Genomic DNA, 72,089 nt, shown 5'->3' with positions numbered 1-72,089 from the left:
ACTGTGCCATCGAATGCAGCCACTGTGCCCATCAAATACTGCCACTGTGCCATCAAACGCAGCCACTGTGCCCATCAAATGCTGCCACTGTGCCATCAAATGCTGCTACTGTGTCCATGAAATGCCGCCACGGTGCCATCAAATGCTGCTACTGTGCCCATCAAGTACTGCCACTGTGCCATCAAACGCAGCCACTGTGTCCATCAAATGCTGCCACTGTGCCATCAAATGCGCCACTGTGCCATCAAATGCTGCCACTGTGCCCATCAAATGCTGCAACTGTACCCATAAAACGCTGCCACTGTGCCATCAAATGCTGCCACTAAGGATGAGCCCGGTGTTCGAGTCGAGCGTAAAAACACTGGGAGATACGACGGCATATCTCCAGATACGCCGTCGACTGCATATTTTCGCTGGCTGCTAGGGGCGTGTGCGCTGATTTACGCTTAGAAATATGTAAATCAGCTAGATACGCGAATTCACGAACGTACGCCTGGCCGACGCAGTACAGATACGCCGTTTACGTTAGGCTTTTCCCGGCGTAAAATTACCCCTGCTATATGAGGCGTATATGCGGCGTACCAATGTTAAGTATGGTCGTCGTTCCCGCGACAAAATTTGAAAATTTTACGTTGTTTGCGTAAGTCGTCCTTGAATGGGGCTGGACATAATTTACGTTCACGTCGAAACCAATACGTCCTTGCGGCGTATTTGGAGCAATGCACACTGGGATATGTCCATGGACGGCGCATGCGCCGTTCGTGAAAAACGTCAATCAGGTCGGGTCACATAACATTAACATAAAACACGCCCCCCTGTCCCACATTTGAATTAGGTGGGCTTACGCTGGCCTATTTACGCTACGCCGCAGCAACTTACGGAGCAAGTGCTTTGACAATACAGCACCTGCCCGTCTAAGTTGCGGAGGCGTAACGTAAATAGGATACGTTACGCCCACACAAAGATACGCGGCTGTACGTGAATCCGGCGCCCTGGGTGTTCGCCTAATAGCGAACATTATTACTGGTGGCTGTAATGAATTGTCGGGTCTCGGCAATACAGATAAAACTCATTGAAAAAAGGGCATGGACCTTTGGGTCTGGTATGAATATTAAGAGGAACCCCGAACCAAAATAAAAAAAAATTGTGTGGGGGTTTCCCCAAATTCCATACCAGGCCCCTCAGATCTGGTATGGATATTAATTGGAACCATGCTCCATTTTTTTTATAATGGCATAGGGATCCCCCTCAACCTGGCAGGCCACAGAAAAATAGGTATGACAAGAGAGCGCCCCCCCCCCTCCTGAACCGTACCAGGCCACATGCCCTCAACATGGGGAGGATGCTTTGGGGTCTGACCCCCAAAGCACCTTGTCCCCATGTTGATGGGGACAAGGGCCTCATCACCACAACCCTTGCCCGGTGGTTGTGGGGGTCTGTGGGTGGGGGGCTTATCAGAATCTGGAAGCCCCTTTAACAAGGGGACTGCCCATAAGGGAGGTCAGTCATAATTATTATGAGGACATTAATGTCCTCATATTAATAATGACTGACCTCCCTTTATGGGCAGTCCGTTTTTTCTATGATTTTTTACAAGTTCTGGTGCGAACCGAACTGGGGGGTGTTCGGCTCATCCTTAACTGCCACTGTGCCCATCAAAAGCAGCCACTGTGCCATCAAACGTAGCCACTGTGCCATCAAACGCAGCCACTGTGCCATCAAACGCTGCCACTGTGCCCATCAAATGCTGCCACTGTGCCCATCAAATGCTGCCACTGTGCCCATCAAATGATGCCACTGTGTCCATAAAACACTGCTACTGTGCCATCAAATGCAGCCACTGTGCCCATCAAATGCTGCCAATGTGCCATCAAATGCTGCCACTGTGCCCATCAAATGCCGTCACGGTGCCCATCAAATTCTGCCACTGTGCCCATCAAATGCTGCCACTGTGCCCATAAAACGCTGACACTGTGTCCATCATATGCTGCCACTGTGCCAAACACAGCCACTGTGCTCATCAAATACTGCCACTGTGCCATGGAATGCTGCCACTGTGCCCATTAAATGCTGCTGCTGTGCCCATTAAATGCTGCCACTCTGCCCATCGAATGCCACCACTGCGCCTGCTCGCCATCCACCCGGCACTTACCCTGTCTCGGTGGGGCAGTGGGTGATTGAGAGCGTTGTCCTCCATGCTTCCCTTCCCATTTTCTTCTCCCGTCCTCTTCTCAGTCAGGCATCCCATCACCATACCTGTTGTTTCAGCCAATCAGGTGACGGGTAACAGACCTGAGCACCTGATTGACCGAGAGGTGGTTCAGTGTTAGAAAAGCGAATATTCATTTGCTTTTCTAATACTCCTGCGTGTACTGCAAGCGCCAAGCATGGTGCTCGCAGCGCACCTTTTTGTACACATATTAGAGCCTATGGCTCTAATCAGATGCCTCAAAAACACCCCCCCCCACCACTGTAATTAAGGGGCTCGACACCTGAATAGGGGGTGGCAGCAGCGGCCATGGATAGATTCATGCTATGCATGAATCTATCTATTGGTCATAGAGGGAGTGGCTGGAGAGAGGGGGCGGCGCCCATGCGTCCTTATGGATGCACCACCACGGTCCCCTTATGTTATTGAGATAATAAAAGAGAAGTGTTTTGTACTAATGTCATAGGATTACAATGTTGTTCCTTAATAGGTACGGTACAGTGATTGAGCATTGTCACACTAGGACAGGATCCGACAGGCAGTATCACCACCAGGTGAAAATTCAGGAAAAAGTGAAATGAATTCAGTCACCACATCTCTAAGATATATTACATTGCTGTTTGTGGGTTTAGTTAAATTTTCCACAATCCCAGTATCTTAACTGTGTTCTCTCCATTGGGAAATTATTCTACAGCCAGATATTTGCATGTGACTTCTGCGTGAATGCCACAGATGCAAGTTTTCTTAATATGATGTAGCACCTGGTTACTTTCCAGAACCGGTGCTAGGTTAAATTTAGAGGGGGTCAGAGAGTTAGCTAACTCTGACCATGTTAATTTGTTCAAATTTAGGCCTCTGTCTCAGCTTTGGCTGTGCTGTGGGCTCATTTTGTGATTCCTGGGGTGCTGATTGCACCCCAGGTCGGCAGGTGGCAGCAGTGGAGTCAAGGATTGGGTGCTTTTACCCAGCAGCCTATCAGGGGAAGTTTGCTTCGCTGTGCATGCTGGGGGCGGGTATGTATGGGACAGACACCATTGGTCTGGGTCTTCGATTAAGGCGCCCACCTTTAGGGTAGCCATACCAAGGCACCCCGGCGAAATGGCCTTCCAGGTCAGGGTGTGCGTGCCATGCAGTGTTCCTGGCTCCGGGACCACGTCAATCTGGAGCATCTGAGCTGTGGCTGGGCCCCAGTGATCGACTGGGTCCCCAAATCTAAAGAAGATCCCAAGCGTTAGTTCCTGATAGAGGAAGCTGTTTGGTGGAAAGTCTGCTTGAGGAGTGCCAAGAGAGGCTGGCGATCTAAAAGGGCTTCGACCATCCACCAGGGATCTAGGTAACCGGTTACTGAGAGGCTGGACGTCGGTCACCTATCAGTCGGTAACCTGCTAAACTACCTGAAGGAGATCCAGGTGCCAAGTCTGCTTAGGAGGATTATCTCCACTGTTTCAACCATAGGGAAGTTCTGTGGCAGAGACTTTTTCCCCAAGTTCGAGTGACATTCTGGCTGCCAGGTTTGTGAGAGAGGCTTGTCCAGGTGCACTACACCCACTCAGGCTGGAGTGGTGACCAAGAAAGTATTGTATGGAAGCAGGACTGTTTCCCTATTGTTCACACCTGAATCTGCTATCTCCACTTTCACTAAACCTCTATTCTTCACCAAGTTTTATTGTTTTTACCCAGCTGGGTAATAAAGAACACAGAAAAAGACATTCCTTTACTGCAACTTTCACCAAATACCCCTAGACGGCGGAGGAACACGAGGTAACATGCCACCCGAAACAAACCAGCAGCTGCTTCGGGGGTAGTGCTATAATGACAATTAAAATAATGATGTAATTACACTAAAGACAGAACCTCCCAGTTACCAGTTATTTTGAAAGATTCAAACAAGTGCACTAGAACGGCTTATATGTTAGGGAACAGAAACAAGCAAGGGTCTGTTATATCTGGTGAGATTTGAAAGTGTTTATGAGCCAGATGGTTCAATCGACTTTTAACGATCAAAGGAGGTTACTGGGTGGCATGACCAAATGGTATGGGTGGTATCAAAAGATTTTGAAACTAGCTCTGTTTACAAAAAAGTACTTTATCTATGTTTACACACTATCACCTTTAAAATAGTCCCCTTGCACAGCAATACAGTGCTCCCAGCATTTCTGCCACTTCTGGAATGTGCCCTGGAAGTGTCAAACACCTTCTGCGATTTGCATGGGATCTCTGAAATGGTGTCAAAATGGTGACCTTTGAGCTGGATCTTTATATTCGGGAAGAGGGCGAAGTCCACAGGAGCCCAATCTGGCGATTACGGTGGGTGCCGAAGTAAGATCATGTTGTTTTTGGCGAGAAACTCGGGTTTGTTCTAACTTGCTATCCTTGATGAAATAACAGACGTGGCAACACACATGGTCAGAATAGCACCAGTTGCACAGCTCCCGATGTACACAGGACATTGTCTTTTGGCACACTGACTTATAAAAGTCGGTGCTCAATATGACTGTGCAGGCAGCCTTGTGCTGCCAACTGTTGGTGTGGTACAAAACTAGTCTCAAAACCTTTTGATACCACCTCATACAGCTGCCTATGGTGTTCCTGTGCCCAGCAGGAGAACAGTCCAACTGTAGGCAGAATACAGCCCTTAGACCCCTTTCACACTGAGGCGCTTTTCAGATTTTTTATCACTGGCATGATAGGCCCTGAAATGGGCCTATCATGCCTCCCCACTCAGGCTTTTACACTGGGACAGTGCGCTTGCAGAATGGGGAAAAAAAAGGATGGAAAAAAAAAGTCCTGCAAAACAGGCTGCCCATTGAAATGAATGGTCATCGCTTGCGAAGAGCCTGCAAAGCGCTTTGGCAGCGCCATAACATAGGTGCTTTTAACCCTTTCTAACCCTTTCCCCACTAGTGGCCGAAAAAGCACAGCTAAAACTACGATAAATCGTCGCTAAAACTACCAGCACTTTACTGCTAATGCACCCCGGCCCCAGTGTCAAAGTAGCCTTACAACGTCTGACCCTCACCCACCTTTAACAACTTGCGGCAGGTGCCCGCCTCCCCCCGTTTTTTGTTTTTTTTTTGTCTGACCTGCATACGTCATCTGGGACAATAACTCAAAATCCTGTTACCCGTAAGCATTGCATATCTAAACAAGGAAACAAGGGATACTTTGATGTAAATATTTGAAGAACAAAGAGGTTTGGGTCCCATTGTTTTGATACACAAGTGTAGGCACCAACTCGTCTGTATTAGTGTTGAGCAGAATATGCCATATTCGATTTCGCGATATATCTCGAATATATATTCGAATATTCGAGATATATTCGCTAAATTCGAATATTCGTGATATTTTATCGAAATTAAATGATTGCGATTTTTCGCTATTGCGAATGCGAAAATAATTGCGAATTTTTAATAACTGTGGTAGGAGCACTCTGATTGGCTCACAATATTCTTGATATTTTGTCGAAATTTCGCAAAATGTGAATGCGATATTGATGGCGAAATTTCGACAACAGCGCTAGGAGCACTCTGATTGGCTCAGAATATTCGTGATATTTTACAATACAAAATAATTGCGAATATTCGGCAAATGCGGAAGGAGCACTCTGATTGGCTCAGAATATTCTTGATATTTTATCGAAATTTCGCGAAATGCGAATGCGATATTTATTGCGCAATTTCGACAAATGCTGGAGGAGCGCTCTGATTGGCTCAGAATATTCGTGATATTTTATCGAAATTTCGCAAAATGCGAATGCGATATTTATTGCGCAATTTCGACAAATGCTGTAGGAGCACTCTGATTGGCTCAGAATATTCGTTATATTTTATCGAAATTTCGCAATATTGCGAATGCGATGATTATTGCGGAATTTCCCCAAATGCTGTAGGAGCGCTCTGATTGGCTCATTCTGAAATTGAATATTCGAGATATTTTAGCGCAATTTCACAAAATGCGAATGCGAAATTGTTTGCAGATATTTCGAAAACTGCTGTAGGAGCACTCTGAAATAGAATATTTGTAATATTTTATCAAAAAAATATTGCGATTGCGATTTTTCGATCGCGCATGCGCAATCGCGCGAACAACACGCGCCCAACACGCGACCATTTCCTGGACCCTTGCCAGTTTCCAAATTTATGATCGCATCGCAATCGAAGAGCAAGATGGTTGGAAGTAATTTCACTGTATCTGAGGAAAAGATGATGATTTGTGTAAGTATTTTGACCACTGTTATTTCATTATCTTCAACTGCATTTTAGTCTAGTTTAAAAGTTAGTATATATGATCAGATATTAGTATTTCACAAACAATGTGTCTCCTGCTTTTACAAAACTACAAGTCCCAGCATGCCTGGACAGCTGCAGACACCCTGGTTGGTAAATGTGTATTTAGGCACTTTTCCTTGTTATTTAGCATAATGAATTTAACATTTTTTTGGACATAGGACATATGCGAACGTCCTGACTTCAGGGTCCTCAAGGCCCAAGGACGTTCGAATACATATTGCCCTTTAGATGTTGCAGAACTACAACTTCCAGCATGCCTGGGAATGCTGGCACTTCTAGTATTGTAAGTTCTGCAGGCCCACATTTTTCAGGCCTTTATGCACGGGTCTCTAAACTGTGGCACCCTAGATGCAGCAAAAGTAAAATTCTTAGCATGCACTGACAGACCGTGGCTGATGGGAGCAGTAGTTTTGCAACAGCTGGAGGTGGACTGGTCTTGAAACCCTGAGTTAGGTAACAAACCCGTAGTGTTTTGCAACCATTCTGCCTCCAGCTGTTTTTTTTCTGTTGAAAAGCCTGTGGCGTGCAAAACACAACCCAAAAACTCCACCCGGTGCAGGGAAAAATGTGCACACACCTAAAGAGTGACATCACAAAAAAATGCGACGGGTGCATACGTCAGTGGTCCTCCGAAAAGGTCCCGTCTCTGACCCCCCGGGGCGTTAGGCTCCTGACAGGGAAACGAGTTACTGTGGTCCATACAGCCGAAGCCATATGGACCCATCTCGGTCCAAGCAGCCGAAGCCACAAGGTCCCAACATCCTCGGAGGGACTGCCGAAACAGAACCCTCCTCGGTGAGGCTCCCCCTAAGGGAGACCCCATGAGAGCCGGTGAACCTAACCAGAAGGCTGAGTCTACCAACTCCCAAGACTTTCAGAGACCGGCCCGAGGACCAGCACCCTACTCGCCACACATAAAGTGCAAGCACCAAAACAAAAAGAGTGACAAACAAAACAGAACACGGGGAAAAATAATAAAAGAAAGTGGGGAAAAGGAAGATGGGAGGGAGAGTGAGGAAAGTGACCAATGTGAAATAATTCTGCCTCCAGCTGTTGCAAAACTAAAACTCCCTGCATGCAACTGGCTGCAATTACCCCCCCCCCCCTCTCCCCCAATGTGAATTTACAGGGTACATTCACATGGGCTGTGGCTTACAGTGTGCTTCTAGCTGAAGCAAATTCGGCGCTGCAGCTCAAACCCTCAGCGGGAAACTACTGCCTCCCCGTTATTACCGGACAGCCATTAACTGTCCAGGCATGCTGGGAGTTAAAGTATAATTGTTGTACAGCTGGTGACGGATGAGCTACATGGTGTATCAGAGCATGCTGGTAGTTGTAGTTGTTAAATAACATCAACTCCATTATTTATTCTAAATTAATTCATCAAAAAGTCAAAAGAAACAAACATATTCTTGTTCCTATATAAAGATAGGGATGAAAAAAAATAATCTATTGTACAGGCCCATTATCAGTGTCCAAAAAAAATTATAGCGGTCAGATGAATAGCAACGCATATCTCCCCTATACGTGTATCCTGTGTTGTTAATCATATATACATAATTATGCAAATCATAATGGCTGCTATATTTATGCAAAAAAGGTGGCGACCGAAATGGCAGGATATAAAATCTGTCATGTTACCCCTGTCATTGATTAATAAGGCGAGAATGCTTCCAATTGTTGAATACCATACATTTACGTCATATATCCATAAGGCTGTCAACAAAAGTATTACAATATACTTTGTTCTTCATCTTGCAGAAGTTCCTGGAAACAGGGTATGATGAGCTGAAGAGGCAGCAAGAAAAACAGGCAGTTGTAAGCTCCCTAATTGAGGAACTACGCGCCCAAAACGGCGAAGCACCCAGTCGCATGACGATCCTCAAAAAGTGGTCCGACCTGAAGAGGCGCCAGATGAACCGGGTCAGGCGTATCCGGAATAAATATCATCCAGGTAAGTTATTGGTCACAGTTATGTTTTTTTTTCCTAAAGTGTATTTTGTGCGTGTACTCGAGAGAGGAGCCGGACTGCAGGAGCTGGGAGTAGGCAGGCCTCCCCAGAGGTAATCTGCCACCTTTCTCCATGCCCCGGGTGGCAATGGCGGGTGTGAGGGGGTCCTCCCACACAGACCGTCCTACCTGCTCCGCTTCGAAGCCCAACGGGGCAGAGGGACTCCCTATAAGGGAGTGAGAGGATTTGCCCGCTCAACCAGCCCCGTTAGTCCTTCGCCTCTCTTTTTAGAGACCGCGTGGTCAGAGTGCGTGCATGTTAACCCAATTGCGAGTGCGTGTGTAAGTGTGGTGGTTTTTGTGGGAGGGAGGTGGGCGTACTAAGCGCAGGCGCCGGGCTGAGACCACCAAACTCAATTCACATGTAGCCGAGAGCGGGATCCGAACCCCTAGCTGCAGAGGTGAATGGCTTGTCAGCGCAGTGGCAATCGCGTTGAGCCACCGCAGCTCCTTTGGTGACAGTTATGTAAGGTCATATGTAATTAATGTAAGGTCAGATGTTGTTAACCAAGACGCCATGTTGTTGTAACATATATCACCACCAGCCAAGGTATTCAAAGTACTGTTGGAAAAAGACATGGGACAGCAGACAGGAACACAGAAGTTATGTGGGAACATACTTTTCCCATTGCTTTGCATGGGACTTTAAACAAAAACCCCGACCCTCACCAATGGGGGTAGTTAAGGGATAAATTAACGATCCTATACTTTAAGTGGACGTATAGGTAACATGTGACCAAGTGTTATCGAAATATCTACAGCTGTTATGAAGTAACATGTATTTCCCATAGAGTTGAATGGGACTTTAAAGAAAAACCCCGACCAAGGCAAATGGGGGTGGGTAAGGGTTAAACCACCTATCCTATGTTTGTGGCTGACATATAAGTAACCTGTGTGCCAAGTTTCATGTAAATATCTTTAGCCGTTTGGACGTGATGGTGGAACATACATACATACATGCACACACACGTTGAGTTTTATATATATAGATTCCCACTAAATTCCTGTGTTAGGCGTGGGGTTGTTATAGTAATCCTGTGTACTCCATCAAGCCCTTTTTTTAACATGAGATCGTCTGAACAAAACAAAGGAGACAAAAACAGCTAATTTTACCATGGTGGCAGCCCAGCTCACGCTCAGTCCCCTGTAGTGCCCACAAGACCCTTTAATATAACATTGTCCCATTGGTTAACTGTCTATATAAATTAATTTGTATTCATATACAATACAGCAGAGTACACAGAATTTGCATACGTCATTAGAAAACATTTTTATAATATATGAACATTGTGTTATTATAGGAGCTCCGCTACCAACTGTGCGCCCCAAGCGCACAAGGCGACAGGCCGCAGAGGAGGAGCAGGAGGAGGATGTGGAAGAGGAGGAGAGGGATGAGGAGGAGCAGCCATGGCCATCCACATCACCACCCCCAGCTCCTGTGGAGGAGCAAGAGGAGGAGCTGCACCCCCCCCCGAAACTTCTGGTGGAGTAGTGGGTGACGAGGAAGAGGAGCAGGATGAGACGGTTAATTTTACCATCAATCAGGAGGGTAAATATGTGCACAGAGATTAATAAAATTTCAACAAAAAAATGTAGCTCTAAAAATGGACAGCATTTAAAGCAGGGCTGTGGAGTCGGTAGATAAATTTTCCGACTCCGACTCCTCAGTTTTATGTACTTCAGACTCCGACTCCCCGACTCCCCGACTCCGACTCCTCTGTATTAATATGCAAATGTATTTTATAGATTCCTTGAGGGAAAGAAACGCAACCTACCACAGGACTACTGGCTGGGAAGCCAACAGTCTACTGTATTGCACAGTTTAAGCAAAAGACAAACACAATGAAAACAATCAAGTGACTGGATAGTAGCAGCAGGCATAAACATCAGGAACAGGATCTTTACCAGTTCAAAAATACAGACCACATTATTTGGCTGTTTTAGAACAAAAACAAAGCTTATCTATAATGAACCAAAAACAAAATCTGAAAAACCTAGAAATGGTTTATATTAATCTTGAAATGTAGTTCTAGGCTTAGCAAATGCAAATAAATGCAATGTAGAGTTCTAAGGAAGAGAATTGCCTCTGCCAGATCCTCTTTCATAGAGTCTCTTAAGTCCGACTTTATTATTTTTAGGGCTGAAAATAATCTTTCGTAACGGTCTTTGAAATCCAAATGTTTTTTTCTTATATCCTAACAGTTATAAAAAAGCTCAAGGGGAAACAAGCTGCCCTGAAAAATATGACGCAGAGAATACTGGCAAATGAGCAGCAGATTCTTTTTTTTACGCGCCAAAATCAGCAGCTGGTGCAACAAATGGCGAAAACCATAGATGAGGTGGCAGAGCTTCAGAAGTTCATGTCTTAATTTTTTTTTTTTTGTTTTAATAAAAAATGTTATATTTTGCAAAGGTTTCATTTCTTATTGAAATTGTTAGTTTTTTAAACACATCTAACTTCACATCTAACACATCAACATCAACATCAACACATCTAGCTTAATAATAACCGAAAACATTTTATAGTATTACTAGCTGAATACCCGGCGTTGCCCGGTCTTCCTATCTTAACCTTTTGGGGAGGAAAATCATAGTAATATAAATATACCCATCTTTTATATAAGGGTGTTGGTAAGGGTTAATTTAACTGTTATATATTTTTATTTGGCATATAAGTAATATGTATAGCAGGTATTATTGAAATATCTCTAGGCGTACAGAAGTTATGTGGGAACATACATTTCCCATTGATTTGCATGGGACTTTAAAGAAAAACCCTGACCCTCACAAATGGGGGTAGTTAAGGGATAAATTAACTATCAGTGGTATCAGTGAACAGCAGCGGTAATAGGAGTATATAGAGTGGGAAATAACTTTTTACATAGGTGTCTTGACTGAGCAGCAGCAGCAGTAGTAGTAGTAGTAGATACAGAGTCATATCACTTGGGCAGGAGGTGCCATGATGAACAGCAGTGGTAATAGGAGTATATAGAGTGGGAAATAACTGCTGACATAGGTGTCTTGACTGAGCAGCAGCAGTAGTAGTATTAGCAGTAGTAGTTGATACAGAGTCATATCACTTGGGCAGGAGGTGCCATGATGAACAGCAGTGGTAATAGGAGTATATAGAGTGTGAAATAACTGCTGACATAGGTGTCTTGACTGAGCAGCAGCAGTAGTAGTATTAGCAGTAGTAGTTGATACAGAGTCATATCACTTGGGCAGGAGGTGCCATGATGAACAGCAGTGGTAATAGGAGTATATAGAGTGGTAAATAACTGCTGACATAGGTGTCTTGACTGAGCAGCAGCAGTAGTAGTATTAGCAGTAGTAGTTGATACAGAGTCATATCACTTGGGCAGGAGGTGCCATGATGAACAGCAGTGGTAATAGGAGTATATAGAGTGTGAAATAACTGCTGACATAGGTGTCTTGACTGAGCAGCAGCAGTAGTAGTATTAGCAGTAGTAGTTGATACAGAGTCATATCACTTTGGCAGGAGGTGCCATGATGGACAGCAGTGGTAATAGGAGTATATAGAGTGGGAAATAACTGCTGACATAGGTGTCTTGACTGAGCAGCAGCAGTAGTAGTATTAGCAGTAGTAGTTGATACAGAGTCATATCACTTGGGCAGGAGGTGCCATGATGAACAGCAGTGGTAATAGGAGTATATAGAGTGGGAAATAACTGCTGACATAGGTGTCTTGACTGAGCAGCAGCAGTAGTAGTATTAGCAGTAGTAGTTGATACAGAGTCATATCACTTGGGCAGGAGGTGCCATGATGAACAGCAGTGGTAATAGGAGTATATAGAGTGTGAAATAACTGCTGACATAGGTGTCTTGACTGAGCAGCAGCAGTAGTAGTATTAGCAGTAGTAGTTGATACAGAGTCATATCACTTGGGCAGGAGGTGCCATGATGAACAGCAGTGGTAATAGGAGTATATAGAGTGGGAAATAACTGCTGACATAGGTGTCTTGTCTGATCCAGAGGAGTCATGGGAGAAAGTCAGGTGGTTAGATGAGACCATAATATAACTTTTTGGTCATAATTTCACTAACCGTGTTCAGAGGAAGAATAATGATGAGTACCATGCCAAGAACGCCATCCCTACTGTGAAGCATGGGGGTGGTAGCATCATGCTTTGGGGGTGTTTTTCTGCACATGGGACAGGGTGACTGCACTGTATTAAGGAGAGGATGACAGGGGCCATGTATTGCGAGATTTTAGGGAAACAACCTCCTTCCCTGAGTTAGAGCTTTGAAGATGGGTCGAGGCTGGGTCTTCCAACATGACAATGACCCAAAGCACACAGCCAGGATAACCAAGGGGTGGCTCTGTAAGGAGCATATCAAGGTTCTGGCGTGGCCTAGCCAGTCTCCAGACCTAAACCCAATAGAGAATCTTTGGAGGGAGCTCAAACTCCGTGTTTCTCAGCGAGAGCCCAGAAACCTGACTGATGTAGAGAAGATCTGTGTGGAGGAGTGGGCCAAAATCCCTCCTCCAGTGTGTGCAAAGCTGGTGTAAAACTACAAGAAAGGTTTGACCGCTGTAATTGCAAAGAAAGCCTACTGTACCAAATATTAACATTGATTTTCTCAGGTGTTAAAATAGTTATATTCAGCACTGTAAATACATCAGGTCCGGGGCTCCATCAGGGAATGCATGACAAGGGACCCTTCAGCGCCCTGAACCGACGACGGGTGCCAGAAAGTCACCGCCGATCCAGGACTCATTAATCTTTATGAATATTGAGTCTGTCCACAGAGTCTGTGGACAGACGGGTCCTCTTGTCCGTGACCACCCCACCTGCCGCGCTGAATGTCCGCTCAGATAGTACGCTGGAGGGGGGGCAAGACAATAACTCCAGCGCATACTGAGCGAGCTCGCGGCAGGTGTCCAATCTGGCAACCCAGTACTCCATGGGGTCGTCGGTGCTCATACTGTCAGAAGCACCGACGGACGCCATGTAGTCTGCCACCATGTGGGCCAGCCGCTGGTGGTGACTGCTGCTGCTGCTGGTGCTGGTACTGGGTCGCTCGGTTTGGAAGAACATCCTCATCTCATCCATTAGGTCCCCTGCTCGGCTGCTGCTGGGTGCAGCCACCTGCTGGGTGAGATGAGGGGGGACAACTGGAGGCCGGGGAGTTGCCTGCTCCAACCGGCTGACAATGCCTGCCTGCAGTTCCTCCATCCGGTGCTGCCTCCGGCTGGCTGGGATGAACTGCTCCAGTTTCCCCTTGCACCTGGGATCCAAAAGGGTGGCCATCCAGAAATCATCCCTCGCCTTGATGGTCTTAACCCGGGGGTCCCTCCTGAGGCATCTCAGCATGTGGGCAGCCATGGGGAAGAGCACAGCCCGCTGTGACTCCTCACTGCTGCCCAGGTCAATGAGGTCCGACTCTTCATCCCTGAGGCGCTGCTGGTCACGCTCAGAGATGCCCAACCCCCGGACTATCGGTGCCCCCAACACCGGCTCTCCCTCCTGACCAGGCCCTGACTCCGGGATGACACCAGCAACCACCTCCTCCTCATCATCATCATCCTCCTCCTCCTCCTCGTCCTGGCCCTGGTCTCGGTGGAGCATTGCTGACTCCTCCTGCTCCACCAAGGCACTCTCCCCAGCTTCGAGCAGGCGATCTAGTGTCCTCTCCAGCATGAACACTATTGGCAGCACGTTATTGAGGCCGACATGCTCACTGCTGACCATCTTGGTCGCCTGCTCGAAGGAGGACAACACTTGGCAGACCTGGTGTATCTGCCCCCACTCCGCACAGGCGATGAAAGGGAGTTGTGGTGAAGCCCTCTCAGTGCGTAGGTCCATCAGGTACTCCCTCACCGCCCTTCGCTGCTCCCACAACCTCTTCAGCATGTGGAGGGTGGAGTTCCACAATCAGCCTGTGAAGGGGCAGCCTGTAGTTCCGCTGCAACTCGGACAGGGACGCGGTAGCGGTTGGGGAGCGCCTGAAGTGGCTGGCAATCCTACGCGCCTTTGGCACAATGTCACTCAACCTGGGATAAGTGCACAGGAACTTCTGCACCACCAGGTTGAGGACATGTGCCAGACAGGGCACGTGGGTCAGACTGCCAGCACTGAGGGCGGCGAGTAGGTTGCTGCCGTTATCGCAGACAACCATACCTGCCTGGAGCCTTCGGGGTGTCAGCCACTTCTGGACCTGAGCCTGAAGTGCTTTCAGCACTTCTTCTCCAGTGTGTCTCCGGTCCCCTAAACTAACAAGCGGGAGCACGGCCTGACAGCGCACGTGCCCCACACTTGAGTAGCTACGGGGGCGCTTGCTGGGAGGCTCAGCAGCTGCGGAGACAGTGGCTTGAGGGAGACCAGCAGTTCTCCCCTGGACACCCCGGGGCGGCACCACAAGATCGGTTGCCGCCGATCCCTCACCGACGCCTCGGAGGGAAACCCAATGGGCCGTGAAGCTGATGTATCGCCCCTGCCCATGCCTGCTGGTCCAGCCATCCATTGTCAGATGAACCCTGTCGCTGACAGCGTGATCCAGCGACAGGGTTACATTCTGCACAATGTGCTGGTGTAGGGCAGGGACACCAGTCCTGGCAAAGAAATGGCGGCTGGGGACACGCCATTGGGGTTGGGCCTGCTCCAACATCTGCCTGAAGGGGTTGCTGTCAACTATGTTGAAGGGCAGCAGATGTTGGGCAATAACCCTTGCCAGGAGCCCATTGAGGGAACGCACACGTCGGTCTCCAGGGGGGAAGGGAGTGGTGCGGTCAAAGGCATCTGAAATTGACGCCTGGCGCCGGACGGCAGTGCGGGACACAGACGCGGAGGGTGCTGTGGAAGTAGAGGTCTGGCTGCCGGTACCAGTACCTCTACTAGAGGGAGCCGGGGGGCATGACCTGCTGGAAAGAGATGAAGATGTGGCAGGGGCTGCTGTACCCTGCTCACTTGTGGTGGTGGCGCTGCTACCACCACCACGCTTCATCTTGTCAAACACCCCCCAGTGGTTTATCCTCAGGTGCTGGTTCAGGGCTGTGGTACCCACCCGAGCCAAACACTTCCCTCTCTTCACCCTCACTTTACAGATCCGGCAGATGGCCACGGTAGTGTTGTCTGCCACCAGGGTAAAGTAGTTCCAGACAGGTGACTTCAGCACCGCCCTCCTGTCAGATGGGGTGACGCTTACTTGCACCTGCTTGGACTCGGTGCGCACAGGTGGAGCTGCCTGCTGCTGCTGCTGCTGCTGCTGCTGCTCCTCCTGACACCTCCTGCTGCCATCACCAGTGGAGACCCTGACGATGGTCTCCCTGGTGGTGACCTGGCGCACCGTTTCACCAGGGTGCCTACCTTCCCCGTCGTCACTGACGCAGTGAGCCGACGCGTCAGATGGCAACCATGATGGGTCACCCTCTTCGCCCCCAGAGATGTCAGACCAAGGGCTGAGATGTGTTAGTCTGAGGGAACCAACTGACATGGAGCCTCTAGCCTGGCTCCGCTGTCCCCTCACCCACGCCTGGGTCTGACTAGGTGCTGCTGTTTCCTGCACCAAAACAGCAGCACCAGTTTGAAGGGATGTCTCTGGGATACTGCCAGCAGGTATCCCATCCTCCTCATCCATCCCTTCAAAAAGGTCCTGACCATCAGGACAGAGCTGGAGGTCTGCCTGATGCATGGCCTCCCCCAAGAGATCCCTCTCACTGTCGCTGTCGAACAGTAAGATGCTGGACTCTTGGGGGCTGGGGGGGGGGTACTACAGGCACCGGTGTAATGGTGGTACTACTGTGAGTCGGGACCGACGACTCAGTGGCACTGCTGTGCCCCATGTAGTCCACCACTACTTCAGCCTGAGATGGCAATATCGGGCGGCTGCCCGATGGGAAGAACTCCCGGATCAGGCGGACTCCCCTTGCACCCGATCCTCTACCACTAGTAGGGGCACGAGAGGTACCCCGTGCTGGCAGCGACCCAGCACTGGGAGTAACTCCCCTACCCCTGCTGCCACGGCCACGGATGCCGCTCATGATTGCTGATGTGTGTGGGGGGGGTAAACTTTATTGGGGGGGGAAAATGTGAGGAAAATGTGTTTTTATGTGTTTTTTTTACAAGACAGGCACGCAGACAAAGACGTACACAGACAGCTACTAAACTATAATAAAAGTAGTACACCAAAGACAAGGACTACAAAATTTAAAAAAAAAAAAAAGCACTAAACAAACACTAACTAACGTTTTTTTTTTTTTTTTTTTTTTTTTTTTTTTAACACAAAACACAGACACTAAACACACACTAAGCTAAGCTAGATGAAATAAATGTACACTAACAGTGTGTACACTTACTACACAAAATTTAACTAAACTGAACAACACAAAACTTAGCTTTTAGAAAAGCTCTTTAGGAAAAACTAAGCAAAATGTGCACTGAAATCACTAGCAAATATCACTGAACAGCGAAGCTGCAAGATCAAACAGCTTCGCTTTCTGCAGGAGCAAAATGATCATAAAAAAGGGTTTATTGTAAATGTGAAGCTCTGCGGTACCTTCATGGCAAAATCTGTGTTACTTAGGCTTGATCATGGAAATGGAAATGTGAGAAAAGGATAAACATTTTGTTCTTTTTTATAATATAACTATATACTATGGGCCAGATCCACGTAGCGCGGCGTAATTTTAGGCAGGCGTAGCGTATCGTAGTAATGCTACGCCGCCGCAACTTTGAGAGGCAAGTGCTGAATTCACAAAGCACTTGCTTCTAAAGTTACGGCGGCGTAGCATAAATCTGCCGGTGTAAGGGCGCAGAATTCAAATGATAAAGATGTGGGCGTGTTTTATTTTAATTCTACTTGACCCCACGTAAATTACGTATTCTTTTAACGCCTTTCGTGGGGGTATCCCAGTGCGCATGGACAAGATGAACAAAACTTAGCTTTGAAAAAAGCTCTTTTAGAAAGCTCAGCAAAATGTGCACTGAAATCACTAGCAAATATCACTGAACAGCGAAGATGCAAGATCAAACAGTAACACAAGATGAACAAAACAGCACAAAACAGCACAAAACGTAGCTTTGAAAAAAGCTCTTGGGTCTATTGCTTTGAAAAAAGCAGTTGATATACTGGAATATATGCACTGGAATCACTAAATAGCAATGCAGCACTATGCTGATGATGATATCAATCAATCAATCAATCAATCAGGAACAAAGACACAGGAACACAGAAACAGCCTCCACACTCTCTAGCCAGCTTCTGAATCTGCAATGAAATGGTGCTGGGAGTGACCTTATATAATGTCCGTGCAGGCAGGTTCCTATTGGTTGCTAACCTCTGACGAGTGTGGAAGGAGAACTCTGATTGGCTCTGATGCAAAAGGGCGGAGAAAATAATCGCGCAATATTCCTATTGCCAAATATTCGCATTGCGAATATTCGGCAATATAAAATGATCGCTTCAGCTACTCGGCCCAAGGTCTCTAATCATACCAGCAATGCTTTTAGACGTCTATGGAGATCACTAGGATGTGATCTGTTTTAAAAATGAAACTGTAAAAATCGCTCTGATGCGGAAGATAGGGGCGAAGAAAATAATCGCGCGATATTGCGATTGCCGAATAATCGCATTGCGATTTTTCGGCATAATTCAATGAACGCTTCAGCTACTCGGCCCAGGGTCTCTAATCATACCAGCAATGCTTTTAGACGTCGATGGAGATATCTAGGATGTGATCTGTTCTAAAAAAAAAATTGTAAAAAATCGAATATTCGGAATTGCGAATATTCACCGCGAAATTCGAAATATAGCGCGATTTCTCGAATATGCTATATTCGAGTTGAATATTCGCAATGCGAATATTCATGAGCAACACTAGATAACAGGGCCGCTATGTTATATCCCTACATAGATACAAGTCTAAATGAAATGTATTCATAAGTACAATTATTTTACAGCAATAATGAAGATTTCACTCATAAGGCAATAATCCATTAGATCAGTGTGATAGATAAGCACCTAGCATTCTCAGGAATGGGCAGCAATAGTATACTGCATAATTCTTTACTAAAGTTTTGGCTTGCAAAGCAATGCGACAAAATAGCACAATATCCTGGTATAGAGTGGTATTATGAATCGCAACAGTTAAATTAAATTATTCTAATCAGACACATACAAAAAAGCTTGTCTGGAAAATGTTAAACATAATAAGTAATTTTATACCTTTTTATCTAAGTCCTCCGAAGATTGCAGCTCTTTTATAGCCTGGCAAAATCATAAAACATTGCCACAGTGCCTGTTTTATTGCTATATTTTGGGTACATCTGTGAAGCTTGGCAGCCAACGGAATTCTTTAGAGAGGTTCAAACGCTTTTCAATATTTGGAATTATTTTAATGGCATATTTTGATATATAAGCTGAACTCAGCTGCAGGAGAAAGGTATTCTGAAACAGGAAGGAATGTTAATAATTTGAAGTGGCTGCAAGACTTCCAATGAACTCTGTGGTCACACAAGTAGGCTGCGGGGATTATCTTCAACTAGATTGGACCATTATTTTTTCTGCAGGAGCAAAATGATCATAAAAAAGGGTTTATTGTAAATGTGAAGCTCTGCGGTACCTTCATGGCAAAATCTGTGTTACTTAGGCTTGATCATGGAAATGGAAATGTGAGAAAAGGATAAACATTTTGTTCTTTTTTATAATATAACTATATACTATGGGCCAGATCCACGTAGCGCGGCGTAATTTTAGGCAGGCGTAGCGTATCGTAGTAATGCTACGCCGCCGCAACTTTGAGAGGCAAGTGCTGAATTCACAAAGCACTTGCTTCTAAAGTTACGGCGGCGTAGCATAAATCTGCCGGTGTAAGGGCGCAGAATTCAAATGATAAAGATGTGGGCGTGTTTTATGTTAATTCTACTTGACCCCACGTAAATTACGTATTCTTTTAACGCCTTTCGTGGGGGTATCCCAGTGCGCATGCTCGAAATCACGGCACAAATAGTCAATGCTTTCGACGTGAACGGAATTTACACAAAGCCCTATTCGCGAACGTTTTATGCAAACGACGTACACGACGAAAAATTCGACGCTGGCCCGATGTCCATACTTAACATTGCGTAACGTTACGCCGAAAAAAGCCTTACGTAAACGACGTAAAAAAAAATGCGCCGGCCGGACGTACGTTTGTGGATTGGCGTATCTAGCTAATTTGCATACTCAACGCGGAAATCAACGGAAGCGCCACCTACCGGCCAGCGTAAATATGCACCTTAGATCCGACGGCGTACTAAGACGTACGTCAGTCGGATCTAGCCCAGCTTCAGGCGTATCTTGTTTTGTGGATACAAAACAAAGATACGCCGGAGCATCCTAGAAGTTACGCGCGTATCAATAAATACGCCGACGTAACTTCTTTGTGGATCTGGGCCTATCTATCTATCTATCTATCTATCTATCTATCTATCTATCTATCTATCTATCTATCTTTATTATGGCAGTTATTATTTAAGACATTGCCAGCACAAAATAATGTGATATATTGCTTAAATGTGTTGGCGGGCTCAGCTTTCTCTCCTTTTTTAAAGTATTATAGAACTTGAACAGGGGCATCTTGCTTTGTTCCCTTTTTGCCCTTTTTCAACTTGACAACTGTGTCCCGGTTTGTCACAAACCAACGCTCTATATCGCTGCATTTCTGACGTGTGTAAGTGATACATGTGGGATAGCTGCGAGGCTATAGTAGTGCTGAAGGTCCAGGAGGGAAGCGCCCCCCATATCAGTGGGGTTTTTAAGGATTTGCCACGCTAGTTTGTGTCTACCATTACCCCAAACAAATAAATTTAAGATGGCTTCCATCTGCTTAAAGAGTTTTAAGGGAATGTACAAAGGGGCATGCCACACCATGTATAGAATGTTCGGTAGTATAATAATTTTTAGTAGGTTTATGCGCCCCATCACCCCTAAGGGTAATCTGGACCATATATGTGTTTTGCCTTTAAGGAATTCAAACAGAGGGGTTAAATTCAAGAGTGTATAGTCAACCAGATCCCTAGTTACTTCTACTCCCTGGTACTTGGATACTCTAGCTAATGGCAGCGGGGGGGGGGGGGTTTGTGAAAGGGGGGGAACACATCAATTGGAAGAATTTGGGACTTATCCCAGTTTATATGCAGACCCGAGTATCCCCCCATTTGTTCTATGAGTTGTAACGCAGCTTGTAGTGAAGGACCCTGGTCTGCCAGATATAATATGGTGTCATCGGCATACATTCCTATTTTGTCAACCGTGGGGCCGCGGCACAAACCCTGAATATCAGGGTGTGCTCTGATGGCAATGGCTAACGGCTCTGCAGCCAGCGCATACAGTAAGGGGGAGAGGGGACACCCTTGCCGGGTACCCCTCTCCAATGGAAACTGCTCCGAGAGCCATCCATTCACAAAGATTCTCACCTTGGGCATCTGATATAGGAGCTGTACCAATTTTATGAAACGCGGCCCTAATCCATAGTTATGTAGACATTCCCATAAAAATGGCCATTCTACTGAAAAAAAGTCTTTCGCTGTATCCAATGCCACCACCACCCTCGTTCCTGAATTATCGTGTCGTGCCTATATATTCATGTACAGTCGCCTGATGTTCATGGCTGTATTTTTCCCCGACATAAAGCCTGTTTGGTCCGAATGAATTAGTGTTAAGATAGCAGCATTTAACCTTCTCTGTATGCAGTTGTGTGACTAGGCGGGTCTGCAGTTTAACTTTGTCCAGGTTTTCAAGGGTTGGGCTGGAACTTTAGGCCTCTTCCAAGTCCCGCAGTTTGTCGGACGTGAGTTGAAGTATAGTGTTGGACTCTCGTTTCAGCCTATTTATTCTGGAGGACAATATTCTACGGGCATGCTATTTAAAGTCATCCCAGTGTGTGGTAAGGGCAGAGGGTCCCTGTATCCCTTCCAAAAAGAAAAGCAACTCCCTAACAATGCAATGCGGATTCAATCGCCAACGTTTGGTGGGAGGGGCCGTCCGCAGGGACACAGCCAGCCAGCACGGAGAGTGGTCTGACAGAATCCTGGGAGCAAACCCTGAGCCTGTGACTTTTGGCAGCAGGATCCTGGAAACAAGTATGAAGTCTATCCTGGACATGGTATTATGACTTACTGAGTGGCAAGTGTACGCTCTAGTTGTGGGGTTAGCATGTCTCCAAATGTCAATAAGGGCAAAGTCAGTCAGCGTACGGTACAGTCTAGTATGCAGAGGTTCACCAGGTCTGGGCTCAGCCTGTGCTGGGCGGTCCTGGGATGGAGTCATCACTATAAATGCAAGGCCCATTGTAACCACGTCCGACCTGTATGGAGGAGGGATATAGCTAGCCAATATTAACAAGCAGTCCCCCCCCCCCCACTATTACATGCAGAAAAAGGTACCTCCCCTACCGATCCAACACCACCGATACCAACTCAAAAGGTGTGGATTTCGCTATCAGTACAGACACCCCTCTAGACATGTTTGTGTAAGTACTGTGGTAACCCCACCCCACCCAAGGCCGCGTCAGGGCCGCCTGTAAGTGGCCTGTGACATGGGTTTCTACCAGTGCGACAATATCAACCCTCTGCTCCTTCAAATATTGTAGCACGGCTGTCCTTTTAATCTTATCCCGCATGCCCCGCACATTCCACGTCATAAATGTAATGTCTGCCATTGCGAGTATTAGCACAAAAACTGCGTAAGGGTCGGCAGGGCAGCACTCTCCCAATCTGAAAGAGCACCCCCCCTCACATAACTAAACATACATGTAGCATATGTGATAAGTGCTTGTTCAAAAACATTCCAAGTAAATAACAAGTGCACAACGGTGCTGACAATCCCAATGCTCAGACCAAGGGATCTGGCATTATCCTTCTCTCCCAGCAACCCACCTCCCCAACTTGGTGGAAGCATACATTCCCCTACAACCTTCATATAAATCAGCATCCAGCCTGCAACGTTAGCTGGAGGTACAGTACTTAGAGTATGATGCGTAGGATAGTCCAAAACAGTGAGAAAAAAAAGAAGGGGTTGCAAACATAAAGGGGGCGATTATTCACTGTTTGAAGCAAGGCTAGGGCACGTGACATGTCCTATGTGTCACTCTCTCCGTCCGAGTGAGGCTCTCGCTGCAAGGATACACAGTCATCCTGATGTATGAGAGTTTTGAGGGCCTCCGACCTATGGGATCTCCATGGGAGTGCTGCGTGGGGCAATAATAATAATAACCCCCCCAAAAAAAACACCAGGTATCATCCTCCACAGTCTAAGCAGCTCCAGGTCCACCAACGAGCGTCCAGGAGTATCAACAAACTGAGACCCTCCACCCCAAAGGGGGAGTATCAGGATCAGGCCTTCCGATCCCCAAAGGGGGGAGCCTCCGGACGCACATTAAGTAATGCATGGGGTGATAATTTATTCAATTCCTTTTTTTATATATATACTGCACTTTGTCTGGCTCACCTTGTTCTTTTTCCACTTGTATGTAAACGTTTTTGATAAAAAATATTTTCTAAAAACTGTCCTTATTTTATTATACTCACTAAAAAATTGCAGGAAATGTAACCCTTTCTTTGACTAAAGCACTTACACTACCAACTTTACACCCTTGTGTTTGTCAATTAACTCTCCAGCTTGAGCCCTTATTATTCATTTCTCAGTTTCACTCTGGGAGTTAGCCAAAAGTCAAACACTCTGGTTTCAGTGATCCTTAATACAGGTGAATATATGTGAAAAGGCAGAACTGTGTAGATTGTAAAAGAAGCATCACAACCCACAGAGGGAAACACAGCTATGGAGAAATGACTTTGCAGTCTATATACGAATCAGGCACAAACTCTTTGGTACAGCATGATTCCTAGCAAGTGACTTGGAATGGCGCTTTACAAGTAAACATTCTTTGCTCAGAGCTATGGAACAGCGTATGTCTGCTAGCGACACACACTTCACATAAACTTCTGCATGCTGCTTTGCTGGCTTAGTGCCTTCAATCAGTAACCATCTGGGGTGCAATACTCTGCCTGTAAAACAATAGGCACTGACTCTTAGTTCCCCCACATGCCCAATAGCTTGGGTGACAGTCTAGATTCACTAGCAGACACTGATATACATCCCAAATTCCATTCTCATTCAGGGAATAGGATTCCTCCTTAAGAACCTGTAGCTCGGTGCTGGGCTACAACAACACAGAGGAAAATACATTACCCTCTTTACAGTCAGTTCTGCTTACACTTTTACTTTTAAGCTGGATGTTGTGTTACACTCTCCCCTTCAGTCAGCAAAAAGAGCTATAGCCATTAAAGCTCATAGACTTCTCTGCAGAAGGGAATTACAGGGCAGCATTCATAAAATGGGACTCATAGTCCCTTTACACTACAATTCCCAGAGAACCCTGAGGCAGAGGGGGAGTGGCAATATAGTTTTTACCGGATTGCTCTAAGAACTTCTTCCTCTTGGCGCCATGGAAACTGATGAGTGCACATCAACCTGCTTGCTGACAGGGCTACTGGGAGCCCAGAGTGGTGGAAACTGAGCTTGAGACCTGGGAGTGGAGACACCTGGCACAGAGTAGCATGGCCCACAGCACCACATCCGCACCATTGCTGCAGGGAGACTGGATCATCCTCTCATCTTCTTCTTCCCACCAATGATCACCAGAGAGGCATTCTGTGGAGCAACAAAGAGGGGGCCCCCTTTTACAGTGAGAGTTCACAGCAGCACCATGGGGACTGTTGAGAGGGCTCACTGCCCATTGTTCACACTGTTTACAGGGATTGAGTAACTAGAAATAGGACATTGATCAGGTTATTGATCATATGAAACCTCTACTGTACCTATATCCCATCTATACTACATCAATACTGCATCCATCCAGCATATATACTGCCCATATTATTGCATCTATCAAGTACATAAAGGGCCCCAACACTATCCAGCATAAGAGCAACCTGAAGGACTGCCCCCCTCCCCACACACACACTTTCAAGCTATTCTTCCAGCACCTACTCATTATTCAGTTAACGCATACCTCCGCCAAGTCAGCCTAGACCTAACAGTCGCCAGTAAGGCACATGTGTAGTATAGACTAACTTACTGTAGCTTGCTTGCTTAATATCTAACCTAGTATGTCAGAGTGGCTGAAATTATGAGGAGGTCAAAGCATAAAAGAGACAGAAAACAGCCCATCCTATCCAGCAGCTTCTACAGGGGGTCATTATCATTGCCAAAATTTCACGATTTCTGCCAGGGTGAGCAAACTTTTGAGCACAACCGTATACAAAAACCGTGGTTACATTGCACTGCACCTATGGTGTGAGAAAACCACACCACATCAATGTGAAAGTGCCCTACTGGGGGGAGTGAAGACCAAAAGCATATTTTATGGGTACAGGAAGGCTTTTGCTTTATTTAACGTCACTCTTTAAGTCCCACCCACTCAGGGCCGGCGCTACCACTAGGCGGAGTAGGCGACCGCCTAGGGCGCACTGCCGCCTAGGCGCCCGGCCGCTATTACTCCCGCACTGTCTCCACAGAGCTTCAAGTTCCACACAATGCTGGCAGCGCACTGACATCATGTCAAGCAGTGCCGCCGCCGCTAGGCAGACGGAACCCCCCCCCCCCCAGGGCGGCTTGAGTTCTCCGCTCTGAGTCTGACTCTGACATCAGTGTGTGTCACATGACAGGCATGGATAGGTCCCGTCCCGGCTCCAAATCCCCCCCCCCAAGGCGCTCTCTGCTGTTTCCTGTTTCAGATGTGTGTATACAGTACTGTCATCATGATGATGTCCTGTGTCCAGTATGATCCCCCTGTATGCTCCTTTTTAGAATGAGACGATTTGGCCGAGGCAGCAGCAGCGCCTCCCTTCTCCGCTCTGAGCTCTCTGTCCACACTGACTGTGTCTGTGTGTGACATGTGTACAGTAGCACAGCGCCCCCTGGCACCCCCCCTCTCCTGGCCATGTCAGTCACAGTCAAGTGTGGAGCAGATATGGAGGATGCCGCGCGATGCATCATGGTATGTGTGGCAGTGGCGCCTGGCGGCTCCCGGGCTTGGGGAACAGGTGGAGCATTGAAGAGGCACCGTGCCACCGACATAGAGGCAGCAGGCAGACAGGTTAGGTACAACAGTCAGCAGAGCTTACATTGCAGCACATCCACCCCACTGACTGCTCTGTGTACACACTCAGTCCGCCTCCATCACATGGCACAGTAAACGGTTCCTTTGGCTTTTTGCAACTTTCAGGACAGGATGATATCATACAAGCCTTCAGTTCAGCTCTTCATCTTGATAACCACGAGCCCCCACCACCCCCAGGCTCAGTGACTGACCCCCCCCCCCAAAAAAAATGGTAGCAATCTAAAAAAGGTGGGGTATACATGGGCAGGGAAAATGGGGTGGAGTCAAAGGGGGGCGCAAAATGAGGTTTCGCCTAGGGTGTCAAAAATCCTTGCACCAGCCCTGCACCCACTGTAAACACAATTTGGCCACACCCATCGTTCACAGCAGCTTTGGGCTTTGAGCTTTGAGCTTTGGAGTGCACATCCTAATGCAATAGGGGCACACCTATGGGAGAAGGATTAGAACACCTGTCAGTTTTATTGTTGTCTGTATCTCTGTTACGGAGATTCACCCTCTATATTTGTCCTAGAGATTGTTATCACTGAAAGTGAAAGTGAAAAAAAAATCCTGATTTTGAGTGGCCATTGCGAGATTGAGAGGGGAATTCTTCCAATGAGAACACTATTTCTGGTGACCCTAGCGACTACCAGGGATTTCCCTTACTTTGAAGGGACTTCCTTAAATTTTCTGTTGTAATTATGGATTGGGAAGTTAAAGTGGTTGCAAAGGCAATTATTATTTTTTTTAACCTTAATCGTTTCTCTGCATTTAACCGCTGCTGTCATTATACTGCGGCAGGTTGGCACAATCCCACGAGTAGTCGTAGCTGTATGTCAGCTCCTTTAAGAACTGTACTGCATGGGGTGCCGATGCTAGTGGCACGTGCGATCGTGGGCACGAGAGTGTAAACACACACATCCCAGTTCTGTGAGGAGAGGAGAGGCAGATTGACAGTTCCTACTAGCTAGGAACCACAATATGTAATTTCCTCCACTCACTCCCATCCCCCTACACTAGGGAGCACAGTTAACCCCTTGATCGCCCCCTAGTGTTAACCCCTTTCCCTGCCAGTGACATTTTCACAGTAATCATTGCATTTTTATAGCACTGATCTCTGTATAATTATCAATGGTCCCAAAAATGTGTCAAAAGTGTCCGATGTGTCCGCCATAATATCTCAGTCCTGATAAAGATCGCAGATCGCCACCATTACTAGTAAAAAAATCTTTCCCTTAATTTGTAGACTCTGTGGCCCGGATTCAGATAGGAGATATGATGGCGTATCTCCTGATACACCGTCGTATCTCTGAGTGCGGGCCGTCGTATCTATGCGCCTGATTTAGAGAATCAGTTACGCATAGATTTCCCTAAGATCCGACCGGCTTAAGTGTCTTACACGGTCGTATCTTAGGCTGCATATTTACGTTGGCCGCTAGGTGGCGCTTCCGTATAGTTACGTGAGGAATATGCTAATTAGGTGTTTACGCCGATTCAGAAACGTACGTCCCGCCGGTGTATTTTTTTACGTCGTTTACGTTAGGCTTTTTTCGGCGTATAGTTACCCCTGCTATATGAGGCGTAGCTAATGTTAAGTATGGACGTCGTTCCCGCGCCGAGTTTTGAAAATTATACATCGTTCGCGAATAGGGCTGGACGTCATTTACGTTCACGTCGAATCCAATACGTCCTTGCGGCGTACTTTGGAGCAATGCACACTGGGATATTTCACGGACGGCGCATGCGCCGTTTAAAAAAACGTCAAAAACGCGGGGTCATCTTAAATTTAAATAAAACACGCCCACAACATCCTCATTTGAATTAGGCGGGCTTACGCCGCCGCACATACGTTATGCCGCCGTAACTAAGGGCGCAAGTTTTTTCTGCATACGGAACTTGCGCCCAAAATTACAGCGCAGATAGATAGAGCATTCTATCTGAATCCGGGCCTATAACTTTTACGCAAACCAATCAATATGCGCTTATTGTGATTTTTTGTACCACAAATATGTAGAAGAATGCATATCTGCCTAAAGTGAGGAAAAAATTAGCTTTAAAAAAAAAAAAAAAAAACGGGGATATTTATTATAGAAAAAAAGTACAAAATACTGTTTTTTTCGAAATTTTCGCTCTTTTTTTGCTTATAGCGCAAAAAATGTAAACCATGGACACGATCAAATACCACCAAAAGAAAGCTCCATTTGTAGGAAAAAAAGGACGTCAGTGTTGTTTAGGTACAGTGTCGCACTACCGCGCAATTGCCAGTTAAGGTGACGCAGTGGCGTATCGCAAAAAATGGCCTGGTCATTGAGCAGCCAAATCTTCCTGGGCTGAAGTGGTTAAACTAAAAAAATCCCTTCAATACTAGTTAATGTATTGCAAAGATGTACTAAATGTGTTTTTTTTTCTTTTGATTTTTCTCAAACGTACACTTGAGTATAAAACTTTGGCCACGTTCTTTCCATCATCATTGGCCTTATAGAGAGAGTGAGAAATCCAGGTGACCTCTTAAAAAATATGTTCCCTTCACAAATATGTTCTCCTCAAAATGTTCTCATAACAAGCATAATATCACCGGGGGGTAGAATAAATATTTTCTCACATAAACAGTTATTTGACAATTGAAAGTTCTATATTACTGTACTGGAGGCCCTAATGCCGGGTACACACGATCATTTTTCGGCATGAAAAAAACGTTGTTTTTAAAAAATGTCATTTAAAATGATCGTGTGTGGGCTTCACATCATTTTTCGGGTTCTGAAAAACGAAAAAAAAAAAATTTGAACATGCTGCATTTTTTAACAATGTTTTATAGTGCCGTCGTCACCACGCTTTGCTAGAGCATTTTTTTTAAACGATGGTGTGTGGGCAACGTCGTTTTAATGATGAAGTTGGAAAAACTTTGTTTTTTCTACATGCCAAAAAACTTTTTTTTTTTCATGCCGAAAACTGATCGTGTGTACGCGGCATAATAAATGACAACCCTCACACTCCCTTATACTTATCTGAGATCTCAATTCAGCACCGTGCAATACCATTGCACAGAACAGATAAGTATGACATGTTTGTTATTTTTGTATACAGTGCTCCCAAAATGCCCCTGCCAATTGCAATGAATGGGCATCGCTTTGGAAGCACCGCAACACAGACATTTTTAACCCCTTCTTTGGGGTTAAAAATGCCCAACTAGCGGCTGAAAGGTGCTGCTTAAACAGCGCTAAAGCATCACTAAAATGAGCCATGCTTTAGCACGGCCTCGGCCGCAGGCCCCAGTGTGAAAGGGGTCCTATGCCTAGTACACACGATAGGATTTATCCGCGGATACGGTCCTCCGGACCGTTTCCGCGGATAAATCCTCTGAGGATTTTGATCCGATGGAGTGTACACACCATCGGATCGAAATCCGCGCCGAATTCCCATCGCGATGCTAAGAAATTTTTATCCGCTGGAAATCGGTCGGCCCGAAATATATCCGCGGATAAATATCCGCTGGATCGTACACACCAGCGGATCTATCCGCTGAAACCGATCCGCGGATCAATTTCAGTGGATCGATCCTCTCGTGTGTACGGGGCCCTAGGGTTTGGCAAATCTTTTCAGAAATTTAGCAAACCTGAACATAGAGACAAATCCCCTCGAAGTTTATAGGTAATAAAATGTTGTTGTTAAATAAGCTTGGCACTGCCATTGGGGACATGTATCAGTGCAAACATTTGTTTAACCATTTTTTCTAATTTTGCATTTTTTTTTATAAAAATATCAGTTTAGGCTCCAATATTTATGTCAAAAGACATTAGACCCAACGATTTCTGAAAAGCAAAATGTCATTAACCACTTCCGGCCCGGCCTATAGCAAAATGGCGGCCGGCGGTGGTTCAGTTATCCTGACTGGACGTGATATGATGTCCAGCAGAATAACAGCCAGCGCGCATCGCGGCGATCGATGGTTGGGTGTTAGTCTGACACACTGCTACACCGATCTCGGTAAAGAGCCGCTCTTTACCAAGTGATCAGCCGTGTCCAATCACGGCTGATCACAATGTAAACAGGAAGAGCCGTTGATCGGCTTTTCCTCACTCGCGTCTGACAGACGCGAGTAGAGAAGAGCTGATTGGCTGCTTTCCTGACAGGGAGGGTTTGTGCTGACTGTTTATCAGTGCAGCCCCCCCTCGGATGCCCACCCAGGACCACCAGGATGCCGCCGGGATCATCAGGGATGGCCATCCACACTGGACCACCAGGTATGCCCCCCCTAGACCAACAGGTAAATGCCAATCTGTGTCAAGGCAGCTGCCAATCAATGCCCAGGCAGATATAAATCGTTGCCCATCCACAATGCCTACCAGTACCAGTGCCGGGTTTCCGGAAAACAGCACTCCTCAAAATATGGGATGATACTCTCGAAGCAGCTGACAAAGGAGAATCTTGTCTTCTTGTACTGTTGGACCTGAGTGTAGCTTTTGATACAGTAGACCATAAATTAATACTGAATCGCCTAGCGGAAGTAGCTAGAGTGGCAGATTCTGATCTACTTTGGTTCTCCTCCTTCCTGGAAAACCAATCACAAATAGTGAAACTTGGTCCTTTAACTTCTGAAAAACGCATGGTGTCATGCGGAGTCCCTCAGGGGTCTCCCTTGTCGCCCGATACTATTCAATATCTCTCTCCGCCCTCTCCTGGAAATCATCAGTAACCAGAACTTAATCTACCATTCCTAAGCGGATGACACCCAACTCTACTTTCGCATCAGCAACAAAAAGGATCATTATCTCGGACTACAGAAATGCCTTACTCTGATAGAAAATTGGATGACGGAGAGTTACCTTAAACTCAATGGCTCAAAAACAGAACTCCTTCTGTTCCACGCCAACCGAAAGAGACCTGCCATGACAACATGGACACCCCCGCCCATTTTGGGACAAACCATCACCCCCAGCACCAAAGTCAAAAGTCTCAGAGTCACTTTTGACTCCGAAATGACAATGGATGCACAAATAAGCTCAGTAGTCAGCGGATCCCACCATTTTCTGCGCCTTCTACGTAGATTCATTCCTTTTATCCCAAAAGAAGTCATATCAGTCGTCGTTGGAATGATAATCAACTCCAGACTCGACTATGCAAACGCCCTTTACCTTGGACTCCCAAAGTTCCAAATTGATCGTCTACAAGTCGTCCAGTATGGCGGCACGACTTGTAACAGGAAAAAAAACCTGGGATTCAATCTCCCCTCCCTTAGATCCCTTCATTGGCTGCCAGTAAAAGACAGAATAACGTGTGACAAATTGTCATTTAAACAGCGACAGCGCAGAAAGCTGAAAATTGGCTTGGGCAGGAAGGATGTGTAAGTGCCTGGTATTGAAGTGGTTAAAAAACACTAACGTTGCAATATATTACAATTTTTTTTGTAAAATATAAAAGATGAGGTTGGGCCAAGTAAATAGATACCCAACATACCAAGGCTTTAATTTGTGTGCGCCCATGAAACAGAGATAACATTTGGTACCCTAAAATCTGACTATAAACTCTCATTATGCTTTCCAATTCATTGACACCATGGCTGCTTTGACCCTCCACTCAACCTCTAATGCCATGTACACACGATCACTTTTTGTGATGAAAAAAAATGACATTTTTAAAAACGTCATTTAAAATGATCGTGTGTGGGCTTCACATCTTTTTTTGTCTTCTGAAAAAACGACAAAAAAAAAATCGAACATGCTTCAATTTTTTATGTCATTTTTTTAAAATGTCATTTTTTGTGTCATAAAAAATTATCGTGTGCTTACTTACCCACCTAATAAACTGTATGAAGCAAATTTTCCATCCTTATTGACTCAAATTACTCAAGATACACAGTCTATTAAAAAGACACAACTATCTTGGATTGGAAGAATAGCAGCCTTTAAAATGAAGACGTTACCAAAAATTCTATATTACTTCCGCTCCCTCCCCATCCCATTACCGACTAAATTTTTCACACAAATTAACTCGAAAATTATCAACTTGGTCTGGTTGGGAAAGAAACCTAGAATTGCTTTATCTACTATGTCATTGGTAAAGCTAAAAGAGGCCTAAACCTCCCAGATTTACGCCTATATTACTTCCCCTCACTCCTTGATCAAATGAGATACTGGTTCAGATATTCAAATGATAAATTATGGTTGAACATTGAATGAGAAGTGTCTAAAGGGAATGATCTATTTTCCCTTTCCATGGCCTACTATGCTCTACCAAAAATGAATACACCCAACTTCCTAACAATTAAAGCTACTCTGGCAGCCTAGAAGTTTGTTCTAACAAAATTACAGCCGACATGTAACCCAGTCCTAATGCCAATACCACTAGGAGTAATCGATTACTGTAAAGTAAGAATTACTACCACACCCTGGTCCAAACAGGCAATCAATTTTTTTGATCAGCTATCACCCGATAACATACATAATATAACGAATAAACTCATAGCCAAACCGTTCAATAATAACTTTGACCAAAAGAAAAGTGTGGAGCTCCCTAGGGCGCTGTGGGAATTCTTCACTTCCTATAAAATAAGTGGGAAGAGAGGCATATCCCATATATATAAACTACTTTCATCTTTTCCAATTCAAACCAAAACTTTAAATATGATTAAATGGGAGGAGGATCTATCACAAACCTTTACGTGTGAAGAATGGCAAAAAGCCATCCATATTAACAGTTCTTCTTCTGCATGTGTAGAACATTGGGAGAACGCCCAGAAAATACTAAACCGCTGGTATTTGACCTCTTACAGACCATCCAAAATATTCCCTAGCTCCTCCCCCATATGCTGGAGATGTGAATCCCACACTGGCAATTTGTTACATACCCTCTGGGATTGTAAAACCTTATCTAGCTTCTGGAATAATGTATCCTCCTTTATCGCATCCTTCACTGGTAATCTAAAAATACTCACACCTGAATTAGCCCTACTAGGTTTAAATCTAGATGTCTATCCTCCTCAATTTAGAACTATAGTTGCCAACTATGGAAATCTACCTTAGCACCTAACATATCTGATGTTGTCCAGAGACTCAATACTCAGGCTCACTATGAGCTAATGTTAGCACATAGGAAAGGAACTATAAGTAAATTCATTAAAAATTGGAATGAACGGATTACTCATCCTAGGGCCTCAAATTTTCTGAAGAATTTTAATAATTATTAAGTGTGTTCCTGAACGACTACACTCCTAAACTAGACCGGATGTAAAAGATAACTTCCTACTCACCTTCCCCTCCCCTCCTTCCCTTGATATCCCTTTATGTTAATTTTGATTTTATAATATAAGATAATGAGCCATAATCCCTTGTTTACAGCATGATCCCGTTGGGGTAAACAGGGATTGCTAGTTACTTGTTTAAGCATCTGACCACTATCCAACTGGACTAAGGCCCTATATGGTTACTGTTTAGTAAAATGATAATTTGAAGCCTACCCAGGCACACTGTTGAAAACAAAGTATGACTAAGAAACTGTTGTATAGTTATGACTCTTATTTGTGCTTTATTGTGTTACTTTGAAAAATACAATAAAAAAAACATTTGAAAGAAAAAACTATGTTTTAAACCCGCACATGCCCAGAAGCAAGTTATGAGACGGGAGGTAAAACTACCATTCATAATGGAGAAAGCACATTCATCACGCTGTAACAGACAAAAAAGCACAAATCGTCTTTTACTAACAAGTAACCAGCTAAAAGCAGCCTCATGGCGAATAGAACTTCCCCTTTAGAGTGCCGTCGCTTTGTTCATCCTTTTTCAAAAATTATGGTGTGTGGGCAACATCATTTTTAATGATGAAGTTGGAAAAATTTTGTTTTTTTTCATGATGAAAAATTACATTTTTTTTCATCACAAAAAGTGATTGTGTGTACGGGGCATAAGGGTGTTGGCTTAACCAAAAGCCAAATCCTAGGTGAACCAGCAAGTGCTCAGGACCATGAATCTTGAACCTGCAAAATCCATCTAAAACCCATTGTAGCAGTAAATATTAATATTAACCCTACTCAATATATGTCTGTGTAATTTAACCATTGCCAAATAGATTACAGTGAAAACTCTAAAACAGATTGAAGATGAACACTTTTGTTGTAAGTAAGGGGCAGAGCGACATAAAAATGGACTTCCAACATGACGTCAACAAGGTAGGCTAAAAATTTTTTTTGAACTAATACAAATATAATACATCATACATTGTTTCCGATAGAAAATATGGCCCGGATTCACAGACACTGGCGCATATTTATGCCGCCGTAGCATATCTCCTTTACGCTACGCCGACGCAGCACAGAGAGGCAAGCACTGAATACACAAAGCACCAAATCTGCGCTGGGTTTCTCAGGCGTAAGTCGGCGTAAGTGCAAGTGGGTGTGAGCCATGCTAATGAGGCGTGACCCCATGCAAATGATGGGCCGAGCGCCAGACAGATACGTATCGCCAACTGTGCATTTGCGCCGTCCTGTGGGCACATCTCAGTGCGCATGCTCACAATCACGTCGGAACAACTGCCTAAGATATGTGGGATCACTGCCTATGGTGTGAACGTAACCTACGCCTAGTCATATTCACGTCCTACGTAAAATACGTCAGCTTGTGTTCCCTGGTGCAGCCCTTTGCATGGATGCTGCTGAGTTACACCTCCTTTATGGGGCATAACTTTACGCCGGACGTATGACTTTACACGCACTGCGTCGGACGGACCTACGTTTGTGAATCAGCGTATCTCCCTCATTTGCATATGTGAATAGAAAATCAATGGGAGCGCCAAATACGTCCAGCGTAAATATGCGCCCACTCTACGCCGCGTAGGCAAGTTACGTCGGTCGGATGAAGCCTATTTTCAGGCTTATCTTGGTTTTGTGGGCACGGCGCACAGATACGACGGAGCATTTTTGCACTTACGTGCTTTGTGAATCCGGGCCAATATATTTACACCAAAAGACCGGTTTCTAACTTCTAATATAAAAGCCAACTGGTGTCCCTTTTAAATAAACATTCTTTTGTTATAATGCTGTTATTAATATTGTTTTATTGTAAATACATCTGAACATTTAAACCTTTAGACTGGGCACAATTAGTTCTAAATATTTATGTTAATATGGACAAGGCTAAGAATGGGTTTTAAGGGATTAAAGCCGGGATCCTCAAACTACGGCCCTCCAGCTGTTGTAGAACTACACATCCCATGAGGCATTGTAAAACTCTGACATTCACTGACATGACTAGGCATGATGGGAATTGTAGTTCCTGAACAATTGGAGGGCCATAGTTTGAAGACCCATGGATTAAAGGATAGTAGCTAGCAGTCTTATGCTACGTACACACGATCAGTTCGTCTGATGAAAACGGTCTGATGGACCGTTTTCATCAGACAAACCTATCGTGTGTGGGCCCTATCGTTTTTTTATCCATCAGTCAAAAAACTAGGAACTTGTTTTAACCACTTAAGCCTAGGTTCACACTGCTGCGAATTCAAAATCGCGGTAAAATGCGCGATTTTACTGCGATTTCGCGGCCGCGATTTTGACGCGATTTGCCGCGATTTCGGCCGCAATTTAATGTAAATCGCGGCCCGAAATCGCAAAAAGTAGTACAGGAACTACTTTTTGAAATCGCAGATGCGTTGTCGCACTGATTAGGACAGTGCCATTGCCGACAATTGCCGTCGATTTGAGATGCGATTTGACATGTCAAATCGCATCTCAAATCGTTCCAAATCGTACCCAGTGTGAACCAGGGCTAACCCCCGGACTATATGCGATTCGGCACTGCGTCGCTTTAACTGACAATTCCGCGGTCGTGCGACGTGGCTCCCAAACAAAATTGGCGTCCTTTTCCCCCCACAAATAGAGCTTTTCTTTTGGTGTTATTTTATTACCTCTGGGTTTTTAGTTTTTGCGCTATAAACAAAAATAGAGCGACAATTTTGAAAAAAAATAATATTTTTTACTTTTTGCTATAATAAATATCCCCCAAAAATATATAAAAAAACTATTTTTTTCCTCAGTTTAGGCCGATAGGTATTTTTCTACATATTACAAAATCGCAATAAGCGTTTATTGATTGGTTTGCGCAAAAGTTATAGCGTTTACAAAATGGGGTGTATTTTTATGGCATTTTTATTAATATTTTACTAGTAATGGCGGCGATCAGCGTTTTTTTTTCGGTACTGAGACATTATGGCGGACACTTTTGACACATTTTTGGGACCATTGGCATTTTTATAGCGATCCGTGCTATAAAAATGCATTGGATTACTATAAAAATGCCACTAGCAGTAAAGGGGTTAACCACTAGGGGGCGGGGAAGGGGTTAAGTATGTTCCCTGGGTGTGTTCTAACTGTAGATGGGGGGGTGGCCTCACTAGGGAAAATTACTGATCTTCTGTTCATACATTGTATGAACAGAAGATCAGCATTTTTCTCCCTGACAGGACCGGGCTCCCGGTCCCCGCTCTGTAACGAGCTCTGTAACGAGCAATCGTGGGTGCCCGGCGGCGATCGATCCCACCGGGCACGTGCACGGGGGTTGGGGGTGGGCCCCTAGTGGCCTGCGCGAGAGCCGACGTTATATTACGTGCTCTCGCGCAGGGGAGCCGACCTTCCGCCGTAAAACGACGGGGCAGGTCGGCAAGTGGTTAAAATTATCTGATGGATAAAAAACCTATAGAAAAAACGATCGTCTGTGGCTACGTTCATCGGTTAAAAATCAATGCATGCTCAGAATCAAGTCGACGCTTGGAAGCATTGAACTTCATTTTTGTCAGCACGTCGTTGTGTTTTACGTTACCGCGGTTTTTTAACTGATGGTGTGTAGGCACGACTGATCATCAGTCAACTTCATCGGATAACTGATGGAAAAATCCATCAGACCGTTTTCATCAGACGAACTGATTGTGTGTACAGGGCATAATACAATTACGTTGATATTAGGAGAAAAAATATTGGTCACCAGTGCCAAAAATGTAATCTGTTCCTGTCTTTGTCCCAATGTTCATATGAACTCAATATGGTCTTATTTATGCTATAGCTGATCATTTTACATGTTTGCCAGCAGAGGGAGAGTGAATACATGCATTCTATACAACACAATCTAATGAACCAATAAGGAAGTAAAACCTTCTGTATTCAATGAAAGAAACAACAAAATAATATGCCTATAAATATATACAAAACAAAAAAGAATCCCAATATCTGATTCCAGAAACATGCAGAATCCCCATTATATATACGGTTCCTAAAATACATAAGGACAAAATAAACCCTCCGGGAAGACCCATAGTCAATGGTATTGAATCATTGACAGCAAGAATGGGAGAATACCTTGATGGATTCATACAACCCGCAGTACAACAAACTAATGCATATTTAAAAGACACCAAGCATGTATTACAACTATTAGAGGATACTCCAGTGTTGAAAGGCAGGACGTTTATAGCCACGGCAGACGTCTCTTCACTTTATACCATAGTACAACACCATCAGGCAATCAGTGCCACGAAATGGCTCCTGAGAGAATTCACCACTTTAATATGTAAACAAAGAAAGTTCTTGATAAAATGCATAGATTTCTGCTTGAAACACAATTACTTCTGGCATGACCAGACGTATTATAGGCAGATAACAGGTATTGCGATGGGACCCAAATTTGCTCCTAGTGTAGCCAATGCCTTTATGGCACAATGGGAGGAAGGTTCAATATATGCAGATATACCAATGGAACTAACATTATACAAAAGGTATATTGATGATATACTCATAGTGTGGAATGGTACCCAGCCAGCACTAGAAAAGTTTTTGTCTAAATTGAACCAAAATGATAAAAATATCACACTTACGTGGAACATCAGTGATACTATGGTCAACTTTCTAGATTTGGACATCTCGATTGTAGACAACACATTGGTGACAAAAACACATTTCAAAAATATTGACACTAATAGCTACCTATCCGTAAAAAGCTGCCATCATAAATCATGGCTTTTCAATATACCTAAGGGACAACTAACAAGACTAAAGAGAAACTGCACATACCAAGAAGACTATGAAAAACAAGCTTTCTTTATTGGAACCAGATTTAAGGAAAAGGGATACACAGACAATTTTATTCAAAAACAGATTGAGACGGTATCAAAAATGGATAGAAACACCCTATTACAAGGACCAAAAATGAAAAAATACAAAAATGAGGCTCCATTCATTGTTTTAGATTACAACATACAACACCGAGAAGTTGAAAAATTGATAAAGAAACACTGGCACATTCTGAGAAGTGACCGAAACCTGCAAACAATATTACCGGATAGACCAAATATAGTATATAAAAGAGCTCCGACGTTGAGAGACCTAATTGTCAAAAAAGTAGTAGTACCTCCACCAATAAGTGGGTACACCTTTTTCAAAAGTAAAGGTTTTGTACCATGCAAATACTGCTATGCATGTAGACACTCTAAAAAACCACAAAAGAAAAGAGAAGACTTCATTTGCACCAAAACTGGTCAAAAATTTATTATTAATGACTTCATCACTTGCCATACAGAAGGAGTTGTCTATGTACTACAGTGTACTTGTAATTTACAGTACGTAGGCCGAACCAAAAGACCACTCATGGTTAGGATAAAAGAACATATCCAAAATATTTTTAATGGTTTTCCGAAACATACTGTCAGTAAGCACTTTGCACTTTTCCACAATAAAGACCCCACACATCTCACCTTTTGGGGTATAGAAAAATACAAAAAACCATGGAGAGGGGCACACTTGGTAAGATCCATCAGCCAGAAAGAATCTAGATGGATACATAGCTTACAGACTATGGTACCTGATGGAATGAATGTAGAATTTGATCTTAATTGTTTCTTAAGTAATTTTTAATTATTATCTTATTCATTGCGATTGCAATGCTTTATTCATTTGCTATTTACTAGCATTTTATAAATATATTATATATTTTTTAAATCATTATATCATCCCTATGCATTTTATTATGTTATGTACATTTCCTGATTATGCAGTTATGAATTGTTATTATATAATTTATCACGTTGGATTCATATACTTAGAGCATATTAACTCTGATTATTTTATATCAAGATATATTGCTTTAATATTTAATATCCATTTAGCTACTCATGCTAACATTTATGCGGATTATACAGCAGATAGCTCCATCGCCATATTCGGTTAATATCAGTCCCAGATTATTCACAATGCTGTGTATCACCAGGCGTATAATTCAATCAATGGCTTTTTGATCTGGGGCTACACTAAAATGGCCGCCGGGAATACACAGCGCTCTGGACTCATAGACATGTTTAAGCTGATCCTTACCCACCGTTAAAATGGCCGCTGCCAGTAAAGAGACACTTTCTCTGACAAAATGGCGATCGAGCTATTTCCTGCTGGCTCTTATAAATGACAAGTCCAACAACCAATCCGTCACCTCTGATGAAGCCACGTGACGTGGTGTAACATGTAAGGGACGGACTGATTTTTGAAGCAATACATCAGTAAGCTGTCATCAGCTGTTTCTTAGTTTCGTTTTCTTTGATCTTTTAAAATGCACTTGTTAGCGTTTTTACCAATAAATTAGCCTTGGTTTACTACACTATGGGAAGCTACCTTTTTTATTTCCCCATGCTGAGCACCACCGCTGCCAAATAGAAATCTGGAGCCTACAAACATTGGATTATACAGGACGCCCTGAACATCCACAGCTAGTTGCAGATTCAACAACACCCCTTGTGGATATCCATTTAATCAAGGCTTGATTACTACCTTGGGAAGGTAAGCGCATTGTGAGCCCACATTATTTGAAGACCCACATGAGAAGATTTTAAACATTTGTTTATCACTATTGGAGAAGTTTAGATTTATTTTTGTCTTTATGGAACTTCCTACACTTTTATGCACGTATAAAGGCTGTATTGTTAGCCTATTATTCCAGGACTGATTTAGGCTTCATATTTATGTTTGCCTGCTGACTTTTGCAGCTATTTTTGTGCACACTTTTTTTTTTTTTTTTTTTTTTTTTTTTTTTTCACTGGCCACTTGCTGGCTGAACGTTTTTATTCATTATTGATGTTTTTATATTTTTTAGCACTTTGTTTCAATTTTAGTTTATTATCAATGTTCACTGATTAACACTTTGATTACTTAGTCATATTCATTGCGCTCGTCACTTTACCTTTCACTATTTTATTGTATTTCTATTTGATATTTATACATTATTAGATTGAGCAGCATCATCACTTTTAGTTCATTACTATTATTTTACTTCACATCTTAAGCTTTACTAGGTAGGCGCAAGAGCACCCTCACTTTATCAGTACAGACACCATATCTCACAGTCAAACTGTCCATGTTGGTTCCTGAAATAAGGGATAAAGTTACACCAACCTTTTTCATGGGAGTATTTGCTGTAGTCAAATTATCCTGAGAGCTACATTGGCAGTAGCATAGCTTTCAGTAAGGCCATCTAATGCCTCGTACACACGACTGTTTTTCACGACGAGAAAACTGCCATTTTTTATATTGGTCGAGAAAATCGGTTGTGTGTATGCATCCTAGCACCCAGCAAAAAAATTGAAACCAGCTCTCTTTTTTCTCGTCGTGTTTCACGTCAGTCTTTTTCTCGTCACGAAAAACATTGTGTGTATGCTTTTCCGAGAGGGAAAAAACGTGCATGCTCAGAATCAGGCATGCAGCCCAAAAGCAGCCCAAAGGGTGGTGCCATTTGAAAGGAACTTCCCCTTTATAGTCCTGTCGTACGTGTTGTACATCACCGCGCTTTGGTCGGACATTTTTTTTTGCATGAACGTGTGTATGCAAGTCAGGCTGGAGAGGAATCACGTAGTACACAGTGTGTACAGATTTGGCCTTACTCCAAGCAAAAAGAGATATTCTGATCCTATATGTCTTTCCAAAAGATGATCAGCACCTCTAATATAACAGAAAAAGCCAAACATTGTTTCTTGGAATAAAATCATAGCAACAGTTTTGTTTTATTTCACTCCAGACGGATAACACGTTTTAAAATTTAGGTCTTTCTCAAAATGGGGTAACAACATGCATTATCTGGATGAGCACGGTGTTACCAAACTGGTTTGTGGAGCTTTTATGCTATGAAATAAAGTTCAGCTTATTATGTATGCTCTTTCAGAGGTGCTAATCATCTTTTTGGAAGACATGGATTACTGGCGCACAAAAGCACACAGATCCCAAGAGAGCCTTGGCGCAAGCTAATTATGGGTGGGCTGGTCCTATTGTTATATATACTCGGATCTTTAAACTGCATTGTGCTTGATTGCATTCTTGTCTTCTTTAAAACATCCAGGCAGTAATAAGCCAGAGTGACATCACTGACTCCTCTAGATAGCAGAAAAACAAATAGAAGCCGTGGTTTGATGTATTTTTCATTTAAAAAAATTGTGTTTTTTTAAGAGGAGGGTGGGAGCTTCCAGAAAGGAGTACCTTGTATTTATTTTCAAGACCCACTTTGAGGCTGAGAAACAGCCATGATACTAGCAACTAAGCAGGAGGCCAGGTTTTTCATTGTTTGTATTGTGATTATTGTGGTAGAATAATAAGTTATACCTGGCTATCACACAGGTGTTTGTTTGTTTTATATGCTTCAGTTTGTGAATTAGAAAGAAGCTTCAGAGAGCTTCCAATATATTAATCTGTGTAGTTAAGGCTGCAGAGAAATGGACTGATAAATCTATGTCCTCTGTAATCTGCAAATCAGTGTTAACCACTTGGCCGACCAGCCGCTGCAGTTTTACTGCGGCAAAATGGCACGGCTGGGAGAAACAAAGTTACCTTACGTCGTTTCACCTTTTTGACACTAGGGGCGCGTTCCCCTTAGCGTCTACCCGGACCCGATGCGAGTGCTCGGTGGGCACGAGGACCTCCAGGTACCTACGATCGCTTGTGACACAAAAATCCCGGTTCTCTCAGGGGAGAGAAGAGAGATTGTGTGCTCATACTAAGTATAAACACAGATCTCTCTCTAGTCAGTCCAATCCCTCCTACAGTTAGAACACACCTAGGGAACACAGTTAACCCCTTGATCGCCCCTAGTTTAACCCCTTCCCTGCCAGTGGCATTTTTATAGCACTGATAGCTGTATAATTGTCAATGGTCCCAAAAATGTGTCAAAAGTGTCCGATCTGTCTGCTGCAATATCGCTGTCCCAATAAAAATCACAGATCACTGCCATTACTAGTAAAAAAAATTATAATAATTAAAATAATTAAATGCCATAAATCTATCCCCTATTTTGTAGATGATATAACGTTTGCGCAAACCAATCAATATACGCTTATTGCGATTTTTTTATATATGTAGAAGAATACATATCGGCCAAAACTTTTTTTTTTTTTTTTAAATGTGGGATATTTATTATAGCAAAAAGTAAAGGCTAGTGTGTTTTTTTCAAAATTGTCAAAAATGTGTTTATAGCACAAAACATTTAAAATGCAGAGGTGATCAAATGCCACCAAAAGAAAGCTCTATTTTTGGGAAAAAGAACATCAATTTTGTTTGGATACAGTGCCACATGACAACGCAATTGTCAGTTAAAGCGACGCAGTGCCGTATCGCAAAAAATGGCCTGGTGATTGAGCAGCCAAATCTTCCGGGGCTGAAGTGGTTAAGCAGTGGCATATATGATAGTAATGGCAATGGTGATCACTAGGGATGAGCCGAACACCCCCCGGTTCAGTTCGCAGCAGAACATGCAAACAGGCAAAAAATTCCTTCGAACACGCGAACACCGTTAAAGTCTTATGGGACACAACGTAACAAATCAAGTGTTAATCTTAAACGTTAATATGCAAGTTATTGTCATAAAAAGTATTTGGGGACCTGGGTCCTGCCCCAGGGGACATTTATCAATGAAAAAAAGTTTTAAAAACTGCATTTTTTTCAATAGCAGTGATTGTATTAATGCTTAAAGTGAAACAATTAAAGTAAAATATTCCTTTAAATTTCATACCTGGGGGGTGTCTATAGTATGCCTATAATGTGGCACATTTTTCCCATGTTTAGAACAGTCCATGCACAAAATGACATTTCTAAAGGAAAAGACATTTAAAAATACTCACGGCTATAATGAATTTTCGGGTCCCGGCAATACAGATAAAAGTAATTTAAAAAAAACAGCATGGGTTTCCCCCCAGTCCATTACCAGGCCATTACCAGGCCCTTTGGGTCTGGTATGAATATTAAGGGGAACCCTGAACCAAAATTAAAAACTAATTGCTTGGGGATCCCCCAAATTCCATACCAAACCCTTCAGGTCTGGAATGGATATTAAGGGGAACTTTGAGCCAATTAAAAAAAAATGGCATAGGGGCCCCCTCAAAATCCATACCAGACCCTTCAGGTCTGGTATGGATTTTAAGAGGAACCCCACACCAACATTTTAAAAATCCATACCAGACCCTTTTCCGAGCACACAACCTGGCAGGCCATAGGAAAAAAGGGGGGACTAGAGAGCAGCCCCCCCTCCTGAACCGCACCAGGCCACATGCCCTCAACATGGGGAGGATGCTGTGAAATTGATTGCGAAATTTTGAAACATTCAATTTCACCTGCCCTTTGGAAAAAATGTGGTTTTACGTAATGGACCCTGCAACTAACAACAAGGTATTAATAAAATAAATACATTATTATATAGATTTGAGGGTTTACTTTGACCAATTTGTATATTGATTAGTTTAATAAATATTGAATAACCATAGATTTGGAAAATACAGATCTCTCCTCTAGACTGACCTGTATTGAGTTAGGTAAAGATCAACCGCACACTGGGGCCCCTGATTCTGTTGAGTTAAAAAAATGCCAAGTAAACCGTTTACGTTGACATCTCTTAAATGTTTTTATGTTAAACAGTTATTATTCTCATTAAAGAGGTGAAATGCAAATGATGACACGGGACAAAAGATGGAAAATTCTTTGAAGATGTGATACACTGGAAAAACGCACAGAAACACTCCACTCTCTCCTATGACAACTGTGGTAGGAGAACTCTGATTGGCTCTGATGCAAAAGAAGGGCGAATATTCGGCAACATAAAAGGATCGCCTCAGCTTAGCTACTCGGCCCAGGGTCTCTAATCATACCAGCAATGCTTTTAGACGCCGATGGAGATCACTAGGATGTGATCTGTTTTAAAAATAAATTTGAAAAAATACAAATATTCGGAATAGCGAATTTTGGCCGCGAAATTCAAGTTATTCGCGAATATTCGAATATGCCATATTCGTAACGAATATTCGCAATGCGAATATTCGTGAGCAACACTACTAGTTAGATGTCCAGTCCCTATGTGCTCAGTCTTTCCTAGCAGGAACAGGTCAATGGCAGCAATGCCCTCTTACCAATCCCAGCGGTACAGCCACTTTATTTTTTTGCTGTCCAGGTGATAGACTATTTCTGAATTCACCCAGAGTGACTTTAGTCCTGGATATTCACTGTCTGCTATTTAGTTCAGGCTGCAGTTTTGTGTCAGGTCAGCGGACACCCAGATGGATAGATGTGCTCTCTCCCTTGCAGCAAGAGGAAGTCCTTTAATTCCCAACCCAGGAAAATACATATCACACCCCTCCTCCTAACAGTCTCTCCCTTGGAACTGTAGTCCAACTGCTTATCGACTTCCACAGCATAACTCCTCTTCTGGACCACATCTCCCAAAAATCAAAGCGACAGCATTCAAGTCTCCTGAGTTCTATTTGCTTGCCAGCTTAATAATTCAAGGGGCACATAAAGCACTTCAGAACATTGTCTTAACTAGCTCTCTCTAGCCAAGCACCTGGCTAATATTGTTACCAACCTACCAGATCAAAATTTACTGACACAATCAAATGTTTACTGACATTTAAAAAAAATACAGTTTTAAGTGCTAATTTCAGTATTTAGGCTACAAACAAATATACAATTAGCAATTTGATTTAAGGTAGATATTAAGACAAAAAACATATTTCTAACTGTATTTTCAATATAGTAAGTAAAAATATAGTAAGTAAGTAGCTCAGGAACAGGATTCAGGAGGTCAAGAAATTAGAATGGGCAAGCTCTCACAGTGACAGCAGAGTGCAGCAGCATAGATGTTGATGATGCCTCACCGATACAACATGCCTTGCTTCAATTCTGCAGACCTGCACATGAGGCTCCGACCGCTCTCTTCTTGGCTCCCTTGCACCATGACATCACATGACATGCTCTGGCACTAGTGATTTCGCAAACCTAAAATTTCGCGTTCGCAAACAGCGTTTGCGAACTTGCGCATATGTTCGCGAATGCGCAAACCGGGCGAACCGCCATAGACTTCAATGGGCAGGCGAATTTTAAAACCCACAGGGACTCTTTCTGGCCACAATAATGATGGAAAAGTTGTTTCAAGGGGACTAAGACCTGGACTGTGGCATGCCGGAGGGGGATCCATGGCAAAACTCCCATGGAAAATTACGTAGTTGTCGTAGAGACCGTTTTTAATCCATAAAGGGTATAAATCACCTAACATTCTTAAATTGTTTGGAATAACATGCTTTAAAACATCAAGTATGATGTTATATCGATCAGGTAGTGTAAGGCTTAGGGTTAGGGTTAGGGTAACAGATAGGGTTAGGGTTAGGGTAGGGTTAGGGTTAGGGTTACAGACAGGGTTATGGTTACAGTCTGTAACCCTAACCCTAACACTGACCCTATCTGTAACCCTAACCCTATCTGTAACCCTAAGGCCTCGTACACACGACAGAGATTCTCGGCAGAATTCGCCGAGAAACTCGGTCAAAACCCGGATTCTGCCGAGAATCTCTGTCGTCTGTACAGTTTTGGCTCGATGGAGCCGCCGAGGAGCTCGACGAGAAAATAGAGAACATGTTCTCTATTTTCTCGTTGGCCGCGTTGTTCTATAGGAGAAGGCGGCCCGCCGAGCTCTTCGGCGGCTTCATCCCAAAACGAGACGAGGAACTCGACGTGCCAAGCACGTCGAGTTTCTCTGTCGTGTGTACGGGGCCTAACCCTACCCTAACCCTAACCCTATCTGTAACCCTAACCCTATCTGTAACCCTAACCCTGTCTGTAATAGGGTTAGGGTTCACAGTGACAGACCAAACTCTGACAGACCAAACTCCCCGTTTAACGCACTGCAAACAGTCCATTTGCACAACCGCAAACTCCCCATTTACACAAGGTTGGATACCAAGCTAGCCATGTCCGTTCCTTGTCCTCACTGACGTCAATGAACGTTTTGGAGATTGCAGGTGATGGGGGTTTTTCAAAGCCTATGGTCGTGCTGAGGTAGTTCAGTGACAGTTAAGTGACCCAGAAAACAATGATTCTGCAGTGTGGGCCCATTGTTGGCCTAGTAGGCTTTAATGATCACCTTAGATGATCACAAAGAAAATTTATGTTTTTTCTATGCAAAATTATCCAACCGATCGCTTTTGGTCTGTTTACAATGAAGCAACGACCTTATCATCTGGGGTGTGCCAACATTGCTATTGCCAACACACTCATGGAGGTGGTCGCTTCATTGTAATACGCAAGCCCCTTCACCACAACAAGGCAATGATCACGAAGGGGAATTGACACATGTATGTGCCTTTTTTTTGTTTTGTTTTTGCAGCCACAGTGCAGCACCAGAGGCCAGAAAAATTAGGCATGTACACATGCCTGAAAAAGTAGGTATTGTTGCAGCTGCTGCTGTAGCAGCGGCCAGAAAAAACGATGTTTTCCAGGCAGAAAGTGCACTAAAACATTGTGGCTTGAACCCTAGTTGGTGGCGGATAAGTCACACAAGTCATCCGGCATGCAGAGATAAAATACAGCAGCGTGTGGACCATTTGTAGCCCAAGTAAGCTCATCTCATCAGGCCTTTAGTCAAATGTATCGCCCACTGTCAGTCCCTTTTTTATTTGTTTAGTTGTACTATGCGTGCAAGCTACTGTGACACCAGATATGAGTGGCACTGTGCACTGGCAGAAGTTGGCAGAGTAGACGCTGTAGGCCTGACACACGCCTGCAGACAACTAACTGCTGTTCTATTGCAGTCACAATTGTGTTTTTTCTTTTTAAATTTAATATACTATGCCACCAGATATATGAGTGGTGGCACTGGGCAAGTGGGCACAGTTTACACTATGAGCCTGACACACGCTGGCAACTGACTACTATTCTATTGCAGTAAATTGTTGGGGGTTTTTAAATGTTATGTACTGTGCCACCAAGATAGATGAGTGGTGGGTGGCACTGGGCACAGTGTACGCTGTACCCCTGACACACGCTGGCAGCCAGGCAACTGACTACAATTATATTGCAGTAATATTTTTATTTTATTTTTTTTAAATGTTACGTACTGTGCCACCAAGATAGATGAGTGGTGGGTGGCACTGGGCACAGTGTACGCTGTACCCTGACACACGCTGCCAGCCAGGCAACTGACTACTATTATATTGCAGTAATATATTTTTTTTTTAAATGTTATCTACTGTGCCACCAAGATAGATGAGTGGTGGGTGGCACTGGGCACAGTGTATGCTGTACCCCTGACACACACTGCCAGCCAGGCAACTGACTACTATTATATTGCAGTAATACAAAATATTTTTTTAAATGTTATCTACTGCGCCACCAAGATAGATGAGTGGTGGGTGGCACTGGGCACAGTGTACGCTGTGATCCTGACACACACACGCTGCCTAGCAGGCAACTGCAATTAGATTACAGGGAAAAAAAGCAGACGATATACTAGCCCTAAAAAGGGCTTTTTGGGGTGCTGTCCTTACAGCAGAGATCAGATGAGTCTTTCAGGACTGGAGTGGACACTGAAAACACTAGCATAGCTATAGATTTCCCTATAAATTCAGCAGCAGCAACACTATCCCTCCTCTCACTAAGAATGCAGGTTCAGAATGAATCTAAAATGGATGCTGCCCGAGAGGTGGGAGGGTCAGGGAGGGAGGGTATGCTGCTGATTGATTGGAATGTGTCTGCTGACTGTGAAGTAGAGGGTCAAAGTTTGCTCAATGTTAATTAATAGGAGGCGGATCGAACAGAGCATTTGTTTGCGCGCATCGGCGAACGCGAACGTGCAAAAATCGCCGCAAATTATTCGCCGGCGAACAGTTCTTTACATATATATCTGGCACCACCAGATCTCCCCCCCTCCGTCTGCGCCACTTGAACGCACTGTAGCAGGCACTCGGATGGTCTCAGCTGGCTTTGGACCAGAAATGCACATGCCGAACCGAACGTCACAGACATATTTTTTACTGGCAACCCTTTAGCTAGATAGATAGATACCGTAGATAGATAGATCGATCGATAGATAGATAGATAGATCGATCGATCGATCGATAGATAGATAGATAGATAGATAGATAGATAGATAGATAGATAGATAGAAGGACGGGCAAGAAATGTATTTTGTTATTATTCTACAGTTTGGTTGCATAATTTACACACTTAATTCTAATATTATTATATGAGGTGACATTCTCATTTTTAAAAAGACAATTTCAGTATTTTAAGATCTGAAGTACATAATAATCAAAGATTTTAAATTAGCACCACACTCTTAGGGGCTCTGATAAACGGTGGGGTTGGTAATGTGAGTGCCTGGAGTCTTAAAAAGGCTTCATTTAACTGAGAAAAAACAGGGTGAAAAGAGGGCATCCACAAAACTAATGAAGTCTGTCATTTTAAATTAGCTTCCATAAAGCTGAATTTTTGCAGGGCAGGTTAAATTATAGTCCGACACCGCCGGGTAATACTAAATATTACACAGAAAGTCATTTGAGTATATCTTCTGTTCAACCATTTTGTTGTAGGAAAAAGGATAGTCATTTCTTTGTTTTAAGTGACCAATATTGCATTCCATTGGCCCTATATAAAGATCCTTGCTGTCATTAGCAGTGTGCTTTCAGCTAACTCTAACTGTTGGATGGGTGGCTTATTATTAGCATTAATCTCATACAGTGCTGACAATTTTATTTGCTACATTATTCAAGCACAGTTCCCTTTACAATCTGGGGCATGCAAGATAAAATGACATGGATGTGGAATATGAACTAATGTCTAGTCCCAAAATAAAGTATTTAACCCCATACTATTTACTGAGTATAGCTAATTATGATGATACAGCATTTATATGCCCTTATAGTTAAAATAACCACCTGTAAAAAAGCATGGTCCTCAGTTTAATCATCTTGAAAACATATAAACTTAAAGTAGTAATAAACCCAAAACAACAAATGTAATATATGACAGCTTATCAATCCTTAAATGTGGTGGCTACATTTGTTATAACCTTTTTTTCCCTTTATTTTCACCCAGTAATGCTTCCAGTAACACACTCACTTTCTGTCTCAGGGTGTCTCCACTGTGGTGGGTGGAGCAAATGAGCCACCCTTAGGCAGCAGTATTGTTACACACATGAACAGTGAAACTACCTATCTAACTTGACTGACTAACTAACAGCACTATAAATAAGTGCAAACTGCCAAAGCTTTATATGAGTGCAAAGTACCTAAACTAAATACAAAGCAGTGGGATGGCTGGTATCAAAACAGCATAAATGAACACACAGGTAAAATGCTGAAGCATTGATAGATTATAGAGGAGGAGTTAACTACCCTCCAAGCAGACAGCACCAGATACAGACTAATTATTGGGAATTTAGACTTTGTAAATTGAACATTCATTTTTATCAATAAATAAGTGAAGCTGTGTTCACTCGGTCAGCCAATCACAAGCAAACTTTTTTTTTTTTGGGTGGGGGGGGAGTTGTAAGATATGCAAAGTAAGCACAGCTTCACCTTTTTTACTAAGCTAATGGAAGGATCATTTCAGTAAGTGGACAACCTCTAATATGAACATCGAATGTTCACCAGCGAACAATTTGGGGTGTTCGCTGCAAATTTGAAAAGCCGCGGAACACCCTTTAAAAGTCTATGGGAGAAATCTAAAGTGCTAATTTTGAAGGTTAATATGCAAGTTATTGTCATAAAAAGTATTTAGGGATCTGGGTCCTGCCCCAGGGGACATGTATAAATGCAAAAAAAGTTTTAAAAACGTCTGTTTTTTTCGGGAGCAGTGATTTTAATAATGCTCAAATTGAAACAATAAAAGTGAAATATTCCTTTAAATTTCGTACCTGGGGGGTGTCTATAGTATGCCTGTAAAATAGCGCATGTTCCCTGTGTTTATAACCGTCTCTGCACAAAATTAAATTTCTAAAGGAAAAAAAGTAATTTAAAACTACTCGCGGCTAAGGAAGGGGAACTCCAGATCCTGGCCCCCCTATGTGAATTGGTAAGGGGTACATTGTACCCCTACCAATTCACAAAAAAAAAAAGTGTGAAAATGTTGAAAACGACAGGAGACAGCTTGGGACAAGTCCTTTATAAAAATTAAAAAAATGATTCCAGCGATGTAATCCAGTCTCTATGTCCACCGTTGTAATCCATTCTCGATCTCCAGCGATGATCTCCAGCGAGGAACGATGCACACGATCCTTCCTCTTTTTCTCTTTAGATAAACGTTAATAGAAAAGCTAGTCCCTTGTCTACAATGATAAGCTCCCTGGTAGTCCAGGGAGCCTGAGATAACCTTAAATGGCTTCAGTATGTATAGCAGAAGGAGATTGGGGAACATCTGTTCCTGATCTCCTCTGAGATGAATGAACCTGGAAGCAATAAGGTTTTTTCTTACTTCCGGGTTCAAAGCTGTCATTCCTAAGCTACTGTAGCCGAGGATGTAGCCAATCAAGCACAATCTGGACTTGATTACCTGCAGTGGAGACATTGGGGTCTTATACACCCTCCATGTCTCTATAGAGAGGGTCTATCACCTTCCCCCATGTTATCACATAAGGATTTTGCCAGCTCCCTTGTGATAGAAAAACTGTTAGAAAAACACACTTAAATGAATAAAATATATATACAAAATCAATGAAATATAGTTAAATAAATAAACATACATAAAAAAAGGTAAAGCACCCTGTTGCCCCACGCACACACCCAAATGCAAATGCACATGTAGGAATGTATGTGTAGGTAAATGGCAATTTCATCACACATGTGGGATATCGCTGTGAATGCCAGAGTAAGAGCAATAATTCTGGGGCCATACTTCATAAATTGATAACCTGTAAAGGATTTTAAAGCATCGCCTATGGATGAATTTGGGTACTAGAGTTGTTTGCCATTTCACTTGCTCATGCAATTTTAAAGCTTGGCATGTTGGATATCTACTTACTCAATGCAACCCCATCTTTAATATGTTATTAAATATTAAAGTTTTTTTTATGTATTTTTCCTGAAAATATGCTTTTAATAAACAGTTGTGCAAATATTGTGCAACATGAAGAATTGCCACTGTCACAATTTTTTCTCCATTGCCCCTGTTTTTAGAAATATATAATTTGTGTGAGTTTAAAGTAATTATTTTATTTTTGTAAATGCAGATTTGTGCAGATTTTTACATGTGTGATATTAATGTAAAAAATTGACCTAGTAGTCAAGTGGTTAAACCACTTATGCTGCGTACACACGATCAGCTTGTCTGATGAAAACGGTCTGATGGACCGTTTTCATCAGACAAACCTATCGTGTGGGGGCCCCATCGGTTTTTTATTCATCAGTCAAAAACCTAGGAACTTGTTTTAAAATTATCTGATGGATAAAAAACCTATAGAAAAAAACGATCGTCTGTGGGTACGTCCATCGGTTAAAAATCCATGCATGCTCAGAATCAAGTCGACGCATGCTTGGAAGCATTGAACTTCATTTTTTTCAGCACGTCGTTGTGTTTTACGTCACCGTGTTCTGACACGATCGTTTTTTTAACTGATGGTGTGTAGGCAAGACTGATCATCAGTCAGCTTCATCGGATATCTGATAAAAAAATCCATCAGACCGTTTTCATCAGACAAACTGATCGTGTGTACAGGGCATTAGAGTTATGCAGTTCTTTAGGCAAATGCAATATATTAGGTCATTGTAATATATGACTGCCTAATTTCAAAATAAAATGTCACCACTCTATTATGGGCCAGATCCACGAAGCGCGGCGCTTCTTTACAGCCGGCGTAGTGTATCTCAGTTACACTACGCCACTGTAACTTACAGCGTATTTCCCGTATTCTCAAAGAATTTGCGCCGTTAGTTATGGCGGCGTAGTGTAACTGTGTCGGCGTAAGGGCGCGCAATTCAAATGGATGAGATGGGGGCGTGTTTTATGGTAATACGTCTTGACCCGACGTAAATAAAAAAAATTCTGAACGGCGCATGCGCTGTCCGTAGGGGTATCCCAGTGCACATGCTCGAAATTAACCCGCAACAAGCCAATGCTTACGACATGAACGTCATTCTACGCAAAGCCCTATTCGCGAACGACTTACGCAAACGACGTCAAATTTTCAAAATTTGACGCGAGAATGACGTCTATACTTAACATAGGATACGCCTCATATAGCAGGGGTAACTATACGCCGAAAAAAGCCTTACGGAAACGACGTAAAAAAATGCGCCGGCCGGACGTACGTTCGTGGATCGCCGTATCTATCTAATTTGCATACTCAACGCGAAAATCGACGGAAACGCCACCTAGCGGCCAGCGTAAATATGCACCTTAGATCCAACTGCGTACTAAGACGTACGCCAGTCGGATCTAACCCAGCTTCAGGCATATCTTGTTTTGTGGATACAAAACAAAGATACCCGGAGCAAACTAGAAGTTACGCGGCGTATCAATAGATACGCCAGCATAAACGCTTTGTGGATCTGGCCCTATGTTTTTAAGGGGCTCTGGGCTGTAGAGGGCTTCATGGAAAGATTGTGCCTTACATTGCCACCTACTAGATTCCTATCCAATATTACTTACACCTTTTTATATCAGTTCAGTATTTTCCTTTATTGCTATAATGTACTTTTGTACTCTGCAGCAACGTTGTCTTATGAAGATGTTGGAGAATATTATGAGGGATGAAATAATCAATACGTCATGTAGTGACAACTTACCAAGTACAATTTCACATTAGATTTTGGCCAACAATAGCCTCAAGCGCTTTTCTGTAACACCAACAGTTGTGTGTATATTATATAGAACAAAGTCTTTGAAAACTGAAATTTAATCCTGGGGAGAATGGAATTACTGTAAAATACTTATCAGTACTTGAAAGAATACTGGAAATTGGTGTTTAAAATGAAACTACATTGTACATCCAAAACAGTTTTTCTTTCTTTACAGCAGTAGTAAACTATTTGTGGGTTGAAACAAATCTTTTTTTTTTTTCTGCAAAGTAATGGCATAATGTGCTAGAATGCTTTGCATACTAGCATATTATGAAAAATGCACCTAAAAACAAAGCCCTCCACTACATGCACTTTCACCGCTGATAGGGCTTTCATTTTCGCTCAGACTTCTTTTTGGGTTTTGTGGGCTCTGGCCACTTGGATTGCCAAACAGTGATGACATCACTCTAGCGCATGCGCACAGAAGTCACGGTTTACGGCACAGAGCTCTAAGGCCTCGTACACACGATAGGTCTGATGGACCGTTTTCATCGGTCAAAACCGATCGTGTGTGGGTCCCATAGGTTATTTAACCATTGGTTAAAAAAAAGAAAACTTGCTTTAAATTTAACCAATGGATTCCTAACCGATAGGTCAAAACCGATTGTTGTTAGGCACAACCATCGGTTAAAAATCCACGCATGCTCAGAATCAAGTCGACGCATGCTTGGAAGCATTGAACTTCGTTTTTTTCAGCACGTCGTTGTGTTTTACGTCACCGCGTTCTGACACGATCGTTTTTTTAACCGATGGTGTGTAGGTGCGACGGACCATCAGTCAGCTTCATCGGTTATCCGATGACAACGGTCCTTCAGACCGTTCTCATCGGATAGACTGATCGTGTGTACGAGGCTTAAAGGGACAGCATACTTCAGAGTTCATGTGCAGGTGATGTCACCCCATGGTAATGGGGATCCCATGCTGCCTGCTTGTGATCCCTGCAGTAAGATGACATACCAACACATGTTATCCCCATCAACTGCTTCTGCAATGGCCTCTGCTTCTGATTCATAGCAGCTCCAATTGGATGAAGGGACATAAAACCACGACTAAGGTGAGAGCAGATCTGAAACAAAAGATGCCCAATGCAGCCCCAGAAAAGTTCACAAACTTGTAGCATACTCATTCGAAAGGTGAATTAAAAAATCATGTAAAGCTTAAGGGCCAGATTCAGAGAGATCAGCGTATCTTTAGAGCGGCGTAGCGCATCTGATATGTGCTACGCCGACGTAACATAGAGAGGCTCGTACTGTATTCACAAAGCACTTGCTCCCTTTCTTGCGCCGGCGTAACGTAAAATGGCCGGCATAAGCCCGCCTAATTCAAAGTAGCAGTGGGCGTGTAGTATTATAATGAAGCGTGACCCCATGTAAATGCATGGCTGAACGAACGGCGCATGCGCGCGCATGCTCAGAATCACGTCACAAATACTCCGTAAGATACGACGGCTCAATGCGTACGACGTGAACGTAACTTACGCCCAGCCCCATTCACGTACAACTTATGTAAACGGCGTAAAATCCGACGGCAGTTCCGACGTCCATACCCTAAACGACTTAGACCAGCTTTTTGGTGGTTTAACTTTACGCCGGAAAAACGCCTTACGTAAACAATGTCGATTACAGCGACGGGCGCAAGTACGTTCGTGAATCGGTGTATCTTGCTCATTTAGATATTAGACGCGTATATCAACGGAAGCGCCCCTTGCGGCCAGCGTAAATATGCACCCATGGTACGACGGTGTAGAAGACTTACGCCGGTCGTATCTTGGCAAAATTCAGGCGTATCTCATTTAAAGAATCAGCGCATAGATACGACGAGTAGATAAGTCGGCGTAAGTCTTTGTGAATCCGGGCCATAGTCTATTTTTATTATCTTTTAAGCAGCCCCAGCAAATAAAAGTGCCATAGGAATGGAGGTGTCCACCTTTTAAATTTACATTTATAGAGAGCTTTTCATTGTGCTATAGTATAGCTTCTGAATAAATGTAGGAGAGGAGTGGAAAGGGTGGACATAGTTGTCACTCTTGACAATTGCCTATGACATGTCCATTGCTGGTATTAACCTCTACAGCACCAGAAGTTTACCACTACAAGTGTGTGTGTGGGGGGGGGGGGAACCACCAACACAAAGTACACTTCTTATGTACTGTCCCTTGTGAGGATTAAAAAGAAAAAACAAAACTTGGCCTTTAAAAAACGTAATAACTTAAAGTTACTCAGAATAGTTGAGAATAGCTAGCCCTTTTCTTTAAAGTGTTACTAAACCCAGGACTAGGGATGAGCCGAACACCCCCCCCGTTCGGTTCGCACCAGAACCTTTGAACGGACCGATCGTTCTCGCGAACTTTAGTAAACCCATTGAAGTCTATGGGACTCGAACGTTCGAAATCAAAAGTGCTCATTTTAAAGCCCGGGTCTTGCCCCATGTATCAATGGAAAAAAAGTTTTAAAAACTGTAGTTTTTTCTGGAGCAGTGATTTTAACCACTTGCCTACTGTGCACATACACCCCCTTCCTGCCCAGACGAGATTTTAGCTTCCGGCACTGCGTCGTTTTAACTGACAATTGCGCGGTCGTGCGACGTGGCACCCAAACAAAATTGACGTCCTTTTTTCCCCCACAAATAGAGCTTTCTTTTGCTGGTATTTGATCGCCTGTGCGGTTTTTATTTTTTGGGCTATAAACAAAAAAAGAGCGTCAATTTTGAAAAAAAAACACAATATTTTTTACTTTTTGCTATAATAAATATCCAATTTTTTTAAAAAAATATGTATTATTCTACATATTTTTGGTAAAAAAAAAATCGCAATAACCTGGTTTGCGCAAAAGTTATATTGCCTACAAAATAGGGGACATAATGATTTTTTTTTTTTCACTAGGAATGGCCGCGATCTGCGTTTTTTTTCGGGACTGCGACATTATAGCGGACACATCGGACACTTTTGACACATTTTTGGGACCATTCACATTTATACAGTGAACAGTGCTATTAATATGCATTGATTACTGTATAAATGTGACTGGCAGGGAAGGGGTTAACCACTAGGGGGCGGGGAAGGGGTTAAATGTGTAGCCTATTGAGTGTTCTAACTGTAGGGGGAGAGGGATGACTGGGGGAGGTGACCGATCTGTGTCCTCATGTACAAGGGACACAGATCGGTCTCCTCTCTCCCTGACAGGACGTGGAGCTCTGTGTTTACACACAGAGCTCCACGTCCCTGCTCAGTTACTGGGCAATCGCGGGTGCCCGGCGGCCATCGTGGCCGCCGGGCACGCCCATTGTGTTCCCAGTGATGCGACAGGTGCGCGCGCGCACCCTAGAGGCTTTAAATGACAGGACGTCATATGACGTTCTGTCAGAACAATAGAGCATTCCGCCCGCCGTCATTTGATGGCGGGCGGGTGTTAAGTGGTTAATGATGCTTAAAGTGAAAATAAAATTTGAAAATTCCTTTAAATATTGTACCTGCTGGGTGTCTATAGTATGCCTGTGAAATGGCACGTGTTTAGAACTGACCCTGCACAAAATGACATTACTATAGGCGGCTTTAATGTAATGTCTGGTCCATGCAATATGGATGAAAATCATTGAGAAAAATAGCATGGGTTTCCCCCCACTCCCCCCAGGTCATTACAAGCCCCTTTGGCCCTATATACTTTGAACAGCAGTATACAGGCGGTGCAAACAAGACAGGGACAGTAGGTTTGTTGTTAAAGTGGTTCTCCACCCTAAAGTGAAGTCCCGCTGATCGGAACCCTCCCCCCCTCCGGTGTCACATTTGACACCTTTCAGGGGGGAGGGGGGTGCAGATACCTGTCTAAAGACAGGTATTTGCACCCACTTCCGGCCCGGCATTCACGGGCAAAAGACGGGCATTCCGTCACATCCCGTCGCCCCCCCCCCCCCGTTGTGTGCTGGGAACACTCGGCTCCCAGCACACAGCGGGAGCCAATCGGCGGGCGCGGCGCGACTCGCGCATGCGCCGTAGGGAACCGGGCAGTGAAGCCGTAGCGCTTCACTTCCTGGTTCCCTTAGCGTGGATGGCAGCAGGGTGACGAGCGATCGCTCGTGCTCTGCTGCGGACGGCGCTGGACTCCAGGACAGGTAAGTGTCCTTATATTAAAAGTCAGCAGCTGCAGTATTTGTAGCTGCTGGCTTTTAATATTTTTTTGGGGTGGAACATCCGCTTTAAGTAGAATCTGTTTGTAATAACTGGTACTTTTTTAAAGTGTAGCTCCAGCCAAAAAATCTATTTTTAAGCTTTTTGGAAAACATAGAGAAGGGTTATCACCCCTGTAACATTTGTTTTGCTGTCTGTGTGCATCTGTTCAGAAGATTGCACCTCACTTTCTGTCCCAATGACAAATGTTTTTTTGGAAATTAGATTTTTTTTGTGAAACAAGGATTAGTGATACAGCATCAGTGGACAGGAGACACCTCTTACAGAAGAGAATTTCCCTTCCTAGGGGTACGGTAGATTTCCTCTCACTTCCTGTTGTCTCCTTCCGTTTGCAAGTAGGAGTCGTTTGTAAGTTGGATGTTTCAAAGTAGGGGCCTGCCGTATTTACTCTGCAGAAATTTGGGCCCTAGGTGTTGGTGTTGTCACAACACTGTAATGCCCTGTACACACGATCGGTCCATCCGATAAAAACAGTCTGATGGATTTTTCCATCAGTTATCCGATGAAGCTGACTGATGATCAGTCGTGCCTACACACCATCAGTTAAAAAAACGATCGTGTCAGAACGCGGTGACGTAAAACACAACGACGTGCTGAAAAAAATGTTCAATGCTTCCAAGCATGCGTCGACTTGATTCTGAGCATGCGTGGATTTTTAACCGATGGACGTGCCTACAGAAGATCGTTTTTTTCTATAGGTTTTTTATCCATCAGATAATTTTAAAACAAGTTCCTAATTTTTTAACCGATGGATAAATAGCCAATGGGGCCCACACACGATCGGTTTAGTCTGATGAAAACGGTCCATCACCGTTTTTATCAGACAAACCGATCGTGTGTACGCGGCATTAGCCCTCACAGTTAAATTTGGTGGGTGCTGGAATTCCCTGCTGTGAACTATTATATCAATAGCCTGGGTGAGAGAGGATGAGGAGGATGAGGACGGCTTGGTCATCCACTCTACCAAGTCTTCAGCATGTTGCGGCTCAACACGGCCAGCTGCCGAAAAAAGGACGAGCATGTCCCACAGCCACGTGCTGATGAGGATGCACTGTATCCACGACCAGCACCATTGCCTCTAGACACAGAGCCTGCTTGCCCTCTTTTATCGGCCCGTGACTCTCTGCCTCTCCTTGTTGTCCTTCCAGACATACTAAAGGCCTGCAGGGAGATGTAGCTGCACAAATACTGACAATACTTGCTGATCACTGCCTGTGGTATTAATCTGAGAACACCAGCAATTGTATTCACATAGCTTTAGGTGCACACGGTGCAGAGGACACAGTACACCACGTGAAAATACTTGCAGATCCCCTGCCTGTGGTATTAATATGAGCAGATCCCTGCTTGTGGTATTAATATGAGAACACCAGCAAATATATTCGCATAGCTTTATGTGCACACTGTGCAGAGGACACAGTACACCAAGTAAAAATACTTGCTGATCAGCCACTGCTTGTGGTATTAATATGAGAACAACAGCAATTGTATTCACATAGCTTTAGGTGCACACTGTGCAGAGGACACAGACAGTACACCAAGTGAAAATACTGCAGCTAGCACAATCTCCTGCCTGCCTGTCAGTATATTAGGAAGAGCGGATCTAGCTAAACTGAATACAGTGTATAAATATATATACAACACCTGGGATGCATATATATCCTCTACACACTGTAACTGACTCGCCTGCCTGCCTGCTCTAACTCAAAAAGAAATGTCTCTGTCTCTCTCTGTCTTTAACCACCAACACACTACACAGGGCCACCATGGAGGCGGCCTTATATAGTGTGGGGCATGTACTAAACCCTCTGAGCCATAATTGGCCAAAGCCACCCAGGCTTTGGCCAATTATGGCTCACCGTTTTTTGCGGGCTGTGATTGGCCAAGCATGCGGGTCATAGTGCATGCTTGGCCAATCATCAGCCAGCAATGCACTGCGGTGCCGCAGTGAGTTATGGGCCGTGACACACCACTCAAATTTGGCGCGAACGGCCCATAACGTTCGCAATTCGATGAACGGTCGAACATACGATGTTCGAGTCGAACATGAGTTCGACTCGAACACAAAGCTCATCCCTACCCAGGACCTTGAATTCACTATAGCTGGTCTCCCACAGTACACAGAACATGGAAGCGCAATTATTTTAGTAAATATAAATTTCTAAATACCTTTTCTCATCAGCAGTATATAGCAGTCTTGTGGCATATATCAGTGCCCGGACAAGCACTGGTTAGAGCTTGTAGGAGGATTTTTAATTCTCTTCTGTCATATGAGGCTGCATGACCCCAGACCCTCTGTCTGAACAGTTTTGATTGGCCGAATCAAAGAAAAAAAAAGAAAAAATAAGCTCTAGCAATACACACCAAACTGAGTATGTGCAGAGTGCCTCCAAGGCTCTGTACTATCAGCACATGGATTGGGGACCGATTAACACCTTAGGTCTCACAGTGAGTATAACAAGCATGCTTTACTGCATATACAGACACACTGTAAGCCTTTTCACATTCAGGGTTTAGTTATATTTAATCCAGTACTGGTCTAAACAGGTCTGTCCTAAAAGTTTATTAAATAAATTGTGGATCTAAGCAACTAAGTCATGATTTTGATGCTAAAATAACTGTAGGTTGTATATAAATCACATCTTGGAGAATAAACTGCCACAGGAGATTAACCAATTTCATCACGTCATTTGTAGCCTCCGTAGTTTACTGGTCAGTATGTACTGTAAGATCCAATCAAACAGCAGTAATTAACATAGCAATGTGAGAAGATAATGACAACTGTGTTACAGCAGAGTGATTTGTTGAGGTTCTCACCAGAAAAGCAGAACCCAGTGCCTCGTAGATTGTATTAGAATGTCTCCCTGTAGTGTCTGCTGCTCACCCATTTATCAAACTTTTCTAAATAGGTGGCATTGTTTTCCCAATTAACTGAACAGCCGTGGGCATTTTTGTGGACAATATTTTTGATCGATGAACACTTTGTTTATTTTTGTTTTACATGGGCCCTCCGACATAAGCTATCATATAACGTATCTGAAAAAAAGCTACAATGTTAAGTCATGCTAATGACTTTCCATGCATGCCTAGATCATTTGTTTCATGTTTGTAAAGTTTATAACAGTTGAACATTTCTGCCTAAAGTACAAATATTAACCACTTCAGCTAGTAATTTTTACATTTCCATTAAAGGCCTATTGATTCGGCAATAATTTTTTCATTACTTATGATGACAAATATATGATTTTTGTAGTACAAACAAGGCTTTCTTTTCGTGATAATGTTTTCCAAAAAGAAAAAAAAAGCCTTTATTTCATTTGTAAACTACTTTGTTCCAGAATTATAATTTTGGTGTCAATTTAAATAGGGGCATATGATGAATAAAATGTATGCTTTTTATCTTGAGTAACACTATTTTTTTAAAACACCGATCAGAGCAGAAAAGAGTGTTTTTTTCCTTTTTTTGTCTATGAATCAAATAAAAATATATATATTTTTTTTCAATTATAGTGCGATACTGTAAAGGAATACAAGTGAAAAAGGTTTAAATATGTTTGGAAAATGGTTAAAAAAAAAAACCCTACCCCCTCCTCTTTAGCTAATCTGTGGTTTTCTATTTAAAAAAAAAAAGTTAGAAGTTCCATAAAAAATAATATTCTGACAGCACAAAAAAGAAGAAATTAACTGTAAAAGCAAAGTTGCAGCAGCTGAACTGAATTGGACAAATCCTCCACAAGTCCAGTAATAAATTAATGAGTAAATAAAATTCAATCTGAGATCACAAAAATGCATAAAATTCACAAACAACGCCAAAAGCATAACTTATAAATCTACTCCTATTGTAATAATGCATGCACATGAATGTTAAAAACATAGGGCCAGATCCACGTACCTTGGCGCATCTATACGTCCGGCGTAGCGTATCTAGCTAATTTGCATACTCTACGTGGAAATCGACGGAAGCGCCACCTAGCGGCCAACGTAAATATGCACCTTAGATCCGACGGCGTACTAAGACGTACGCCAGTCGGATCTAGCCCAGCTTCAGGCGTATCTTGTTTTGTGGATACAAAACAAAGATACGCCGGAGAAAACTAGAAGTTACGTATAAATAGGTACGCCAGCGTAACTGCTTCGTGGATCTGGCCCATAGTAACCACTGAAACAGTTCCAAAACTATTTGTTAGTGCTGCACAGGAATGAGAAATTAAGCATTTTACTGCCCCCAAATGCAAGTGTAAAGCCAGCAACACACATCCCAGTGTTTGTGAGTACTGTCCCTTTGATTTTTAAAACATTTTATTTTTTTCCGAAACTTAGGCTAATGGAATAAACTTTCTCACTTGTTGCTGCCCATTTCTCACCTGATCTCCAGAAGATTTGCCCCCCCCCTCTTAATGATCAGGCCATTTTTTGCGATACAGCACTGCGTTACTTTAAGGCCTCGTACACACGACCGAACATGTCTGCTGAAACTGGTCCGCGGACCAGTTTCAGCAGACATGTTCGGTCGTGTGTACGGCCGAGCGGACAGGTTTGCAGCGGACAAATGTTTCTTAGCATGCTAAGAAACATGTCCGCTGGAAGCCTGTCCGTCGGACATGTTCGGTCGTCTGTACAGACTTTGAACTTCCAGGGCCGAGCATGTCGCAGCGTCATCGGCACGGCGACGGCGCGGCCACGTCACCGCGGATAGTGTACGCGCGGATTTCTGTCTGATGGTGTGTACAACCATCAGACAGATATCTCCGGCCGGACATGTCCGCTGAAAACGGTCTTCGCTCCTGACTAGTTTTAATTGAACCGCCAATATCTCTCAAGGAATTCTGCAAAAAGTATACAGAATTCCTTCCTACTCCTTCTACGGGTAACTGATTGAAATGTCCTCTAACCCTCTCAAAATGAAAGGTCCCATATACTTACCTGAAGCCATGGTCATGTGACACTCCAAATCCGATTTCTTGTTTTCTCTGGTATGTATTGTGATAGGGTCCTTCTTGCAGTGTGTCACTTCCTGGATTAGGTAGAGATATCACAACGCTAGATGAGGCAACAAGTCTAAGTAGTTGGACCTGGACTGCAGTACAAACCTTAGAAAGTACATACCTCTCTTCTCTTACTAATCTTGTGTCGTGGTTTGTGTGTGCTGAATATGTAGCAGATAATTGGCCCAGATTCAGGTAGATCCGCGCAATATTTGCGTGGGCAAAGGGCAACGATTTTTGCTCTGCGCCCATGCAAATATTTCGATTTGCCCGCGATTCAAGGAGCAGTAGCTCCGTAAATTGCGCGGGCGCTGGGGGCGGGAATCATTTAAATTAGGCGCGCTCCCGCGCCGAGCGAACAGCGCATGCTCCGTCGGGAAACTTTCCCGACGTGCATTGCGGCAAATGACGTCGCAAGGACTTCATTTGCTTCTAAGTGAACGTGAATGGCGTCCAGCACCATTCACGAATCACTTACGTAAACGACGCTCCCGCGCCGAGCGAACAGCGCATGCTCCGTCGGGAAACTTTCCCGACGTGCATTGCGGCAAATGACGTCGCAAGGACTTCATTTGCTTCTAAGTGAACGTGAATGGCGTCCAGCACCATTCACGAATCACTTACGTAAACGACGTGAAATTTAAATTTCACGAGCATTGGCTGCTCCTACTATGAGAAGGAGCAGCCTTACGCTAAAGTCGCCGTACGGAAACTCCGTACCTTGCGTGCGCAGGGCCCGCGCAACTTTTGTGAATCGGTGGTAGTATGCAATTTGCATACTATACGCCGATCACAATGGCCGCGCCCCCTGAGCCTGAGATATGAAGGCATAAGGAGGCTTATGTCTGTCATATCCTAGGCTGCAGTCCACGTAGCGATGTTCCTGAATCAGGGGCATTCGCTACGCGGGAGCAAAACAGCTATTGCGCCGCGCAACCTATGGTTGCGCGGGCGCAATAGCTTCTTGAATCTGGGCCAATATCAACAACTCTGTATTGAAATAAATTAGTAGCTCAATAACTTACTTGTTTGCAACTGTCCTTTAACCACTTGCCGACGCCTACCACAGATGTACTATATCAGGTCTGCTCTATTGCACAAAACGGCGTACCTGTACGTAATTTCATGCAATAGACACTGGGAGGAGCACACTGATTGAACACAGAGGATGTCAATCAGCGTATTCGGCAGACCCGATATACGCGGGCCACCTGCGATTGTTTCCCAGAGAGGCAGAACAGTGATTATTTTATTATTATTATTATACAGGATTTATATAGCGCCAACAGTTTACACAGCGCTTTACAATATAAAAGGGAGACAATACAGTTATAATACAATAAAATACAAGAGAATTAAGAGGGCCCTGCTCAGAAGAGCTTACAATCTAATAGGGTGGGGCAGGTGGTACAAAAGGTTGTAACTGTGGGGAATGAGCTGATTGAAGTGCTAAAAGATTAGTTGGAGACGTGATAGGCTTCTCTGAAGAGATGAGTTTTCAGGGATCGCCTGAAGGTAGCAAGAGTAGAGGATAGCCGGACAGGTTGAGGTAGCAAGTTCCAGAGGATGGGAGAGGCTCTGGAGAAATCCTGGAGATGAGCATGGGAGGAGGAGATGAGAGAGCTTGACAGTAGGAGGTCTTGCCTATAGGCGATCTGCCTATGTAAACAAGGCAGATCGCCATTCTGACAGGGTAGAAGATAGAGATAGTGGCCCAGATTCTCAACCGAGATACGATGGCGTATCTCCAGATACGCCATCGTATCTCTGCGTTGAGCCGTCGTATCTATGCGACTGATTCTTAGAATCAGTTACGCATAGATAATAGATATCCATTAGATCCGACAGGCGTAAGTCTCTTACGCCGTCGCATCTTAAGTGCATTTTTTTTTTGGGCCGCTAGGTGGCGCTTCCGTCGAAATCCGCGTCAAGTATGCAAATTAGCTAGATACGCGAATTCCCGAACGTACGCGCGGCTGACGCAGTAAAGTTACGACGTTTATGTTAGGCTTTTCCCGGCATATAGTTGCCCCTGCTATATGAGGCGCAGCCAATGTTAGGTATGGCCGTCGTTCCCGCGTCAAAATTTGAAAAAAGTTACGTCGTTTGCGTAAGTCGTCCGTGAATGGGGCTGGACGTCATTTACGTTCACGTCGAAACCAATGACGTACTTGCGACGTCATTTGGAGCAATGCACACTGGGATATTTTACGGACGGCGCATGCGCAGTTCGTTCGGCGCGGGGACGCGCTTCATTTAAATGATACACGCCCCCTACCCACCAAATTTGAATTCTGCCGGGTGATTTACGATACGCCGCCGCAACTTACGGAGCAAGTGCTTTGAGAATACAGCACTTGTCCATGTAAGTTGCGGAGGCGTAACGTAAATGAGAAACGTTACGCTCGCACAATTTTGAGACGATCTACGTGAATCTGCCCCCTTGTGTTCCTTCCAAGTGGGAACACCGATCTCTGTCTTCATCCAGTCAGAGAAACCCCAACACAGTTAGCAAACACCTGCTAGGCACACATTTAACCCTTTGATCGCCCCTGATGTTAACCCCTTTTCTGCCAGTTGTCATTAGTACAGTAACAGTGCATACTTTTAGCACTGATCGCTGTAATAATGTCACTGGTTCCCAAAAAAAGTGTCAGTTAGGTGTCCGATTTGTTTGCCGCAATGTCGCAGTCCCGCTAAAAATCGCTGATCGCCACCATCACTAGTAAAAAAAGAAATACAAATTCCATAAAAAAATCACATAGTTTGTAGACATGAAACCAATAAATATACGCCTATTGTGATTTTTTTTACCAAAAATTTGTAGCAGAATACATATTGGCCTAAATTTATGAAGAAATTATATTTTTTTTTTTTTTTTTATTGGATATATTTATATGGGTACAGTGTCGCAGTTAAAGTAACGCAGTGCCGTATAAAAAAAAAAGGCCCGGTCATTAAGGGGGTAAAACCTTCCGTGGCTGTAGTAGTTGACTACTACACTGGTTATCAGTTTTAATACAGCTTTTACTTACAATGTGCAATGGGCTCATAGTAAAGACGAGTCTCATCTGGGGCAAGTTGATCCGCTGACTTTGACATCAGGAATGGAAGACCTGGGCTGGAATTCAATCCTTGGAGCCTGTAGGCACATTTTGGCATCATAAGCAACACCTCACTGCTAAGGTTAAATAGAACATTAAACGTGGCTTAGAATGCTGAGATTTATATATTTGTGCTTTTTTACAGTGCCCTGTGTAACATGTGCCATTTCCTTAAGGCAAGATTTTATGCACACTGTTCTACTGTTCTGTACTGTTCTCTGTTGGTGCACATCCAGAAGCACTGAAAGGAAGCCACCAATGTTTTGGGGAAATATGTGATGATAAAGGCTTATGACCCTTTGTGAAGGATGTATGCATGAAATTATATCTTGAAGTTGTTCTAGATGTTCTAACACTTTAGCATCTTGATGTTGCTAAATTTGATGTTTCTTTTTTAATAATTTACAAAAATACATAATAAATAATATTAATCATTAATATTCTATATAAACTATTCTATGGGCTTAGCTGTCCTTTAATCACTTGAAGACCAGGCCTTTTCTGGCACTTTTTTTTACATGTAATGCCGCGCACAGACGATCGGACATTCTGACAACAAAATAAATTTCCGACGGATGTTGGCTCAAACTTGTCTTGCATACACACGGTCACACAAATGTCGTTGAAAATTCCGAACGTCAAGAACGCGGTGACGTGCAACACGTACGACGGCACTAGAAAAGGGAAGTTCAATACCAGTCGTGTTAGTAGAAGTTTGGTTGAGAGATGATTTGCGCTTTTCAGCCTCATGCTTTTCAGTCCGTTACAGCGTGACGAATGTGCTATCTCCATTACGAACGCTAATTTTACCAGGCCGAGCGCTTCCGTCTCGTACTTGATTCAGAGCATGCGTGGAATTTTGTGCGTCGGAACTGTCCACACACAATCGGAATTTACAAGAACGTACTTTGTTGTCGGAAAATTTGAGAACCAGCTTTCAAATTTTTGTTGTTAGACATTCTGACAACAAATGTCCGATGGGGCCTACACACAGTCGGAATTTCCGACCAAAAGCTCCCAGTCAAGGAAGGTGGTAGGAGGGGGGAATCCCCTCCTGCTGCTTATAAAGGCAAGCCAATGGCTAGTTAGCCTCTAGAATTGGTTTTGCAAGTGAGCCAAACTTTGGCTTTAAAAAACGGTACCAGGATGATGCCTGCTGCTGCTACCTGGCATCATCCTGGTATAGCTGCTCAAACTTGGGGCTCAAGTGGGGGGAAATAAACTATTTTGCTTTATTCAACATATCAGATCCTGGACTGTAAAACATTTATAATATTTTGCTTAAAATATTTTTACAAAATGTTACATTCTCTTTTCATATTATTTTTTTAATACTCCAAAGCTGATAGTGTTCTGCTTTTATTCTCTTTGTAAAAAAAAATGTTTTACTCATGTATCTTTCTTAATAGCCAAAAAGGGTATAAATCTACTTTTATGTGCACCACATGCATTACAAATTGAGATATTTCTTCATACAGTTGAAGTGATATTATCACTGGGCTGTACAAAACCTGTGCATAGAGCAGAACAATGGGAGGGACCCTGCAGGTCCTTTCACTACAGGTGCCTACAAAGCTCCTCAGGAGGGAATGGAGTGGTTACAAGACCAGTGACCCTGCACAAGGAGAGAAGGCAACAGTGACTGGTCTAGTGGTCTTTATTGCATAGAACTCCTACACAGAGGCAAAGTACAGCAATTCATGCTGGATTATTGCACAGATCTGGAATAAACATGCACACCAAACCAAGATCCATGTAAGAATACCTCTTGTGTTTAGATACTATTTTCTTATCCTAGAGTTCAGCTTTAACATTTCAACATACTTCTTTTAGTCAGCTGTATTTCACTTTAACATCCCTGTTGGACTCCATATTACAAAGAGATGTATGGCTGGAAAGTTACAACTATGGATGTTTGTGCTCAACTTCAGTAAGAGCATTATCTCAAACCACAATGCACACACGTGACACGTAAACAGGATTGCAAACTTGATGAGTAAGTATTATGGATTTAGTAAATCAGGCTCAAAAAGCTGATGAATGTTAAAAACCTGATAATGGAAAATATCCATAACTAAATTAGAGAAACAATTATTGTCTTTTTGCTGCACTGAAAATGTATTACCTCCTTAAAGAATTTTGCCATAGACAAAGATAGGATTACACAATTGGAAATCTATCTAAGATTGTAGCTATTTGTAATCCAGTATTGCTCTATTCTATACTCTTCTTTCTTTCTGATACCCATCCTGGAACCACACAAGGGAACAAGAAGCCCATGATAAAATCTGCAGCATAATGCAGTGGTCCCCAACATTTTTGGCACTCGGGACCAGGTTTTTCGAATTGATCCGTTGTCTCTCTCATGCCGCCCGTCTGTTGTCCCTCTAATGCCGCCTGCCCGTTGTCTGTCTCATGCTGCCTGCTCACTTGCCCGTTGTCACGATCACGCCTTCCGTGCACCGGCTGTCTCACCAGCTCCACTCATGGCCCGGTTGCAGAGAGGCTATGACCTGGTACTTGGTTGGGGACCTCTGGCTTAAAGTATACATAAAGTCCAATTGTTTTTTAATTTTAGATATGGTAGAAAAGGTTTAAAAGACAGTTTGTCCTCTGTTTCAGTAAGGTCATTGTCTTTGCACTTCCTGTTCTATAGACATGACTGGAAGCAAGAGATAACTTTTTGAAAATAACAAAACTGGTCTTAAAGAGGTAAAAAACCCAAAAGCAAACTTGTATCATATTGCAGCTTACCAATTGTGCAGTCATTTTCTTTTTTAGGCTTTTTTTTTTTATTTTCACCTGGTGATCTGGTCTGTAAGTCTGTTTTTCAAAAGAACAAGTTCTCCTGCAGGTGTATGGGATGAGACAAACCATTTGACACTGGCAGGGGGGCTTACAATGATCAGGTTTTATTTATTTATGTTAAACCTTTATCCCAAAAGAAAAAAAACAATCTGCTGTAACTCATTAAGTGTAAGCTGGAGTTTGGTTTCAATTTAGGTTTCAATTTGTAAGTGTATCTAAGTGTATCTAAAATCCGTTAGCACATTTAACGTCCTTTCCTCTCCAAACTGAAAATTCTGTTCTCTAAGGCTGCTTTCACATTGGGCAGTGAAGGGGCGGTGACGGTATAGCCGCGCTATTTGTAGCGCCGCTATACCGTCATATTTACCGCGATATTCGGGCGCTAGCGGTGCGGTTTTAACCCCCGCTAGCGCCCGAAAAGGGTTAATACCGCCCGCAAAGCGCCTCTGCAGAGGCATATTGCGGGCGGTATTACCGCAGTTTCCCATTGATTTCAATGGGAAGGCGTGGTATAGGAGCGATAAACACCCCGGGCCAAATCCTCAGCCAGGCGGCGTAACTTAACTTTTACCATTTAAGTTACACTGGCGGAAAATTTCTACCTAAGTGCCCGATCCACAAAGCACTTACCTAGAAATTTTCGGCCGTGTAACTTAAATGTCTCCGTCGCAAGTTGGTCCTCTTCTGCAGGGGGCGATGACAATTTAAATGAGGCGCGCTCCCGCGCCGGCCGTACTGCGCATGCTCGTGATGTCATTTTCCCGACGGGCAGCGCGCGAAATTACGTTACTCCGGGCTTTGTGGATTGCGACGGGACAATAAAGTTGCGTCGGGTAAAAAAAAAGTTACGCGCCGAAAAATAAAATTCAAAATTTTAAAAAAATCGCGGCGATCGAAAAAAAGGTCTGTTTTTACAAGGTGTAAACAGTTTACACCTTGTAAAAACAGCCCTAATTTTACGTATATATATAAACTTGCTTTGTGTAAAGCTTTGTGGATCTCCGTAAGTCCTCATTTGCATACGCAAAGCGGCATTTCAATGCGAAATGCCCCCAGCGGCAGATGCGGTACTGCATCCTAAGATCTGACAGTGTAAGTGTCTTACAGATGTCAGATCTTCTGCCTATCTTTGGAAAACTGCTTCTGAGGATCAGTTCCAAAGATAGACACAGGGATACGCAGGCTGAACAGCAGTTCCGCCTGCGTATCCCTTTTGAGGATTTGGCCCCCCGCTCCTATACCGCTCCAAAGATGCGGCAAGCAGGACTTTTGGAGCGGTCCTGCTACAGCACCGGCTACAGGTCCTGCTACAGCAGCCTTCGGGCTTTCACATTGAAGCCTGCAGGCACGATTTTTTCATGCGGTATAGCAGCGCTATTTTTATCACTGAACCGCATGAAAAACGCCTCAATGTGAAAGGGGCCTTAAGGTGTCTCTGTGCTCTTTCTTACAGATTAGGGGCGCTGTAATACTGGAAGTATTCCCTGGCCCCAGATCATCAGGGGCCAGGGAAAACAAAGAGAAAAAAAAAACTAAAAAAATTAAAATTCAGCCACTACACCTAATGATTGGTAACCTTAAACTAAATATTTTTAAAACCAAAGTTTTAATATTCGCTCCTGCCTGTGCCCTCTTCCATGACTTTTCCATCAAGATCAATACAGCCATCAAAAACCGAGCGCCCCCTCTTGAACCATACCAGGCTACATGCCCTCAACATGGAGGGCTGGGGGCTTTGCGTCCTCCACCCCAAAGCACCTTGTCCCCATGTTGATAGGTACAAGGGCCTCTTCCCAACAACCCTGGGCTGTGGTTGTCGGGGTCTGTGGGTGGGGGTCCCCAGATCCCGACACCCACTATGTGAATGGCTATCTGGTACATCATATTTAAAAACCAAACCAAGATCCACGTAAGAATACCTCTTGTGTTTAGACACTATTTTCTTATCCTAGAGTTCAGCTTTAACATTTTAACATACATATTTTAATCAGTTGTATTTCACTTTATAAATAAAGTGTGATTCTGCGCAACATATCACGCTAGTAAAATAGTGGTATCACATAAAATGATGAGTGTAAGAGCTGACAAATTTCAGCATGAGCTATCAAAATATTGGAGAAATAAAAAAGTGAGTCCAAGAATAAATATAATAGTGAGTCCAAAAATATATATAAATACTCAAAGAGTAAATATGCAAAGATATGAATAGTTGTGTACAAAGGTATGGAATAGAAAAGTTCAATCCCAAAGTGCAAACATAAATAAGCTGTCCGGACAGAAGTATTAAATGCACTGGATGAAGGTGAGCACCAGCTCTATAATGTGAATGCACAGCCGTGCGATGAAAGATGAACCAGATCCCTGGCTGAGCTCCCGGGACTCTTACCTCTCGGCCCTCCTTAATGGGCAATAGTGTACAGGTCACTCGCAGCCTTCTATGGTTGGTCACTGATGCTTCCTCTCTCGATCTAATGGATCCTCCCTCTAATGGGATAAATGCTCCTCAGTGCCGGATGGATAATGTGGGTAAAAAGAGAGAGAGGGGACTCCCATAGTGAGGTAACGTTTGGTGCAGGAAAAAAATATTTATTGGGAATAACCTGCGCTTACATTACAGTAAAAACAATGTGCAACAAGGAAACAAACAAGCGGCGTTTGAATCGCCAGCTTACGTCACTCCGGGTGTACGTCCTCCAATCCCTACGCGTTACGACACCACGTGTCTTCGTCTGGGGAATCTGATTGGTAGTGTGGCTGTTGTTTATATTTCCGAAAAACCGGAAGTCTCATCACGGCCATTTTCTTGAAGACCGCGATCTAATAAGCATCAGACATGCTAAAGGGGACATGAAACACTACAGAACTCGGCATTAAATAGTGTGTATCGGAGATACCGAGGACTATATTATAACGGGCAAACGTTCTGTTTCTGGTTATTATCCTCAGGGCCAGCTAAAATATACATTATAAAAAATATATATATGAAAAAATAAAATATAAAATATAAAACATATAGGTCATCGAGCCGGCATATATAAATGGTATCCATATCATCAAGTAAAGTGAAGACTAGCACCAGAGCATAGACATCACCAATAAAAACCATTAGGTGTCACTCATGGGCTAAAGTCTATAGCTTATAATGTAACCATTACATGGTATTAACAAAGTTATACAATAAAATTAATTCATATGGAAACAATATATTAAAAATGTTTAAAACTTGTTAGGACCTTTCATATATTAAAACCTAATAGTATCTATATTTATAACCACAGGGGGCTCACATATAAACTGATAGTAAGGGATAAATATAGTGCTAATATTAAAGTTTTTTATGATGGAAATAGAGGGTATATATAAATAATACATATAAATGGTGGTCGTACACTCGATTTGTCGCATTACAGCCATAAATATATATACATACACACAGATAATAGGCAATTGGGTGAAACATGTTCAATGGGTACATAATAGACCTATATCTAACTAGTCTAAAAGTGTGGGGAACTAAAAGTTGCTGAGGAAGCAGTTGAGATCAAACTCAACGTTCATTCCTCCTGGTGTTAGGGTGCGCATCTTATGAATCCACTGGGATTCTTTTTGACTAATCGTGCGCACCTTGTGGCTTCCTCTCCACGAGGGGTTAAATTTGTCAATACCCCAGGATTGCAATTGTGTGGGATCCCGATTATGTACCTGATCGAAGTGTCTAGAGACACTATGTTTCGGGAAGCCATTTATTATGTTCTCCACATGCTCACTAATTCGAACCTTCAAGGCCCTTTCTTTTTGTTCTCCCAACATATTGGAGATTACAGCTACATTGTAGCACATATACAACCGCTTCGGTGTGACATCCAATAAAGTCTCTAATCACGTGAGTTTCTCCTGTGTTTGTTGCCACAAACTCGGTACGTTTCTTTTGAAACTTCTGTGATTTTCGACATGCATTACAGTTTTTGCATGGGTAGAAGCCCTTTCCCGAAAAGAATGAATATCCTGGCTTTGGGGGTGGTTCTACTACTGATTTTACAATCAAGTTTCTTAGAGTAGGTGCTCGTTTATACACTATCCTTGGTTTTTCAGGAAGTAGTTTCCCTAAATCTTTATCTCCTTTCAAAATGTGCCAGTGTCTTCCAATCAATTTGGCCACATCTTTATATTGGGAGTTATAATCAAGGATAAGTACTGGTGCTGTTTGTTGTTGGCTCTTTTTTGGTTTGTCCTGTAGCATCTCTTTTCTATCCAGTTTTTTAACCGTATCTATTTGGCCTTTAATCCATGACTCTTCATAGCCTT

The sequence above is a fragment of the Rana temporaria genome, chromosome 4 (assembly GCF_905171775.1).
Source record: "Rana temporaria chromosome 4, aRanTem1.1, whole genome shotgun sequence".
Classification (NCBI taxonomy): Eukaryota; Metazoa; Chordata; class Amphibia; order Anura; family Ranidae; genus Rana; species Rana temporaria.
Note: the sequence above shows the minus strand (reverse complement) of the source record.